Source organism: Anas platyrhynchos, chromosome 27, assembly GCF_047663525.1.
Source record: "Anas platyrhynchos isolate ZD024472 breed Pekin duck chromosome 27, IASCAAS_PekinDuck_T2T, whole genome shotgun sequence".
Lineage (NCBI taxonomy): Eukaryota > Metazoa > Chordata > Aves > Anseriformes > Anatidae > Anas > Anas platyrhynchos.
In genome coordinates, this window is record NC_092613.1 from 3,699,443 (window position 1) to 3,767,518 (window position 68,076).

Genomic DNA, 68,076 nt, shown 5'->3' on the forward strand with positions numbered 1-68,076 from the left:
AGTTCACCAAATTTAAACGAGTCTCTCATTTCCTTGGCTATTTTCCCCACAATAAAACTTCTCCCCTCTGACACCTTCCCTTTTCATGTTCTTAATCAACACCCTCCAGACCCCCAGTCACATCTGGCTGTATTTCCAAGCCCATGCTTAACTGCTGTGACTCAGTTTTAACTACAAAACACAAAAAATGGAAGAGAGGAGACTATGCAGGTGACACACAGCGAGTCTGCAGAACTCAGTCAAGATGGGAGAAGATGGGCATGGAAAGATGTGTCATCTGTTAAAAGGCTTACGAACTACAGCTTCCATCAACGCATTTCAAATCAGTAAGAATGGAGCAAGCTTAAAAATCTGTAATGGGCAACTGAATGAAAGAGAAAACTATGCTTTGTCAAAATATGCAGCCAGAAACCAGCTATAGGTCATGAAAAATCCCTTAAAAAAAACAAACAAACGCAAGTACTCCTCCTTCCTTAAGTGCCACTTTTTAATTTTTTATTTAAGAGGATAGTCTGTAAAAAGCCTGAAAGGTTCATCAATATCTGCCTTCATTTAACAGTCCTTCAATTACATCAGGATGAGCTGAGTTGTCCTGAGCTTCTGCTGTCATGAAACAAACCCTCACTCTGCATAGGAGAGAATTTTTAGAACTGATTTAGAACAGACATCAAGAAACACTGTCAGAAAGATGGTCAAGTGCTATCACTCTGAGATGGCAGATTTTAATTCTTTTGGAGAAACCATGCACTGGACTGGCAGGTTAGACGAAAGATTAAAAAAATAATCCTTTGGAAGATTTTCACTTGGAAGTTTTAATCCTTTTATACAGTTGCCAGTTTTTGTGTGAGAGTGTAACTGAGACTTCTAAAGTCAGCGTGGAGGTCTTTTTGTTTTCTCACTGGTTCTGATCTCCAAAACATTCCTCACACTACCATCCACTCTTCTTTCAAAGCACCAACTGCTAGCAATAAACATACCAAAAAACACCAATAAATTGCTTTTACTAATTAAATCCTTATCCTCACACAACAAACCTCTCCCCTTACTTCTTGGACCAAATACACAATAGATCAAGTCCTGTAATAATCTCAACCTACTTCTATTATTTTGACTTGACGGCTGAACTTTTCCCAGAGCAGAGCTTGCTGTTTACATATTTTACAGAGTAGAGCTTAAGAGAACCCCCTTCAGTTTCTGTCAGTCTCACAAGTGCAAATGCAACAGCAGTGAACAGTTCAGTTGACAGTTAGGTCCAAAGGTGTAAGAAGTGGATGTAAATAACAAGTCTCTACTGGGAAAGTACTGTGGTGTAGTCATATCAGTGCTGGTTGCTATAAATTGGATTATGTCTCTGTACAGAAGGGCCGTAACTCCAAGAGGTCTTTGCTGGCCCTGCTTCAGCATGCCAGTTATTGCTGGTCAGTCAGTGGCACACTCTCACCATGGCCAATCTTAATGCAAGAGATGTTATAAAGAAAAAAAGGCGTGAGCAGTCAGACTTTGAAATCCCTGTGCTGCATCAGAAGAGTATACCAAGGAAGTCATTAAGTTTCTATTTGTTGAGTCAACTGCAGTTAAAATCTTGACCACACACTGAAAACGTGGTGTTTGCTCTGTAGAAAAGGATAGGCTGCGATATGGCGATTGTCCCATTGAAAGACTTGCTTGATACACTTGTAAGGTAGAACAGATTTGCAGAAGGGACAGGAATTCAGTTACATTTTTCTTTAAGCAGTGATTAGGAGACTCTGATCATCTGTGTCATTGCTTCTTCGTTGGCCTGAGATGGATCCTACAGATACAAAATACAAGTCATGTATTTTATACATGTCATACACTTTTCTGTAACAGCGGATAATCACAAACCTATTTCAATAAAACATACTCCTATAACACCTCTGCTTCTGTTCTCTAAACAGGTCATGTTTTTACTGGGTTTTATAAGCCATTGTAACAGAACTGGGATATATAAGCCGTTTTAATTCCTAATAATGTGTTGTTTCTGGTATTTGGGAAAACCTACTGCTGGTAGGTCTAGGTCTGATTCTGGTACTTGGGAAGGATTTCATTTTTGAGTGAGAAACACTCTTCCACTGAAGCCACAGGACTGCTTTAAAGCACTAGTTAGCAACAATTGTTATTTCTACCCTATTATATTTTTTCCTTTGAAAAAACTTTTCTTGTGCTTTTTACATTAATCAGTACTCTACTAAGAATCAGACATTAACATTTTTGAATTTTCCATCATGAGCAAGATAAAGTACCTCTACCCTTAACACATGTCCTAAAAAGGAGACTGCTGGTATGCTGTCAGAACTGCTGCACAGACTGTATTTCTTAGGACAACAAATACAAGCATTCTCTCTCTCTGTGTAACAAAGTGAATACATTTCTATCAACATTACTATGAATGAATTACTCAAGGCAAATAGGTGCTTGTTCTCTGCAAGAAGAGAATGTTTCTTTACAATGCTTGAAACATAAAACCAAGGGCGGAGAGGGACAAAAGTCAGCAGCCTAGCTCCAAAAAAAGAACAAAGAAAACAGTGGAAATGCATCCCTAACGTGCATTCTGAATTAACAAAAGTGTCATCTGTCCAAAGGACAGACAAAACTCTGCTTACCTGCATATGAGGGCTGTCTTTTTCCTTTGGTGAGAAGAACCGTCCACCTTCTCCTCGTTTCCTGGCCATGGCGTGACGATGCCGAGATTCATGCAAGTATTTCTGTCACAGTACAGAAGAGGAGAGTAATGAGAGCAGTCTGCACTTTCTAGTTCAGTAATTCCAAGTAAATGAGAACACTGGGGAAATTCCCAACTCACTAAAACAGCCTACCTGGACCCCATCCTTCCCCACCCACCCCTGAGATAAAACACTTACAGTAAATGCCTCTTTGCAACACAGTTACATACCTATTCAACAATTAAACATATGGAAAAGAAGTATTACTGCCACCAAGGGACACTAAGAAATTACTCTGATGTAGCTTATGAACAAGAAACATTGAAAAATACTATGTTTCCAATCCTTATTTCTCTGGTAGAGATGCTTTTCTGTGCCTTTCTCATAGAGCAGCCCTGTATCAGATTCGAGTTATGTTCTCACCCTTCTTTCTTTGGGAATTTTTCCCTCTGCTTCAAGCTTCGCACGTGCCTGCCTCCTCTTAAGGATCCGGTGATACTGTTTGGCATTTACATACAGGGGCTCTTCTTCAAGCATCTCTGCTCCAGGCAAAGGTATTCGCTGGATAGCTGGTACTGATCCAGCTCCAGGTACCATCTATACAGAGAAGAATGATTTTAGTACTTATAGTTGGAAAAAAATAGAATGCAAGAATAATTAAAATCAAATATGTTTAGAATGGAAAGGGTTTGTTTTTTCTTCAGGTAATGTACCTATTTAAGTTGAAAGAAGTAATACAGTTGTTCTCAAACTGCAGAACAAATTTAAACAAATAAATCACACATCATCATCTGTGCTTGCTTTTTTCCTGATAATACTAAAAGTTCAATACAACGTACAATTCTATGACCACGTTACTGCTTCTTGTACAACTTGCATCCTTGACATGCCATCACTTCCCTTTCTTTCTGGTTATCACTTATTTAATTTATATGTGAATTTCGTTAACATTTCTTAAGCATTTATTACTTGTAGAGATGCTGACATCTAGTGGAGATGAACAATAAAATTCAAGTTAAAAGGTATCACACTACAAAGAAGTAAGAACTGGCAGAAAATGTGTTCGTATGAATCAGAAAAAAACATTAAGAAGGCATCCTCAAGAAATGGAATAGTCAATTAAATCTCTCTAAATGTCTGCTTATTAGTTAACAGCTTATTTTGAATTTTAGCTTCTAGATTTTTTAACTCAATTGCTGTAGTAGAACAAAAGTACAGGAATACATAAGTCACAATAGGACATAGGCCACTAAAACTGAAAACTTTGGTAGCTGCTGAGAAGACTGACCATATTAAGTTGACAAGAATCTCTGATAGTGCCTTGTGCACAGATACCTCAAAGCTCAACCTTTAAAAAGATCAATGGAAAGTTAAATACATACCATAACCATTCCCCCTGAGTTGACAACATTTCCAGCAACTGGCAGCGTCACTGTAACAGTCCCTTGTCCACTACTGGTGGTATTGGTGTTGGCTCCCGCTTGGACAATTTGTGCTCCAGCCAAACTGGCTGCTGGAATGGTGATCATGCCTGTAACAGGGACTGTAACTTTAAGAAAATAAAACACAAAAGAAGAAAAGAAAAACAAAAACACGCACACAGAAAGAAGGGAACACCATTAGTCCCACTTCTGTTTTTCACTCATTCACCCTTCCGTAAGATGCAAAAGGATTTAGAAATGCATTGCGAGTTCTTAACTAAATTCCATCACCCGGTCCTCATGCTTGGTATGTTTTGTATCTGCACAGTAATCTCAGCCTCAGGTCTGAAGTGTAAAAGCAAACTCAAGTGTTTCTATCCTAATAGACCTTGCCGAAGAAAAAAGCAATTTTTGATTTTTCTGGGGAAAACAATACCTGCTAAATTCCTTTATAAAACAAACATTTCTTCTTCCATTCGCTGTGACAACAATTCATATCAAAACAATCACAGCATTACCAACCAACATTGTAACTCGCTGTTTTCTTTGACAATAATTACAAGGCAGTAAAATCCATAAGACAGATTTGGAGAAGTCCTGAATTTTTGCACCAAAGCTCCTACCTTGTTGGAGAATGGTTCCATCAGCATTAACTGGCTGATAGACTATGGTCTGGCCTTCAGCCGTTTGTGCTACCTGTTGTCCTTGAACTGCTATTTGTTGCTGAGTCTAAAAACAAAGAACACAGTAACTTTTATAAACTGCTTCTTTCCCATATTTCACATTTCCTGAATTAACACAAAGTGCTTATGATGTTTCAGGCATGTATTTCTTTTGCTTTATTACCAGCATAAAGAAATAGGATGGAGCACAAACCCACTGAATTGAAGAGAAAGTACCTGAAGCACGTTTAATAAACTTTTTCTAACACTGCAGTACTTAACATTCAAAGAAACAAGTTCTAGATTTCCTGTCTCACTAGCAATATATTAAAGGAAGAACCAGTCTGCTCAGAAATTTAATTTTGGTCCTAAACAACAAAAACAGCAGAAAACCCAGGTACAACTAGACTATTTCACAAAATGGCGAAAGTATGAAATTAGCAATATTTTGTCAAATTTCAACAAAGAGATGAAAACAGCCATGAACAAATATACAGAAACACGATGGATAAGAACATGCAGTCTATTCATTCTGTCCCAGAGTTATGCATGAAAACACTACAAAAATATTAACTTTATTCTCAAGTTCTCCTCAACATTAATAAATATTTTTTCCTTTTTACTTAACCACATCTTAAGTCATTTGTCAAGTTTCTCTTCCTACGCCTCTCAAGAAAACCCTTTCATGCTGGTGCAGTTACCTGTGTCTGGCCAGCAGTAACTGCAGTCTGTGGCTGCTGTATAATGATCTGCTGGGTCTGGCCCTGCTGCCCCTGTACCTGCACAGCCTGCCCACCTTGAATCTGAATCTGACCTGGCTGGACCAACTGAATCTGTGGAAGAAAGAGTCAGAAAGGAACATTAACTATACCTCTTAATTCTCCCTCCTTGGCCTCAGCATTACCACATCATCTCTGAGGATGATTTACTGTTACAAAGAAAGCACTGATTCTTCTCATTTTTCCATTTTAAAACAAAGAGTTTTAATTTATTCCTCTCTACAACACAGCAGTCACTGATGCATCAGCTGTCAGGACCGTACAGAACAGAGGAAATGTAACATGCCAGTGTCATCATGCCCTAGCAACTCTCCGCTGCTTACAGAGTAAAACAGTTGAAGAAATAAATAACTCACGTGAAACTAGCAACAACAACACTCAGGTCAAAGAAAAAAAAAGTAGAGTAAGATTTAAAGTATCTGTAAAGCGTTAATTATCCAGCATAGAGAAATACTCCTGGACACATACAAAAATATTTTCAGCTTTGCTGAGAGGTCTATCCATCAATGTAAATATTTGTGTGATACAAAGAGAAACTGGAATATAGTTTGTCGCTTCTGCTTTAAAAACAAGTTACAGACTTTCCTCAACAACCAGACTGTAAAGAACCTAACCTGAAAAATATTGTCTTTCAATCAAGGAAACTGAATTCAGTAACTAAATAAACCTCTCAAGACACCAACACAACGTGTGCAACCTGAACTGTGTAGAACTTTATTCCTAAACCTCATTCTCTAATCACTAGAACACTTTCATTAAGCTGCCATTACAGTTCTTCCCTTACTTTAGAGGAACACACGTTGAGCACCCGCTGAAATTTAAAAACTTGCTTAAGTATTTAAAAATAATTGTTTCTAATAAAATCATCAGATTTCCTTCTACACTATTACTTTCTTTGCAATGGAAACATTTAAATGCACCTTCAGCCATCACATAATAGATGAACTCAAGCACAAGGATTTACTTCAAGAAGCTTTAATTTTCTTAAAAATAATTTTTAAAATCCTCTCTCTAGCCATAACTTGAGTAGGCACCAGACCACCAACTATACCGTAATGGTCAGTTAAAAAAAGAAAACACCAAGGTCTAGCTATATTTTGATGGACTGCACTTAAAAGGTTTGCACCATCCCTTACAATATGAAAACCAAGCACAAAGCACATTTTAGTTGCATTTTTAAATAGGCAGCTCACTGTGGCAGATCCACAGCTGGAAAACAACCAGAGCTGCCCAGTTTATTTTAACAGTGCTGAGGCAAACACACTATCTGACAGGGTAAGAACATCACAGTTCATTCTCTGCAATTAATCTTCGATAAAATTAGAGTTATCTCACCTGCTGCAGTCCCTGCGTTCCGGAAACTGGGACTTGCATTATTGTCTGGCCCTGACCCCCAGGCACTGCCTGCACCATGATGGGCTGGCCAGTTGATGTGATCAGCTGGCCTCCGCTTACTTGCACCATTAACGGTTGACCCTGGACCTAGGAAACAGGAAAGAAAGAAAAAACAAACACAAACAGAACAATGAAAACGTCTGGTGGTATGAAACCAGAACCTAAAGCAACTACCACGTGAGAATGAGTGCTTACCTACTGGAATGCAGTGACAATCACTGAACTGGGCTGATAATCAGCATTAATACCTTTAGTTTCTAAAGCTTCTTCCGTGCTATGCTGCTGGAGTTTTCAAATTAACTTTTTCTGCTACAGTCTAACCAATATCTCCCATCTAATTGCAATAAAGCATGAAAGGCATGAGGTATGTTTTCAGATACACTAACTACGTTCATGCACAGCCCAAGAGCAAAGTGTTGTAAAAGAAGCTTCATTAACCACGTCACTACTACTAATCTTTGACTGGGGCTCCTAATGAGAAGAGCTCTAAATAAGCCATTCTGGCAGAGAGACTCTGCAGTAGCTTCCACTCTCTCCAATTAAGTGCTTAAACAATTTCTGTTTCCTAACCAGTATCTATAGCAGGTGATATTCTTAGAGAATCTCTTCATGGTTACTAAATGAAATTATTCATGTAGCAACACAAAATGTAGTTCAGTAAGGAAGAGCAACACAGCACATGCAGCAGCCACTTCTTGGACCAACAAGGCTTGCAGCCTCTCTAAATTCTGCATTAAAAGTCACTGCAGCTGGCCACTAGGAAAAAGGCTAATGAAAAGAAAGGCAAGGGGAAACTTCTCTCTTTAAACATCTTTACCTGCTAATTCCCCAAACTCCCCAAAATAAATCTTCGAAAAGACTACAGTAAGCTGAAATGTGAGATGAGGCTTGTAAAATAGGTAACAGGTAATCGCCCTTAGCCATGCCCCAAGTTGTGTTGTTTTTGTTGTTGAACAACAAAGTCACTGAGTTCTTGGGTTTTTGAGCTGTAGGTTTCAAGAACATGCAATACTGAATGTTTGCTCTTCAACCACTCTCACTGTAGAGCACCAGACTGAATATCAGCACAGATTTCCATCACATTCTGAATGCCTAAAAAAAAAATAATCTTCACTTCACATAGTTGAAATACCTTAACAAAATACACGTGAACACACATCCAGCCACCACCATTGTGGGACCTCAAGAACCAGCAGGCTAAATAGAATATTGGGGCTTTACAGGTCACCCCACACCCCTGCTACATCGTTCCGTTCCTCAACCTTGTTACTATCACATAGGAGTCACTAGCAAAACTGGTAGTACTTTATTGAATTACAAGAGATAAAAGCATGCTCGTGTCAGCCAGAGAAGCGGTCAGCAGGACTACACCCAATAAGCAGAAAGATAAATGTACATTCCAGGAGTCTTGTTAATGCATTAGAGCAAGCAAAAACAACAACAAAAAAAGGTGGGTGGAACTGGAAGGGCACAGTGACCCAAGCAATTCAAGTCAGCCAGCTTTCCGTGTTTCAATTCCAAACATAAAAAATGCTGTGTTCAACTTTACACCTGGCAAGTCCATTCAAGCCTCAAACAAAACCAAAATACTGAGTGAACAACTCGCTAATAAATTGCTATAACTGTCCAGGGTTTATCAACTCCTTTAAAAATCTCCTCTGTGAGCTAACAAAGTAACATTTGTGAATGCTTGCAAGATGCAAAACACTTCACGCTGAAATAAATCAGTGTGAACAAAATCAAGGGTGAAATATATCAAGAAATGACCTTGCTTTTCTCTCCAATTTCTGATGCATTTGTTGTTAGAACACATACTCCTGGGTTTCTGTGTTGTTCTCGTATAAATAAAAAATCAGCCATCTCAGTCCTGCAGGAGCTAATACCATCCCCCGGTACCTTTTCCAATCACAGATGAAGTTTCACTCTTCAAGCTGGTGGGTCATCTGCCACCTCTGTCCCTTTCATGTAGGGAAGACACAGAACTACTCACAGTGGGTACCAGAAATCCAATCCTTGAAAGCACGGAAAATCTTTGGGTTGCATCACTTCAGTTCTGACTTTTGAGTTCATTATCTTATACATAAATATTTTTTAAATTTCCTTTTGAGTCCCATTTTAACCACTATTTGCTTTCAGAATTACAATGGCTGGAATTCACGAATGCATCTGAGATCCAATGAAAAGCTGTAACCCCTGCTCTTTACGGAAAGCTCACATCAAACATGTAGTAATGGCCACCAATTTTCCTGCCCCTATTTCAAACCCTGTAAGAAACACAGCATTAGATATGTGGTGATGGGGAGGGTCATGCAGTGCTCACAAACACAATTAGAGAGATCACCACTACCTGGAGGGTCTGGACTTGCTGGCCTGAGGCGGATGCCACCTGAGCCTCAGTCTGCAGCTGGACAGCAGTGACACCACCCTGCTGCTGGGAATAGGAACAGGAATAGCTTGAAACATGGAAATGCACAGCTCAGACAAGAGACAACCACACTTTGCTGGAAGAGGATGAATCTTAGAATTCATATATGCTGCTCTCAGAACATATGGAACGTGATTATACTTAGCAGATCTAAGAACAGAATGCTGGCAAACCTGTGTATGATACTGACAGCCTTCAACATCCCAAACAAAAATCAGTTACAAAGAACACAGGAGGTCATTTTCCAGAACTCAAAAGCCTCTGCTTCGTTGTTTTAGGCTCCTACCTTTCTGCATAATGTCTCCTTTCACTGCTTGACTTTTTACTGCAAAATGGTCCAGATTTTTGTCCAGACTTGTTAGTTACAATAAAGGCCATACATTTCTTCCTGCACAGAAGAGCAGCAAAGACTACAGGCTTCATCTGTGTCACCTGTGCATCATCGCCTCTTCCCACCACTGACCTTCAAGGATGATCTTGAGAGGTTGCAAAAGCAGTTAAGTCTAAAAGCCTCATCTATCTTTAGCCTCTTTAGTAAGAGTCCCAAAATAATCAATGTTAACTGCCTTAGCTTTTGGGGAGATGTACGACATCTCTCTACTAAAAGCTGTACTACAGCTGGCCTATTAAAAAATCTTAGAAAAATGTTTCATGTACAGTACAACACTGGCTTTGAGAGTATGAGATAAAATGAAAGAAGTTCATGTATGTTTAATGCCCTTTACCTACCTTTGGTTTCATTGATGCCTTTGTATCTTTGGTTACCTGCTGGAAGCAGGTATTTTTGATAATTCTTAATTTGTCATTTTCCATCCTTAACTATAATCTTGTTCTCCTACTAAATTCAGTGGAAGAAGCTGGTCCCAGCTATCAAACCCTCAAATAGGCTGATACCAAAGCAGAGTACGTCTCATTGGGAACATAACCCAGTGGTTCATCGACATGCAAGACAAACTAAGAAGCGCCTCTTGCCTTGAATGAACCTAAGATGCAACAAAAATTCAGCAACAGCACGGCTCATCTGAGAATGTATTATCCTATGTGAATAGCTTAATAACACTAAAAACCTACAAGCCTTAAAAACAAAACAAAATAGAACAAAAACCAACCAAATAGCCTTCACACTAACATGTAAACTAGGAAGTTCATTCTGGAACAGATGAATTTATCCAAAGATACAAGGTGGTTTTCTTTTAGTTGCTTTGTTTTCCCCCCAATTCTTGTACTGTGTGTTCATTTTCATCTATCTGTAGTACTAAACTGAAGGATTTCAATTTGAGAAAGCTGGAGAAAGGCTCTATTGGCTTGAACAAAAATTTACTTCATTTTGGGGGGAAATCTGCATTGCTCCTTGCGGACAATTGACTCTTTGGATTAGTATTTTGTTTCCTCCATTTTCAGAGGATTTGCTATTTTCTTCACATCACTTCCAGTCTGCAAATTCCCCACTCCACTGAAATTCGATAATATATACCATAAAATTACAAGTTTTTTTTTTTTTTTTTTTTTTTTAAAAAAAAAGCCTATTTACTCTGACTTCAATGATAAAACAACTCAATGTTAAACTGCTCAGCTGACCCAAGTCAGGTAAACACACATCCAGACAGTATCATGAGACATCTCGCTGATTCTGCGGAACTCTGAGAAGAAGTAGGTTTGCAATTCAGCACTGGCAGTGCCAAATCACCCACTTTAACTTCCCATACCTGCTGCTGAATCTGCCCAGCTTGCACAACGATCTGCTCGGTGGAACTGTTACTGTTGGCTGTGTACTGCTCCATAGCGCTTCAGTTCCAACGCTGAACAAGGCACACCTCAGTCCGTGTAGCTGGCAAGGCAAGAAAAAAAACATGTGATAACTGTCCCAAGGCTGAAAAATTCGCATCATCCTACAGTAGCTGGAAAGCAAACCACCTGCTACCAGTGAAGTGACGCCTTGGTCACAGTCACACAGTCAGAGCTGCTGCTTCACCAAGGACTTACCTCCTTCATGGCACTGTACTTTCATTTATTAACAAAGCTGGCATTTTTATTTAAAAAAACACGTTATTATCTCAAACTCAATTCTGTAATTATCTTCAAGTAATAGCTGTAAACCTGCTTGTTTCGCTCTGCATATTCTGGCCTGTGGACAGCTGCCTACAGTGCTTACTGGCGGGGGAGAGCAGCGTTTGCTCTTAAAATCACAAAACGCAACGGTTAGGTGCAAAACTGAATGAGATTTTGAGACTTCAATAAAGATAAGTGAAACAGGCTCTCCTTCCCCAACTACACGGCACTGCCTCCTTTTATCTCTTCCTTCTTCTCCTCCTTTCTTGTATTTTCAAAACAGACAGCAGACCTCTCATTTCTTGGACTCTTGCCTAGCCACACAACGAACACAGAGCTGAAATAAAATACTTGGTTCCATAACCTGCTTCTCCCTGACATTTCTTCTCAGCTGATCAACAAAGGAAGGATTCTTATGGCTACTTTTAATGATGTACTTGATTTAAGCTATGGCTGAGCATGTACCTACTGCTCCAGTGAAAAAGCAGAGTGTGACTTTCCTTTTTTTCAACCACAACAAAAAAAAAGCAACAGGCCCCTTCAGTTTTCAAAGAAATATATGAAATGCAGTCCCAATTTCCTCTAGCTGTAATAGACACTGCAGTAACTACCTAACGACACCGCTCACGTTCCCTGCTCCTTAGCTTTACAACATCCTTTGTACTTCAGTGCCTTGAGTTATCTTAGCAACGCTACCTTACTCCTGTAACCTTATAAAAAAACACAATGATTTTATTCACCACGGATTTCTTCAGTGTTAACACCAAACACTGTGTAACTATGAAGAAACAGGCAAAAAGCAGTATGTAACAAAACAGATCAGAAGCACGTGTACTACGGGGGCCATAATGCTCAGCTGTAGTAGAGCAAGGATCAGATCTGTTGTTCACAATTTGGATGCAGCAACACTAACCCTGGAAATCACACGGATACTCTGAGTCCCAGCGCAGAAAGGCTCATTTGGATGCAATGTTGACTCCATCCTTGGCCCATTTAGTAACAGTTATTCCAGAGATTGCCCAAATATACTTAATTTCTGCCCTAAATGCTTGTGGGACTATCAGGAAACAGCTCCCACATCTCATTCTGCAGGGAAGTTTTTCAGTGACAAGCATGGGATGCCACTAAACTGTATTTGCCAAAAGTTCTCTGGCTTTCTTTACACCAAATTAAGCACAGGGATATGTATATTTGGGAACGCTTCTTCTCAGACCCCTGTGTCAAGCCCATATCTTGTTAGCATAAAAAATCAGCAGCATCGTAGTCCTAATTCTTTGCACAAGCTGTGGCTAGCCAGCGTTATAGACAGAAGGTTTTACACGTGCCGGATCATCCTCCGAGGGATTACTTCATTTCCTTCATGAGAGCAGAAGAGCAGCAGCGTTACTCTATCAGAGTTAAATCGCAACGATCGTGTTCTGCTTCAATGGGCGAGCTCCTCCCCCTGAGCTCACTTGTCAGCTCCTCCTCACTGGGCCCTTGTCTGCACTGAAGATGACTTCAGAGCTCGTTTTATTCACATGTTCACGTGTTTGCGTGCGACTGAACCTACAGGAGCAGTTCCCTATGCCAGGAATTAGTCAGCACGAAAGTACCGTTGAGAAACACACCCCACATTTCCTGGAGAAAACCCAAGGAATTGGCACAGCTCTCCAGGGCTGATCACAGTCCTCAAAGGACACCAGCAGAGGACAGCCACCCCCACAAAGCCGGGGACAGGCTTTCACTGAACACCAGCACGGAGACGCCCCTGCCTCATCTCCCGCTGCTGAACGGGATCCAACGTGTGGCACCCGTGTGTTGTTTGCGGTCTCCATACCCAACTTGCAGGGCAGGGAGATTCAGACAGAGGCATTTTTACTGTGTGGCAGAACAGCCTGAGCCCTGGGGCTTTCCTCAGTGGGGCCGCAGCTCCCTGGGGGCAGCTCCCTTCAGATGGGGGCTCACAGCTGCCATTTGGTGCCTGGCACTGGGACTCCTGGAGGGGGTGGGGGGGGCTGCCCACCTTGGTAATGGGATGGGGAGTGAGAGGAGGGGATGAGGAGAAGAATGAAGAGAAGGTGCCCATCTGGCAGCAGGAATCACTAAGGTTGGAAAAGACCTCCAAGATCATCCGGTCCAACCTACTGAACGGCATCCCCAGGCACCAGCCCCAACCTCTCCTGGAGCCCCCCCAGGGACGGGGACTCCCCCACCTCCCTGGGCAACCCGTCCCAACGCCTGCCCGCTCTGTCTGAGCAGAAATGGCTCCTCATTGCCCACCTCAACCTCCCCTGGCACAGCTCCAGGCCGTTCCCTCGGCTCCCACCGGGGGACATCTGCCAAACTACAAGGCTCCCCCTCCCGAGGGCGGGGCCCTACCGCCCCCCAGCCGCCCCGTACAGGCAGGACCGGGCCCTACGGGGGAAGGAGGGCCGGGCAGGAGGGAGGCACTGCCGGAACCGGGCCGTGCCCGGGGCCTGCCCCGCTCCTTCCCCTCCACCCTCCCAGCACCTCCCGGTGCCCTCCGCAGCCTCCTCCCCGCTGCCCTCTCGTCCCCCCGGGTACCTCGCGGTACTCCTCCGTCCCCCCGGGACCTCCCCGTCCCCCTCGGGCCCCCTCCTGCCCCGGGGCCGTCCCCGTCCCCCTCCGCCGCCCCCGGCCCCCTGCCCCCGCCCGGCCCCGCCCGGGGCGCTGGGGGCGCCATCTTGGCTGCTCGCGCTCACCCGGGCCGCGCTCCCCCGGTTGGGCCCCGCCACTGATTGGCTCCGCCGCCGCCCGCCGCAGCCCAATCAGCGCCTCCGCGCAAGATGGCGGCCAACCCCGGACAAAGGCCGCCTCCCGCCGGCCCCGCCCCCCGCACGTGGCCCCCCTCGGCGGATGGCCCCGCCCGCCCGCCGCCCCCGCGCATGCGCCGTAGGGAGGGAGGGCGGCCGGCGGGGCGGTGACGGCCCGCAGTGCGCACGCGCCGCTCCGGCTCCGCCCCCTCCCTCCCACCTCCTCCTCGGCCCCGCCTCCTGGCGCCTCGCGCGTGCGCCGTGGGGCGGCCGGCGGAATGTTCTGGGCGGGTACCATAGAGAGGGAGGTCCTCCGGGCTGCCTAGAGAGGCGGCTGAGGGGGGGCGGGGGGCGGCCATTTTGTGCGGGAGGCCGAGCGCGGCCTAGCGGTGAAGCGGGGCCGGGCCTGGCGATGTGGGCAGCGCTGGGCAGATTCGGGGCGGCGCCAGCCCCGCTCCTCCGGCTCCTTCCTCGCGCCCTGCCCGCTGGGGTTTCCCCCTGCCGCGTCTCCTTCCGGCCCGGAGCAGGAGCCGAGGCCCGTGGGTGCTGCTTCTGCGTTAGCCTCGGGCTGGGGCCTGCTGGCGCCTCACGGGCCGAGCTGTGGGGTGCTGCGGGTGCTTCATTCCCCCCTCCCCCACCCCGCAGCTGCTGCTTTTCTCTTTTTTCTCCTCCTCCTTTGCCAAGGGGGTGTTTTGTCTGCTTACAGTGGCCTCTAAAGGCAGTCTCAGCCCTGCGCCTTCTGTCACACGAGTTTATTGCCTAGTTTGGGGTTCTAACAACTTTTTCTCTCTGTCATCTTTCTAGCCACGGGAGTCTTCACCATAGCCCACGTTACCATGGCCACCCAGGTCTTCAAGGAGCAAGGGGAGAGAGTGCGTAGAAAATGGGTTGTGTGGGCTATCGCTGTGATGCGTCTCTGTGAAGAGACGTTCCCTACTAACATGAGAGGTGGTTGTACCACGTAGCTTTGGGGAGGAGAGTGACTGCTTTTCAAGTTATTACTAATTTTCTTTTGCTTTTGTACTTCAATCGGTGAAGTACATATTTCACATCAGCACAGAGCTTAAGCGTTTGAATATCTAGGTGTACGGAGCACTGCCATACTGGCAGCGTGTTGAGGATGTGCACTAAGGCACTTGTACTCTGTATTACATCATTTTCCTTTATCAGTTGTGTAAAATGAACTGCTGAGCTGGCACTTGATTATCATAGCTGATCCTGTAGAAAAGATAAGTTATCTTCTTGTCATGTTCACAGCTCATAATAAATCCGTTTACTTGTAAATGGCATCTAAAGCTCAGTGCCTCACAGGTGTTATCATGTGGGCTTGCCTAGCTGCAGGTGTGTTGTTATCACAGTCTGTCCTCTAAGCTTTCCCCCTTGTGTTTGTGTTGTTCCTCAGATCAAGTGTGTTAAGGGAGACCTTTTCTCATGCCCCCAGACGGACGCCTTGGCCCATTGCATCAGTGAGGACTGTCGCATGGGCGCAGGCATTGCTGTTCTTTTTAAGAAAAAGTTTGGAGGCGTCCAGGAGCTGTTGGATCAACGTGAGTGATACGTGTGGGGTAGGCATGTGGGGGCGTAAGGGTTAAATGGCTCCCAGCAGTAAGGGTGTTCCAAGGTAGGGGGGTTGCTGGGGTCATTATGTAGTGGACTTTAACTGTTTTAAAAGTAATGTTTTCCTTTTCTCTTTAGAAAAGAAAACTGGAGAGGTGGCAGTTCTCCAAAGAGATGACCGGTATATTTACTACCTGGTAAGAGGAGGACAGGACTCCAGCGCTTCCCTGTAACTAAGCTGTATTAGATGTTGTTACTAGGGCTTTAAGAGTTGTGAGGGATTTTTTGAGTATGTTCTTCTAAAAAAAGTGAGATGCATTACTCAAGTCTTCCTCCTTGAGGAGAAGCCAAGCTTCCTTGTGTGTGCATGTTCATACTTTGAAGTTCAGAGAATCAGCTGCTAATTTATACTGCTTCAAGCTATGAAGTGTAGTTCTTTTTTCTTTTATAGTAGCAAATCTGAAAGTAGAGACTCTTGAGTGTGGTGTAGCATGCTTTGAAAAAAAAAAAAGGTTGCAATGATTGCACCAAAGGCACTACTGACCTTTTATATTTATACTTAGATTACAAAGAAGAAAGTTTCTCATAAACCCACTTACGAGGATATGCGGAAGAGTTTAGAAGCCATGAAAACTCACTGTCTAAACAACGGAGTTACGGACATTTCCATGCCCAAGTAAGAATGCCAGTTAGTGTGCTATAAGTAATTCAGCGTTGCTCAGGTAGAACGATTTTTGAGAGATGATTCCCTACTATGAGATAAGAGTTCAAGTATCCCCTTCAATATAACCCTTTTTTTCAATTGTGTAAATGAAGCGTGCGTTTCCCAGTGGGTTTAAATGATAGCAAAGCATTCGGGCTTGGTTATTTCTGTATTTTATCTGCATTATGTTGATTTGTGGTGAGTTAGTTCCACATAAAATTGTAGCTGCCTGAAGGGCTAGTTGTTCATAGCATGCTCCAAAAGAGCTCATTACAGTTGTTTTGGTGTCTTATTTTCCAGGATCGGGTGTGGACTTGACCGCTTGGATTGGGATAAAGTTTCAGCAATACTTGGGGAAGTGTTTGAAGACACAGATATAAAGATTACCGTTTACACTCTGTGAGCAGAAGAGTTCAAAGATGGCCTCGTTTCCCTTGCTTTCAAGAATGGCAACTTCTTAACTTGATGAGAGGGGGAAACTGCATGCTGAGCACATTCTTCTGAGTATAGCTCACTCCTGTGTTGGCAGTGGCTTAATAGGAAAACAAAAAGAGCAGAAGTCCCAGAGCAGCTAATTTAGGATGCTGTGTTTAGGGAGGCTGTGTTGAACCCTCAGGGAGTTTCTGGCATGTCCCACGAAGCCACCAGATGTCACTGGTCCTCCGCAGAGCACCTGGCTGTGAACTGGAGCTTCTGTTGAAAGCAGCCAGTTCCTGTGCAGAGTGAAATTGGAGCTGCCTGCTGCTGCTTATTAGTTGATTTGTTCTGGTTCATCAGGATGAGCTGTGGAGCCCTGCCATTTCTATTTTTTTAAAGTTTTGCTGTGTTCACATAAAGTATAATTACTCTATATAAGATTGAAAATTTTTATCTTTTGGAAGCAAGTATTTTTGTTATGAGACTGTGCCAAGGAGAATTGTGCTGTCAACGTGAAGCAAATGTTTCCGCAGTGCTCTGCTGTCAGATCAGAGCACAGTCATTGCAAAGAACATCCCTATGTATACGTTTTGGCTGTACACAACTGGAGGAAAAAGGTTTTGAAAGGGGATCCTGGAGACTTGTAAAGACACCTAGTTGGTGTATTTTGTGTGATATGACTCATATGGCATGAAGAACTCAGTTTTTTGAGTCTTCGCATATGAACGACTGATGGGCTGTAAAAAAAAAAAATGGTGTGGAAGGCAAGGTTTGCTTTTTGCCTTTTTTTTTTTTTTTTAACTGCTTTTGTGGTTGAGCTGTTGTGTATGGTTTGGTGTTTGTTGTCACCAGATAATCACAAATCAGTGTATTAGACCGATGCTGTACACTGGAGTTTGGAAAATTTGCTTCCAGTGCTGAAGAACTAACCCACTCTCAGCATTTCCTTTGTTTCTTTTTTTCCCCACTGTCCTGTAATACCAAATGTTTTGACTTCTGTCATACTGAATGCTTGTGAAAATGCAAGATATGTTGAATAAAACTAATAGATGAGACAGTCAAGATTTTGTTGTTGTAAAATAGGGTTCCTAGTTACTTTTTATGACCTATTAAACGTATGGAGCCTTTTCTGTTTTGTGTGTTATGGATGAATCTATTGTATGTTTTCGTTATTTATGCAGACCTGCAAATTCTGTTTGTCTGTAAGAGCTTCATACTGTTCCTCTCTGTTGACTATCCTTTTTTTTTTTTTTTTTGTGAACTTATTTTTTCGCTATAGCTAAATCCACAACTCAGAGAAATAAACTGAGTAAAGCAAATAGGAACTGGGAGTATTGAGCTGATCATGAGTGAACATCAGGACTGTTCATTGATTTAGTTCCTGTGCTTATTTATGTTTGTTTCTTAGAGCCAGTGGCAAAGACATGAAATCCACAGTGGCTGCACAAAGGTGTTCTCACTGCTGCTTGTTTTTGTTGCCTGGAAAGTTTGTGCCAGAATTGAGTGCAGTTTAGTGAAGAGACTTCTGCAGTCAGGGTGTGTGTGGGTGTAGCACCATTCCAGCCTGTGACTGCAGCAACCAACATCAAAAAGTAATTGGAAGAACAACCCCTGTCTGGCTCGGTTTTCTAGCTGATGAGCTTCCCTGTGACCTTTGGTCTGAGCTTTGTTTTACATAGGAGGACTGTGCTTTCCATTTCCCTCTGTGTCTCCATGTTTGCACGTACTCATGAAACTTTTTGGCACCTAGTAACGCTCCCTTTTCATCGTGCTGCACTTTGGAAGGAAATATTTCACATGGGGCTGTCCCAGGATGTCTCACTTGCCAGATTAATTTTAGGGCCTCTTTGAAATAGAGAAGGAATAACAATGCTTTACTTCTTTTCAATGGCTTCCAATTTTATTTCACTTTCCTTTTCCCAGTTTTATATCACAGACATCATGGAACAAGGGGAAAAAGGTATTTGATGCATTTTAAATCAAGTACTGTTGGCTCCATCATAATGGTACAATTGATGAGTTAACCCTAATTTAAATCACAGTTACTATTATTGAGAAGGACAAAGAATAATTTTTTTTATTCATCCTAACTCCCTTTCTTTCTTAATATTTATGAAGTATATTCTTTCTAGATACATTTATCTAATCAGCAGCTTTGTTCTATGATCTCTTCTCCTAAAGTAGTCCTGGTATGCGAGGCCTACACCCTTGTCCTGTTGATCCACTGCGATCCATTTTGTTCAAGGCTTTAACCATGCAGTTCGTTGCCTTTTCTTACAGCAGAGGCAGCACAGGTTTGTTTCAGGAGGGGGGAGAGGGAAGGTTGAGTGCAGAAGAACAAAAAATAAACCAGAAAATCCCAGACACCAGAGGTGTTGTACATGTATTGGTAGTCCATCAGAGCCTAATCTTGCAGGAGTTAGTACTGCGTCTGCTGGAGTCAAAGCTTTGGAAAGCAGGAGTGTGCTAGATGTCAAGTCTGCCACATCTCTTTTCGCAGATCTTTTCTGAATTGGTCCTGTGAAGAAGAGAGAGGTGTGTTAGAAGCTTCACATGCTTTTGTGTTTCACTACTTAAATAGGTGACTCCAAGATGATACTATCCCTTAAAAAAGGAATTGTAATGATAACTGACTTCCTTGTGTATAATTTTTGTTTCGGTTTTTGTTCCAGAGCGCTAGAGTTTGGGGGCGGAGGAAATTCTATTTTTTTTGTATGTTTCTGTTGTGCTTTCACATGCATTTGAGTATCATGCCTGCAGGAAACGGGTATTTTTATTGTGTCTAGTGACCCTACCTTTTAAATCTTTTTTTTTTTTTTTTTTCTGGAGGTGTTTACTCTGAGGGGAGAAACAAGCTTTCAATCCCTGAAGCTTCTGCTGTGAAGAAGCCAATTGTATCGTTAATACCTTTGAAGGGGGGAAGGTACTGCCTATGAGAATTCTCAGTATTTTGGTACTGACAAGCATAGCTGGGTACATATGGGAGTAACAGTAATTGGAAATTACTCTGTTATGCCTTGAACAACCTGAAGAAAAAGAGGAATTTAATATTAACATAAGGAGCTAGGTGAGCAAATAGAAATCCTCACTCACGTGAGCTTCAGTGCAGAATCTCAGCCAGCTTTTCCTCATAATACTGGAAGTTCTCTTGAATGTCCTCCCATGGCACGAAAGCCTTTGCTTCCTCTCCTTCCTCCTGTTCCACAAAGTTCTGCCAGACATACTCAAAGTCTTGAGGCTTCATAATCCTCAGCTTGCAGCCAGCTGACTTCATTTTTTTCAGAGCAGCCTGCATTTCTGGCTCTTCCCACATGAAGAGGCGCCCTACCATGATCGTCAGGCGCAGGTTCTTGTTCTTCTTTAGGGTCTCGGTTATCCGATCAGCACAGGTCACGCAGGGACTGGAGGAGACGTACCAGGTGACGTTGTAGCGGAGACTTGATTCACACTTGGGCAAAATTGTGTTAAAGAAAGCAATTTCTGCGTGGGCAGCTGCGTGCTCATCTTCCAGGTAGCCCCGAGAAGTCACTGACTCTTTGCCTTGGGTCTCGATAACGTAACACAGGAAGGTTTTGTTCCTGCCTGAGCTGTATTCCACGTTCCTGAACTGGAATTTGAAAAATATGGCTGGGAGGCGCTCCCTGTAGAAAGTGGAGAGGAGAGAAGCATCTCAGAGGCAGATAATAAAGGGTTATAGCATTGGCTTAGTTCCTGTGTGGTCTTGGTCCAGTTCAATCTATCATGGCTGTCTTTTGCCATGTGTTGAAAGGAGACGTTTCCTTGGAAAGGACAAAAACACATTAAAACCAACTGGTTGGTCAGCTCCTTTTACTGGTAAGGCTTTCAGACCCATTCCGAACACCCAGTCTTTTTCTCTGAATTTTGACAAACTTGGGCTGTGCTTTGCTGCTGTCTGCTTAGAGGTACTTGAAGAACTAGTTGCTGCTTAAATACATTTCTTGAGACTACAAAATTTACTGTACTCTGGGCCATTTGTACTCTTCTGTCAGTATGTTTCTGCAATGTTAATCTGCGAGATCTGTTGCCCTAATTGTTCAGGTAGCTCTGGCATTACTAATTAATGTTTTACCCTCAGTGCTTCTGCAGTCTGAATTTCCTTTGAGTAAAGGCACGTGTGACTGACTAGCTGCAGTTCATACGTGTTCTGGTTTTATTCTTCCAGAACCAGTTGAGTGCTAATATTCAGTAGGATTATTTTGTGGCTTTAGCTAAATGTGAGTTTCTAAGATCAAGCGTGATTTTGCTCTGAAGGAGTGTTTTTCCCACTGAAGTTTGATAGTATCCATGAGGCAGCTACTGATAAACTTCAGTCACTTCTTTTTGATTTGTTGTGCGCCTTTTTCCTTTTGGGTTTCTAAACTGTCATAATTCAAAGTGAACTATCACAGCGAGATGTGTTTCCAGTTCCTTCACCCAAGCAGGGTAGTCTGCTGTTACGTGTATGTAGGGAAGTTGAAAGTAGCTCCTTAAAATACTGTGTATGCTTTTATGTACTACTGATTGAAGAGGTGAAAAAAGAAAGCTGCATCATCTCCAAGTACCTGTTTATTTCTAATGGAGTACCAGCTTTTCGTGATTGTCCCCTGGAGCATCAAACTGGAGTACATCAGTACAAGAACCAGTGCTCGAAGGATGTGAGATGAAAAGATGCTGACAACGTGCCTTGCGACCTGCTAAATGCTACAAAGGATGGAAGTGAAGACTGCAAAGTAACCAAAGCGAAATAATGAGAAGTAGTAACACAACATTTCATTTATTGCATGCTAATAATCTTCCAGGATGTTGTAATCTTCTCATCTGAGCTTTAGGTGGACCTATAACCTTGATATTCCCACTGAAGCTCTAATGAATCTTTGTAAAATAGTGATAGTGTTAATCTTCCCCATCTCATCTCCAGTCAGATTATAATGTCAAACCTCTCCAGGATGTACAGCAGATGAAGGTCAAGAGACATTCTGAGACTCCTGGAAGTTTTAACTGGGGAGAGCAACGAAGCTGCAGGAGTAGGTGGCAAAGTGTCGTTCTGCTGAGGGGAAAGAATTTGTGATGCAGCATCATACAAGGTTTCTCCAGAGATGATGGAAACAAATGGTGAATAGACTCGAGATCAGTATGCTGTGCTCCCCTAGTCCTGTGGGATCAGAGGGACCACACTGTCAGCTTGCTGGTGTAAACCCTGCTTTGCACCACAGTGAAAATGGGGGGTGGTTGCAGGTCAGGAATCAGGACTGCCTGTGAAGGGCTGAATCTGATGCCCTATAAAATCAGTGGATGTCTTCCTGTAGAGTGTAATGGATAAGGCTACACTTCTACAGGGTGTAAGGATAGGACTGTATGAAACACCCGAAACAGCATGGTGTTCCCCAAATCAAGGTGACTGGAATGGGAATGGCTCAACAGAAAGACCAGTGTGGGGACCAGGCATTGGGGAGTTATGTAATACCTGGCTGCAAATGCTGCAGTACGTACTGAAAGCAAATGGATTTTTGCATAGGAAAGGATTAGTAATAGTGTGGTATCTAAAAACATAACTTTGAGTAAATTATAGCTATCATCAAGCTGCTTTAGCTGTGCTGCTCTAAACACCTAAATGCATTCTTCCATAAATGTTTAATTCCACTTAACAGAGTTTCAAAACTTCACTGGTATGTATATATCCATACTTGTCGCAGCCAGAGATTCTTGCTGCCAAAGTCCTCTGGCTTTTTTGGCTTTTGAGAAAGTTAAACCATAAAAGAACAGCCTCCCTATTTAATTTTTTATGATACCACAGTAGTATCTAGGGTGCATTTGGGCCTGCTACGCACATTCGCAGTAAAAGGCCTGGAGTTACAGTTCACACTTCTGGTTTGGATTTCCCAACAGCACGATTTTACAGATGAACAACTTCACTTGGAATATCAGTGTGCTATAGCAGCCAGATAGCGCGAGAGTTGCTGTGGTTAGGTTGGCAGTTGTGCTCTGTACGGAGAGAAGAAGATCATTAGTCTTCAAAATGTAACAAGATGTATGAGTCAAAATGATTTAGTTCAGAGCGTTGCAGCTATGCTGGGAATATCTACTGTTGCTGTCAGTCAAGGAACACCACAATTCCTTTTGCATTTAGTTGATTCATAAGATTGCAAGTTCAGAGTACAAGTCTGACTTGAAAAAATATTACTAGAAGCAGGTTTTCAGCTGCTTTTTTAACTGTATTAAGTGCTTACACTGTTCAGTTCTGCTTCAATCAGTTCTATACAAGACGGGACTTAAACAATAGAAAAGCCTGTTTGGGACCTTTCCATGCTGTTACTGTTTTAGGCTTTTATTTTTATTATTAAGCAAATAATCATTCTGTTCTGGTGTGATTTGGTTTGTGGTTCTCTGGCTTGCATTGAGAGTTTCCACAGGCCTACGTAAGGGAAGTTTGCACTACTATGCAGAGCTTCTAAACTACCCAGAAAGACTGCTTTAACTTCAATTTCTTAGTGTTTTCCATCTGTTCCCTTACTTCATACGACTTACCTACTAGAGCTAGTCGCATTTTCTTTAGGATGAATTGCAAGGCTTCCATTGATTTCATTAACAGCGTTACCAGACTCTAATTCAGCATAGCGCCTCTTATTCCCTGAACTCCTTTTGTCTTGTTCTTTGAGGCTATTAAAAAAAAAGTACATCCTTTGGAGAGTAGCACTTTTCCTGCTTTATATCCTAGATAATTAATGATTCTTCAGTTAATGATTTAATTATTTTTTAAAGATATTTTTGAAAGTCCAATTGAGTGTGACCAACAAGCTACCCATTGCCTTGTTTCAAAGGTAAGTTTGTGAGGCTGCAGTAAGTTGTTTTAAAATAACATCATATATCTAAATGTATCGCATCAGAGTCACACGGGAGTTCATTCCTGATTTAAGTCTCTTGACTGCAAAGCGGTGACATCAGTGATGAAATTAAGTCAGTACGTTTTGATGAACAGCTTAAACAACAGTGGACTGCTCCAGGATGTATTCACTCACTGCTGGCTTTAGCTGGGCTTTCTAGACAAACTTCTTGCTTATCGGCTAGGTGTCTAAGATTATCTGCAATGTTCACCTCAATCTGTTCTCCTAGCAGCATGGAATATGCATCAATTTAATTAGTAAGTTTCTGATAAAGAACTCAAACAAAGCCAAGGACATTTTTCAAGTCTAAGTAATTGGCTGACAGCTTGGAAAACTTGTTGATCATGGATACAGAATCAACCAATAAACTGTTTGCTAGTTAGCAAGAATCTCCTTAATCCCATCTAAACCAGACAAGGGAGGACATTTTGGCACAAGTGTGAATGGTAAACATGAGCCCTGGCTGGGCTTAGCTGCGTCCTTGCTACGTGACTCTTCCTAGCAGTGGGGACTCGAGGCTGGTGTCTCTGCGTAACAGGAAAGCCCCACAGCAAGTGATGCAGCAGTGAAAGAATGGGAAAGAAGGAACCATGTGTGCTGTAAGATTGGAGATGTGTTTGGATGCTGTGTGCTGCATAATCTCTCCTTGGAGTTACAGAGTGCCTGGCAGATGACCCTAATAACTGACTGCAAAATGAAGTATCGTGGTGTTTGCTTGGGTAGCTTAAGACACTTTACAAGCAATTGCAAATCAAAATACATCCCTGAAATAGCTGTGTCATCTGCTATGAAAAACAAAGCCTGCTTCTTTGGAAACTGAGATCTAGTTTTGAATTGCTTTCTTTCTATTCCTGAGTAAATCACTAGTTCTTGGCAAGCCTGTTTTCCCATGATTGAATGGCAGGTAGCTTATGAATGTTAATATTATCCTTATTTTACCCTTTTTTACTTTCTTTTTTTTTTTTTTTTTTTCCCTAACCTTAGAAAAAGGGAATGCCAACAAAATATAACAAGGAGATGCAAGTCAGTTCTTGTATTTCTTATGCTGGAAGCTGCGCTGCTATAGACGCCAAACATAAAAATTGTGTTGTCTTGCATGTAGCTGTATAATCTTATTAAAATGCACGAATACCACCGATTTCAGTAACTAGGCTAATTGCTTTTCTGCTTTTTTTTTTTTTTTTTTTTTTTTTTCAGTTAGAGAAGATGTTTTGTTGCCATTTCGCTCTCCTTACTGGCATCATATTTGTTTTAGGACTTGCACATGAGGTTTATGTATATGGAAGGTTCCTTTAAATTATTTACAGGCACCACACTGTTGGAGTGCTCCTAAAAATCATCTGTTCTAATGATAAGGTGCAGGTGGTCACAGCTCACTTGTGGTATATGGGAAGGTAAAAGCTGAAATATTATTTTTCCTGCTTCTGTGGAGGTCATTAAATGGTGCTCTTTAGGGGTTTTCTAACCATCTCAAGCCTAATTTATCCAAGTGCTTGTCCTGGGTAGTAGAAAGGCTGTTTTGTGATCTGTTAGATCACATTAATATGAAAATATTGAAACTTTGAGGCAAGAACCTCAATCTGTAATGCGTATTTAAGTACCTTGAAATAAGGTAGACTGGAGGAATGCAGCAGCTGCCCAGCATGGTCACAATGCCCTGTGCCATTGCATGGCAGGTAGGAGAAGAGAATGAGAGAATAAAAATGTGGGATTGTCTAAAAACTGCAGTAAACTAGTAGGACATATTCTTTACATTTACATGTTTTTTGGTGAGTATTTATACTTGGTCTTAAGATACTGGAGCCTATAAAACAGTGTCCTTTTGCTTGCTCTTCAACAACTGTTCACAAATAAACATACTCATGCTGGGCTCATTGATTATAGAAAGTCTAATGATCAGCTCTAGGAGGAACCAAGGGTTTATCACTGCTAGGAGGAACCTCATTTACACCCTGGGTAAAGTGTAAATAAATGTGTCTCCTTAAATGTCATGAAACGTACACAGCAGGGGCTTATATTTATCCAGGGCTGTGTTGACAAAAACATGGGGGGGCTTAATGTTCTTAAACAGAGTGATTAGGTTCCCAGCTTTTTTCATGTAAGCCAGCCTGGGCTGTAAGCCTCAGCTTGAAAACTTGGCTGTGTGTCACAAGATGCCCCTAATCCAAGGGCTAAAACTGAAATGCTTGAGTAGTAGACAGTGTAATTGAATTTAAGTGCTTGCACAGTTGCAGTTATGTGTTTTCTCATAATTCACATAACTGTCTTTATTGGCTGAAAATTCCTAAATAATTAGAAAATCCAAACAGTGATCAAACCAGGTTGAGGCACAGCCTGTACTGACGGGGTCCTTAAAATGAAAGTAGAAATTGCTGGCTTTTTCTTTATCTCTTTCAGGGCCTTTTGGGATTTCTGCTTTACTTCCTCATTCTCACCTTTAATAGCCAGCATACCGATAATAAGCTAATTATCAGGGGATACTTGGTCATGAGTCCTGCAGGAATTCACCAGATTTTTCTAAACACTTTCCAAATAGTGTTACAATGATCACAGAACAAATAATCACATACTGACAGCTCTAGGGTCCCTCACCAAACGTGCGAGTACTTTCATTTTGGAAACTTAAATTCTTGCCTTGCTTGGTATCAGCGTATGAAATGGTACTAGCTGATTTTCACAGCTTAACATACGTAGATCCACAGCACAGACTTTAACTCATTTGTAGAAAAGCCTTACCTGAGACTGCCTTGTGTCACCTGGGGATCTTGCCCTAGTCCTTGTGCCCTGGTAAGGTTCCAGCAGTGTGGCTGCCTCCTAAACCTCAGGAATTTGCTTTCCTATTGTTAACCCTTTCTTTCTGCAGACACATCACCCCTCACATTCCTGCTTCTGCCTTTTAAGTGTAGAAAGTCCTGCCAAAATGTGTAACAGCATTGTAATTCCAACAAATCTTTTCATTGCAACATAGCACTATGAAAGGTTTTTTATTATTATTATTATTTTTCCAGCCACAGTTAGCACACCGGTTCCTACCCAGGTTGTTGGGGTTAGCAAGGAAGTTTGAAGATACTGCCCAATTCCGTGGCAGTGCTAATTGCAAGTTGAGTGCTCTATGGCTGAAAAAACATAATTTCCTGATGAGATTCATTTAGTACGTGTTCTATGCATTTAGGAGTTGTCACCACGTTTGTCATTAGTCCAGGCTTAGTTCATAGCAGAGGAAAGTGCTTTTCTGTCCGTGTTCTAGCAGATGTATTATTTGCATGATTGTGCACGACAGAGACTAAAGGCTGTGAACAGCCCCACCACAAGAAGTGATTTTCAGAACATACGTTTTTTTAAGAAGAAAATTGTTTTTTCACCCCCATACAGGAACATAACCCAATTGTGTGAGATGAAAACTCATGCATGCTTTTCAGAAATGCCAACCAAATTTTATTTGTGGAGCCTTTCTTACCAGTAGCCCTGTCACAAACAGAAAGATTCCAAGTGGTATTTTAGAGTCTGGCCTGAGGTTTGCATACCAGCAGCTGGAAGAAATAGTAGTTTTGGGTTATATGCTGGGAGCACTGCCTTGGTGACTTCTGAGGGAGTCTAGAGGGAAGAGCTACATAGGGCATCTTGATACTACTACAACGAGCATTTTGAAATGCTTAGAGATAGCAGATTACACAGTTTTTTCTACTTGCAGCTGTCAATTACATCTGACAGAGTTCAGCTTCCTAGCAGATCTCCGTTATATCTGCCTCTTTCAAAGGCCAGGCTCCCTGGAACAAAAGGAGCTGCTTGCTGCTTTGCAGTCTTGAAAACTGCCTATTGTTTTGGTGCCCTTCTGTGAGTTTGGCTTTTTGAAAGTCAGGTTCCAGCTGTGGGTGTGGAGCCCTTGAAAATGTGGACTTTTGACTCTCTTGAAAAAACTGTCCCTTAGGTCCATAAAGTAAATCAGCCATAGCAGGAGTATTTTTCCTAATCCACAGACAGAGAAACTTTCAGACAAGAGCCACTGATCACACCAAGAAATCAATATTCAGCATTCATCAAGGACCCATACCTTCCATCCCTTCATTGTCAGGCAAGTCACCCCATTGCAGTGCACTATGAGGGAATTGGTGAGTACTGTGGAAACAGACCTGCTTGTATGAAAACAAATGGATTTGGCTGCCTGCCTGCTTGGGGTGAATTCATCCCCTGTAAAATGCACTGAAACTTTTAACAAAATCCCACAACGAAAGCCGTACTTAAACCATTTAAGACTACTCAGAAGTGCACTGGCTTAAGGTACCACCTTTAATTACCCAGCACCAAAGCTGAGGCAGGGACCTTTGAAGATCCCTGCCAAAAAGTTTCAGTCTTTTGCACCCTCTTTATAGCTAAACCTCTTACCCCGTCACAATTTCGAAGGGTGGCAGGTCTTCCCGCTTCACCTTCTTCTTCTTTTTTCCCTCGCCCTCTTCTGCGTTGTCAGGTTCACCGTTCTGGGCGTTGCTGGGCTCCTCCTGCTTTTCTGCCATCTTCTTGGGTATAGGGACAGTAAGTTAAGGCCACGGGGAAAAATAAAGCAATTTCTGAAAGCTCTCAGGGAGCAGAGACAGCAGAGGGGGGAGGGAAAAAAAAACAGAGCTGGGAGTTCCTGCACTACACACAGTTGTCAGGGGCTAAATATGGAACAAAGCAGCAACGACAGAGGCTGGATGGGGTAGGGTGACCGAGGGCTCTCAGATGTCGTCTCCTTCCCTAGCTTTCACTAGGCCTTTTTATCAATCCGTCGTGCTTCCTTTTTAATTTAAAATTAAGTGACGACTTCGTTGTGGGTGGGCTAAGCAATGGATGGAAAATCATGGAAGCATCAGTGTCTGTTTATCCATTAGCATGACAGATAGCTGGCAAGGTGCAGAGCTGGCAGGGTCTCCGTCTGCCTTCATTTGCCAGCTTATTATTTTACTAACCTTGAAGAACCACTGTTTTGGCTCAGGCAAGAGGGGAAAGGGGTGGCCCACATTTGATTTGCTGAAAAATCCCCATTGTCGTGGATTCAGCCTCATGAGCCACCTGGAGAGTCACAGCAGGGGTGTCTAGAGGAGCAGGAGTTCTTTCCTTCCACCCTTCTCTTCCACGGAAGGACACAGAAAACAGGAGCTGAACAGGATGAAATCCTTGGGCTTGTGGAAATTGGTGTTACAGATCGCATCAGCAAAAATGCTAACCAGACTTTATCCTAAATATCCTGAAGTCAGGCTTATAATTCACAGCGGGACAGTATTTCTTTTGCAGGAGCTGAACATCTGCACATTGTTCTGTTATTTTTTCTCATCCCTGCCTGAATGTTTGAGAAATGCCCACTGCACTGGGTGTGATAACATAGCTAAGAGTAAGGACTTGAAAAATTGATGGGCTTAGTGATTCCTGCAGTATTCTTTTGTTTCTTTCCTCTTTGCTGCTGCAGTGGTTGCAGGTGTTCAATGAGTGATTGCACAGGAGCCAAAGAATCAGAAGGACAGGAGGCTGTGGAGGTGTGATGAGAAGTGAATTGTGTCTGTGTGAGGACCTGGAGGTCGTGCAGTAATGTTTGGGCCTGGTGTGAACGGTGTGTTAAGAACAGAGTACTGGAGACATTCGGGTAAGGTGATTTGTCTGACCTCATGTGGGGGTGGAATCTGTCTTTCATACAAAGAAATGAGAAGGACTATAAGGACTATATATTATCAAAAGTTGGGGATGTTTGGTTTGCTTGGCACTATATCAAGCAGATTTTTTTTTGAAGAGGCTGCAGTAGCTCAGAAGGATACTCAGGGTTAATCTAAGATTCACATGAGCTCTGAAAAGGGTTTTATATGTTTGGTTTGGGAGGATTGTCTCTTTTAAATTCAGAATTATATGAAATTCTTCCAATTTCTCACAATTTAATTCACTTAAGGGTTGTATAAATCCCATATGAGCCAAGCCTGATGAAAACCTCAGTATGATTTTTCTCAGAGACTAATCCTGCCATGACACGAGACTGGAAGTAAATAGAAAGTGCGTAGTTGTGCAGAACTCAAGATTTAGCCAAAGCTTATTTGAAATCAAACCTCCAGGATCCTGGGTTCTGGATTTAGCTCAGAACCCACCATCAAGACTTGGATAAATATGCAATATTAAGCTATATTTGAGTGTTCAGTCTGTACTTAGTGGGAAACCTGCTGTTTGATTTAAAGATGGCTTGCTCTTTGCAGAAATCAAGCGTGAGTACCTGCTTTCAGCCAAAATGCAGTCTTTACAATACCATTGGAGGCAACTCCTAAGGGTTCTGCACTCTCACTAAAGTGAAATGAATTTATGCCATTAGGCAGATAATTTGCCTTCTGACTACTTTTTCAAGCCCCTTGCTAACAGCAGCCTGCCTTTCCGCACTTCTGTGAGAATCACAATACCCTTTGTAGTTCATCATTAGTAGCATCGTTGAAATGCACTCTGGGGACAGGGCACACCACCCACCCTTTTACTCCCACTCTGTTTGCTAGTGATGAGAAAGTTGTTTATTTGATGACTGGCATAGCTGGCACAGAGAGTATTGTGACAACGGCGCTATGAAGGATTTGACAAGTTCCAAGACATCCTATCTGCAGAACATACATCTTTCGTTTTCATGGTGCAAGGTTTTATTTATTTTTAAGCTTAAAATACTTTCCTGGAGAGCAGGTGTAGTGTTTTTCCTCTTGCCTGGTAACTATGTTCAAATTCCAACTCCCTTGTCCAATTACTCTCACCTTTGACATTTCAGGCAGTGTTTTTGGGGAAGGGGATCCTCTCTTAATGAGTGACAGCTTGTCTCCTTCTCCCCCCTGTATTTTGAAAACGCACTCCAGCCCCTCTCCAGTCCCTCTGACCCACTTTTCTTTATTTTTGGAAGCTCGCGACTGTTAGGGTCCCATTTTTTCCTACAGCCTTTAGCTTTCACTGGCCTGGCCCTTCTGTGGAGTTCAGGCCTGAGCTCCTATCTAATCTCCGGAATGTGGCACAGAGACTCTACCTCTGTCCAGCCCTTCCCCAGCTGCTTCGCAGCTCCATCTAGGGCAGTGCATGATCCCCCCCCCCCCTACAGCGTCTGCCTGTGCCAAAAATATAAGGCGACACCACCGAGTTGCTGTCAATCTGACATTTTGCATTAGAGCCTTAGGAATGAAAGCTTTGATCAGTTCTGTTCAGTTGTTTTTAAATGACCCGAGTTCCCCCGAAGTGTGCGTGTGTACGAGAGCGTGCGTGCATCGGCCTAATGACACAAGTCAGTGATGGAAATATTTTTCCCAGTAGCTAATTCAGAGAAGGAGCTGGGGAAGGGACGCAGTTACCCTCACGCAAGGATCTCCCTAAGGCACTTAGGGTAACTAAAATCATGGTGCTTCCAACCAGAATTTTTACCCAGGTTTCCTTCCACACTGCCCCTCTCCTCATTGATATAATGTTTTATTTAGTTGCCTATGAATTCTGTGTTGCTCTGAGAGCCTTGCACAGTGGAATCACTGTTCGATCACGGAAGAGGTACACGAGATCTGCACGTGTCAGGTCTCACACAAGAATCAGCCCACTGCCTCTCCTCATTCACTCCTCTGCAGCAAGGGCTAAATCCTGCTCGTCTCCAGCACTGCCCTGCAGCCTAGCAGCTGGATGCAGCCGGTAGGTGAGGACTCTTCCCACTTAAACAAATCCCCTTCAGCAGCTGCACTTCATGTCTGGGGAAACCTCCGACAGCCCTGCACTGCAGACACAAGATCGGCCATTCAGCTGCTTCCCTCTCAGGGGCACAAACCCAAGCTGTGTGTTCCTGCCCAAGCCCATTCTCCATCCTGTGGCAGATCTGTCCCGCAGCATCTGGCAGTCTGCCCCCCCTGTATTTTAAAGGTTCTGCATTTACCCTTTTGGGGCATTGAGGCCAGAATGCCTGAGCAGAGCTAGATGGAGTGTGGAAAGGAGTAGACCTCAAAGTCACCAAATCCGCAGTAAGACTTGAAGAGCTCTCTGCAGTGGGAAAGCTGCCAGCAGAGGGGACTGCTAGCAAGGGAAGGCTGAGGTGTCAGCCTCTTCTGGGAGATTTGATTCTGGCTTTGCTGCTGTCTTGCATGTTAAGATCTGATTGTGCATCTGTCCAAGTCCAGACGAGTTTTTCCACTGACTTTACAGTATCTTGAAATAATCTGATGACTTTTTCTTGTCTTAAAGGAGTATTCCCTTGACCTCTCAGGCAGGTTATCTGCTGGTCCTCTAATTACAGCAGAAGTTCCTTTCCTGAAGTTAAAATGCTTCTTCTCCTTTGCTGATCACCTGACTGTGAAAGTCCTTGCCAGGAAAAGGAAGCTTTTATTGCATTCTTGGGCTGAAGGAACATTTTTGGCTAAATGGGAGAGTGTAATAAGACACTGGCTGTATGAGTCATGGCTCAGAAGTGCTCTCTATTCCAAAGGGACAGCTGGTGGCAGTAACAAAACATCTCCCTAGATACATTGTCTGGCAGCAATCCCCCTCCTGCTTTTTCCGGCTGTAACTACCGTTACGTGATAAATAAATAAACACTCTGACAGTGATGTGCAGAGGCAGCTTTCCTTCCCTCAGCCCCTGGAGGCCCTCACCTGTCCCTTTCACTGCACTGCAGGACAATACTGCCAAGGTTTAGGGGAAGGGGTAGGGAAACACTGGTGTCAGCTGCTGCAGAATCCCACAGGGTTCAGCCCAGCCCAGCCAGGGCCCACGTCCCCCTGTACAGGACGTGAGTTCCCTGTGAAAAGAACTACACCAGGGCTGAAACGAGCCATGATGCATGCAGAGATAAGCGATGCTCTTGCCTCCTTGCCTTCCTTATCTTCACACTTGAAACCTGGGTGTCCTTGGCCTTTGATCCCAACACTTGCACACCCGTTACTACACAACCGTGGAGCTGGGAAGGAGTCTGCTTTGTTGGCAGGCACTGCTGGCTGTCCGATTAATTCAAAGTCCAACTGGAAGGTAATGGCAGCTCCAAGCGGCACATCCTCCTTCCTGCTGGGAGTCTGCTGCAGTTTTCCAGGGAGCGGTTCAAGAGGAAGGTCAGCCCCAGCCATGCTGCAGGTGCTCAAAGCCCCAGGAGTTGATGCTCAGCACCACTCAGTGCTAACGAGTCAGCTCTTTAAAGTTTACACACACACAGCAGCACATCCTCTCCAACACTTGACTATATTTTAACATAGCTGCAGACACCAGCACGTCAATTAAAGTTCCTTACTACCGAAGCTGGAGTATTTTCTGGAACAGCTGGTAAATTATTGAATGAGACAAGGGTTAGAGAAAGCGGCTGGGCTGAAAGGCAGAAAGATTTTGTTTTATGCACAAATACCATGTATCCAGCAAGCAGGGGATGTGCCTTTTGGGCTAAGATCAAGTGTACAGTCAGTTTAATATCAAATACAGCTTTCTGGAAAGACTGTCTGAGGCCTGAAGAGAGGGATCATCATTAGACATGGTGATCTGAGAGGTGGCTCTTCTATAAATGCCACGACCCTGTGAAAACTGTCATGAATGCACGGCCTTTGTCTGAGTCACCGCTTGAATCATGTAGACCACGACATGTCCTGCCGTGGGTTATGAATGTTCCCTGACACTGGGGCAGGATATGGTATCCATTCCCAAAGCTAATTTAGGGGGGCTGGACAAACACCTTGTGTGCCTGCTAAGGTGATACGGATCCAGCCTGCCAGCTGCCTGCTTTATGGTAGCATAAGCAAAACTTCTCCATGCTCTCTCTGGGCTTTCCTGGGGAAAAATTAGGATGAGCCCCATTAGGTTGCACTGACACGAAACCCACAAGGGCAGGGTCTGGGTCTGCTCTGCACTGCACAATATAAATAAGAAATCTTCTAGATGGCTGACTTTGGAACATCATTAACTATTTTTATGCAAAGGGTTTCAGTATAGCTGCTTAAATTGCAGATACGTTAAATGGTGCTTTAAATATTAATACAAGAGGGTGCTTTGCTGAATTTAACTTTGCAATTGATGGCTAGCTGTTATGTATATTACACATAGGAACACTTGCTATTTTTGCTGCCTGCAAGAAAATGCAAGCAGGAAAGAGAAACTATTAGTGTGCTTTCAGGTGGACTGGAAGGAAGAAGAACTGAAATAAAGACAAGAAGTCAGCTAGTCACACCAACTGGGAAAAAGGGGAAGACAAACATGAAAAGTTAATAAAGATCTATTATTTTTAATTCAAGATTTTACTTTACCTGCAGGAAAAAAAAATAGGAAGAGGGGAAAAGTGGAGTAATTCTGAAAGCTGTTCAAATATCCATCCATATATTTAATTTGGGACTGTTATAAAAACATTGCAAGTTTGAACCAGGTCGAAAGTCAGTTAACGACTTAGATGTGATTTAAATAATACTCTTCCGCTTTTGAAACACGGAGAACACTGCAAAGACCTGCCTTATTCCTCCTGGATTCACTAGATGGCTCTGCTCATCTCTGTTCTCCATGGCTTTCCCGTGCTAACTAGGAAAGGATAGGCATGATGGTGTTCAGCTGCCCTAAATCATTCTTAACTCCACTGAATTGAATCTCCAGGCCAGATATTAGTTTCTTTTTAGAAAGCAGTAATTTATGTCTTCATGTCCTTTGGCATGTGGCTTTCTGGAAGACACAGACATGGCATCACTGTAAATAAGATGAGTGGTAACACACGGTTATATAAAGTCCCGAAATATGTAAGATTTTTTTTTTTTTTTTAAGTTTAAAAAAGTGGCTTATGATTTTCCTGGTGCTGCTTGCAGTGCTCACTGCTTTATAGTCCTACTGCTTACAGTCACATCTATTCAATGGCCTGTTCTTATGCAGCTTTTACTCAGGAGATTACAGCAATATGCTTGCAGCAGCAGTCCTGAATAAAGGTGTCCTTTAGCTAGAAGGGAAAAATAATGGATGGGATCAAAATGACAGAACAAGATATATGGCCAAATTTTAAAAAGCACCACAAATTTCATCTGCACTCAGCTGCTGGTATTTGTTTCTCTTGGGCTTAGCTTTCAGTCATGCTGAGCACCTAGCTATTCCATTTACAGGAGTTGGACACAGGAACATTCAGCATCTCCGAAAATCAGGTTTGACATGACTTGGGAAGGACCCCAAACCCAGAGCTGCTGCTGTTTAAAGGGGCCAGCGAGAATTAGGTTCCTTACCTTGAATGTGTGGGTGAGATACAATGGAAGAGCCCATTACAGGGATGCAGCTCCTGCATCCCTGCAGCGTGGGAGTGTCTCTGCTTTGCGGGACCCCAGCTGAAGGCACCTTTGGGACTTTTAGGCTCCAAACCCACCCCATTTGCTCCTAAAACACACTGAGGAGTGAGTCTGGCTGCTGGAGCCCTGCAGAACCCTGCTGCTTATCCCATTCTCTTTGGTTCACGAGCACAGCTCACAGACTCCAGGCAGATTCCCTTGAATTTCTTGAGTCCCTTTTGCAAAACTAGTGCCAAAGCAGTAAAACAAGAGTAACTTGGATTTATTTATTTTCCCAAACAAAAGTGGCTTGGTTTTATTGAAAGCAAATACATTTTTATTTTACATCCTCATCTAAGCCTCTGTACCCAAAAACCTTTGCAAGTAAACCCACACACCTTAATCTAATCAGCTGCCAGAGAGGATTCACTTACTACTTTTCTTCACATAAATTGCTTCTATTGATTAAAAAAAAAAAAAAAAAAAAGTAAATATTTTCTTAGATGGCAACATCTAACGTTCAGATCTCTCAAATGCAAGGGCTAGAATAAAGGATAGACAAGGGCTAGTCCATTCACATTTCATATCTGATTCTGTTTCATGGCTTGGTCCTATTTCTCTAGAAATGCTTGTATTTTATCCTTTCCCAATGAATAATATTCAGGAGTGGAAAGACTGGGATGAGGTACCTGTACTGCCTCCTACAGCCTGGGCATGAGACTTTTTGCCAGTCGTATAGTTACAACTCTCAGGACAGGGTGAGCAAGTTCTTGAATTTTAAAATAGCTCTTGTGTTTCTGTACTTAAGAAAACAAATATTTTAATGTGTTCCTCCCCCCCCCCCCCCCCCCCAACCCCAAAGGCACTTTTATTAGTCTTTCTTTTCTGGTAAGGAATAGTGCACAAAGGTGGAGGAGGTTTTCTCTGGGACAAGCATTTACATTCTAATCATTGCTGCTTTATCTTGGAGCATGAAACTCAACAAGTGCAATACTCCACAAATAGAAGTCAAAGTACCAAGTCCCCTTTCACTAGCAGAGCAAGACAGATTACTGCTTTCTGAGTGTCTGACTGATAAAAAGCTAATGGTATAGAGCACAAACCAGGTGATACATGAAAAAGAAGCAACAGCAAGAATAGCAAAAACTCAAGTCCTTTAAAATTGGTGTGCATCAGTGAAGGGCATTTTTGTTTGGTCCAGAAGAGGAGATAGGATTTACCCGCATGTGTGAACAAGTTCTGCTCTCTGGGGGAATGGTAGCGGTGCAGAAGGATGTCCGGGACTGCTACTTTGAATTTCCCTTGTATCATGAGATGCTAATTTGGCTAATGGAATTTGACCTGATAGCATTATGGTCATCATACAGCTGTAGCCCCAAAACCTCAACAGTGGTGGGAAAAAAGTTCTCAAAGAAGTGTGGTTATTTTACAGGAGCACACAGGTGTTTGATGCAAACCTTCATTTTACACAGCCATGGTGAAGGTGGAAGGAGGAGGAGGCATGTTCTGCCTGTCCCAGAATGGATGCCCCAAATTACTAGATCTTTGTTCACATCAGCATAGTTTGGTTTCACAAAATGCCTTCATTTCTGTCCTGCTCTTATTCACTCTTTCCTGGTTTTTGCTCAGGGTTGTCCTTCCAGATGCGAAGGGTGAGACAAGTGGCCATGGCCAGCCAGCCCAGGTAAGGCACCATCAGTAGTGTCGCTACCTTGTTGATGCGGTACCAGGAGCACATCATGCCTATCGCCAGGCTGTCTAAGCACAGGATGTCAATCAGTGCCTGGAGAGCAGAAAGAAGAAAATTAGTGTGATGCTCACTCGTGGGAACATACAGCAAGATTATAAACACTCCTACTAAAGGCGGCGAGAAGGAATAGGAATCAGGAAGATTTAACACTGAGAAGTCACCTATGCTGATCCTAAAGCCTGGACTCAAGTGAGTGAGACCTGAATGTATCACACCAGGAGCAAAGACCAATTTTAATTTTTTGCTATCATGTTCCTCAGACGAATATACCATGCTGTTTGTGATGATCACTGGCACCTTCTGCTGATAATGCCTATGCAGACAGATCAGAAACATGCTTATGTCAGTACCAATGGTTACTATCACGTAAACTTTCTAAATGTATCTTTAACACAGAAAATGGCAAAGTTCAGATGGAAACACGCATCCCACTCTGTGATCTCCAGGCCTTGGCACCTGAGATAAATGCTTCTTGGATATAGCACATGTCCAGCTCTGCCATGCTATGTCTAAGCTTCATGCATATTCCCCCAACATGCTCTGCTATGCACCTTGCATCGTATCAGTAAGCTCAATTATTAAAATAATTGCTCAGTAAGCTGCTCACAGCTAGTCTGCCCCCACAGAGATGCTAACTTAGCTGCTTGCTGGGACAGGGTGTGACTGTGAGGGGGCCTTATCTCTCCCCCCAAGTCCTCATCTAGAAGATGCAGCAGCTGGGCTATTGACTTTTGGATCTCCCGCCCTGCTCTGGTAGGGCTGGCTATCTGAATGACAAGACAGGGCAAGGAGTGGAAGGGACTGATACCATTGTCTACAACCAGGTGCAGCATGAATTATATCAGAGTAAAAGCTCTTCTTATCGCTCTCTTTACAGCTGTGTAATGCTAGGTAGAAATCCTCTAAACAAGCTCCAAAACCGTGGCAGAGACACCAGCAAACACGCCTCCAACAGCAGAATGGATGGCCAGATACATTACCATCTTCAGGTTGCGTGCACCGAAGAAGAAGGGCGGCCAAGCCCAGTTCAGGGCCAGCTGAGCCCCGTAGAGGCCGAGCGGGATGACAGCTTTGCTGCTGCAGCCGCCCAGGTCATTCCATATCAGGTAGGAGGCATAGCTGTGAAAAGGGAAACATTAGTGTTTTGCTGTCCTGAAGTGAGTGAGCCCACAATGTAGACAAACTCTTCTCAGGAAAGATTGTCCCGCAGTAAGGATTTGTTATATTTGCATGACAAATGCTTCCATGCCTCCCTGCTCCCAGACCCATCATCTGTGCCATACTGGTGTGGCTCGTATGATTTCCCTAGGGCAGTGGCTGTTCTTAGTAACCTGTCACAGTGCTAAGTGCAGGCTGTGTCCCTGGCCAAAAGCACAGCCTGCAGCCCAAACCTGAGGAACTCAACTCAGAAGGTGGCTCAGGCTGTACTTCATCATCTGGGAGTAAGCATACCTGATGTGCCCTGCTGACTGAGAGAAAATGTGTCTCACAAAAGCAAATGAGAGTTTGAATTGACTGATGACAGTAGGACGAGATGGGGAGTGGTAGGCAGAACTTACCCCATGCCAGTGTACAGGACTGTCCAAGCAAGAGGAAATACTTTGCGGGATGGACACCACGAAGGCTTTTTCAGCTTCTCGTACCAAACAGGTATTTCCTTCCGATTAAAGAACCAGCCAAGGAAACCTCCAACATGAGGTAGGACAGTAAAACCAACAGTATAAGCCCACATCCTTTCTTGGCAGCTTGAAGTAGCCTTTTGCCTATTGTAGGTTAAAAACAATAATTGATTATCACTTTGAAGGGATATTTTTTCCTACTTTGATCTTCCAAGCTTTTCCTCTAATTGCCTATGTTCCACTTTAGTGGCTAAGATAAGTATTTAATATTGCATTCAGCTCTGCTACTGACTTCTCTCTGCCCAATTTGGGAAGTAGAGATAATTATTTCTGTCATGGTTACATTCTCTCCTTGATCTACTAACCAAAGACCCCTCACCCCACTGTTATTTATTTCCCGGGTTCTTACAATCTATATGTGGCATGGTTCACCTAAGGTGGTTATATTCTTGGAAGACAAGACTGCGGTTACTTTTATCATTCCTCCTCTGAATGCCTAAGTCAGACAGCATACAAACTTCAATGTACGTTCACGGAGGCTACGCATCTCAGTAGAGCTGTTATCTCTCCTCTGCATGCTCTTCTGAATATGAAAACCCAGACACGGATCATGCCCAGAAAACCCAGTCCATTCTGACTTCATCTAATTTGTCACCATGGCTTTTTATTTTAAATGAGGTCTATAACAAGACAATGTCCTTACAGAAGATTTTAAGTGCTCAGTGAACCTTGTTTAATCCTCCCTACAGTTCCAGCAGGAAGAGGTGGATTCTTGCCTCTGTAAACAGGTAAACTGAGGCACAGGATAAGTTTCTTAATTTGCTCACAGTCTAACCACAGCCAGATTGCATAAAAAGAAGGAACAGAAATTTATTTTAATAATTACATTATGCTTCCGCACAAAACAGCTCTGGTAAAGTCTAGCATTTCATTCCCCTGTCATTATCCTCAATAAGGCTGTGAACCTGACAGTCTTGTGTCCCTCCTCCATCTGTCTCCGCATTTGCCTTCCCTTTTGATCCATGAAGGAATTTAAGCCAAATTAGCATTCATCAGGAATAACACACAGGATTCTCCAGGAGCATAGAAGTTTAGTGCATCAGCACATAAAGCACCTGAACAAATACACTCAGGAAAGATTTGGTTTTTGCAGTGCAAGAAGAGAGAAGGAGGCACAGAAAATTCCCTCATCCTGAGAAACATCCCTCGCATTCTGAACACCAGTCGGAGGAGCAGGGAGCACAAGGAGAGGACTGATCTGCATATGCTTCTCTGTTTGGGAGTCTAATCCACAATTAACACTTTGCTATAGCCTATGCTAATTGTTATTATTATCATCCTGCTACAAAGCGTTCGTCTTCAGAAACACACACAAGCCAGTTTATACATCAATAAGGAACAAATACGCCAGACACTATCTCTAACTAACAATTCCCTTACCAGACAATTTATAGCACTATTAAAGTGTCTGTGGGACCAGAAAATCAACCAGACACTGAGAGAAATAATAGCTGCTAGTCCTGCTTTTAAAGTGTAAAACAGCAGCAGCTGAGTTTCAGTTCTTCTCATGGTACTTCCATAGCAAACAGGGTAAAGCAGATTTTTACCCCTTCCCAATTCTTTTGAAGCTGGGAGGTTGCAGAAGTAACTGAAGGTTGCAAATAATTGTAACTGAAGGTTGCAAATAATTTTTTATATCTTGTTTTGCCTCATAGTTGGTGTAATTATGGAGTCTGAGCTATAAAAAAACTTACCGTCTCTTACCACCTTTCTCTCCCTCGCAAAGAAAAAGGGTTGGACATCCAAGGCCAGCTTCTGCTTGTAGTGCTGGTGCTTCTATACAATGAAGGGAACATCAGCTGAGTTTTACCTAAACAGCAGAAAAAAGGGTGTGTATGCGTGCGCACTGGTGGCTGTGTCAGATTACACCACAGAGCCCAAATTCAGCAAGAATTACAAGGATCCTCAGCAGTGGGTGAGCAGCTGGGGGGGGGGGGGCAAGCCTAGCTTTTGGCTGCAAACACCACAGCAATGCCACAAGTGAGGCGCTGGGCTTGGTTTGAGGATGAGCATCATGCCTGTAGGACAGAGGGTGACTTTATGGGACAGAACAGCACCCTTTGGTCTGGCAGGGAGTGCATTGCCCATGCAAACATACAAAGCATGTCATGCAAGAGCGTGCTAATTGTACAACAGCTTTGGGTAAGGGATCCAGGGCATAACAGTGTGAATTCTGTGCAAGGGTATGAGCTATACTGATTTACTCCACCTGAGGATCTGGCCCAGAGTGTGCAGACATCCAGGGGTGTGAGTGCAGGGCAGAAGGAGCCCACTGTGCCTGCAAGGGCCTCTGCCATCCCCAGGGAATGTTCAACAGACTGCTGGTGAACGAAATGCTTCCCATGGTTGCCTGTCCACCAGCCTTTGGGCTAAAAATCGCTGGGAACCACTTGAATTTAAAATAAAGACATTACATGAGCATGCTAAATGAAAAAGAAAAAAGCTAGAAATCAATTTCCATTAGTAAGCTGTCTGCGAGGGATGGGGAATTAAACACTAATTTACTTCGGTTATGGGTCATTACCTGAATTTCATGGCCGGATGCAGGATGGCTGGTTCCTAGCAGAATGCAGTAGTACTGTTATGACACAGAACCAACGAGATCTTCTCTTTTATTGGGCTCAGAAGAAAATTATTTTTTGTGGGAGGAGAAAGGAAAAAATAACCGCAAAGGTTTTCAGCCAGCACAAATCAATACAGTGCTATGGAGGTAGCGTGTTTATATACTGTAATTGCCCCTTTGAAATAACAGATGCCACGCACATTAATCAAGCAGTAGCCACCTGCACATCCCTTCAGAGTCTGTTGCTATTTGTGACTGGAAACTCCTGACATGCACCGAGGCGGCTGCGTTCTGCAACAGAGCATTTTGCACTGCATGTGGCCACTTTGCCGCTGCCTGGGTGCTGAAGCAGCCATCCTGCAGGGTGCTGGTGGGTGCTGCCTTCTGGACGCCTCAGCAGCCTTGTCACAGAGCCAGCAATTCGACAGGTTTTAGCTGGTAGCATTTCCTTTCCTGGGCTTGGGCACAGAACTTGATTACTTAGCTGCTCAAAATGTAACGGTTGAATTCCCGAGTTATTTTAGAGGCTGCAAGAATTAAGAACTGGGGGTTAAATCACAAGGATTTTGGTAACCCTGTGAAGTTGGGGGTGATACTCCAGGAGAAGAGGAAATGCAAAAAGGGGGGAAAAAATAACCTGTAATTCATGTATCCGTCTTACTTGGGCTTTGTAGCAAAGAAAGGGGTAGGAAAAGACATGGAGGTACGTGGAAAAATGGGATATGTAACGGATCTGCCCAAAGTGGATCACAGTGGGCTGGATCGTAGCAGATGAGGTGGCATCGCCTGGGCAGGTGTCTGTTTCCGAAACACAAAGTTAGGGCATACCTCACTCGTCTGGACTTCTGAATCGCATCTGTTACGGTGTTTATGAGTTGAAGATGCTGGCAGATGGTCGTAGGGCTGCTGGTGGATGCACAGAACAGACAGCGAGAGGGAGTGGTGAAAGACAAGGATCAGGTCAGGGAGAGCCTTTGGTGAGCCCCAGACCGATTTCAGATACAGCACGGGCACACGTGCAGGCACACCGACACGTCTGTGCACATGCTACAGAACAGAAGAGTCTTGCAATAAACCAGAAGGACTTTCTCTAGCACAATACTGTTTTCCCTTTGTTACCATAGATTTATGCCTCAATATTTCTGCTTTGATTCATTTTACAGTAAGACAAGATGAGGTAATATTACCTCTTAGTAAAATCAGTTCTATATTGTATCTTGATGTGCATCTGTATATTAAAGTAATATTATTAGTGGATTTTAGGTCACTGTTGTATCACTGCAATATGTTTTCATGAAAGAAGAGACCTGGGAGAGCTGAGTTACACAACTGTGTTTGTTTTCTTCTTCTTAGCAACCTTCGCACGTTGTCCCAAGAGGTTTTCAGTCTATGCAAGATTAATTGCCCAAATATAAAAGCCCTGTTAACCTGAATATATTATTGAAAAACAGCATATTTCAATCTGCCCTAGTTTTGAAAATAGAGATGCCAGGTCAGCTCCTGGCATAAATCTGCAGTGCTCCACGAAGCCAGCGGAGCTTCTCTGATTTACATCGGCAATAAAGTCGGCCTGGTTTGTCTGCCACTGATCAGCCAGTGCGCTCGCAGAGCTGCCGCAGAGGACACGGCGGTGGCCAGGGAGGAACACTTGTGACAGTCACCACGCAACTGAAAAACTCAAACCTGCCAGCCTTGGCACTGCAAAATAAAATACTTCATTTTTCAGGTTCACATGTTGTTTTGTTCCAAAAATTAAAATAACAATAGTTTTTTAATAGAAAACAAAATTGTCCTTAAAAATATTGTTCTGTTAAGTTAACAAACCGAGATAATATGGAATGATTTACGAGTTTTCAGTTGTTCCTTTTCTACTTGGGCTGTGCAGCACAAGACCTGCAAGCCACTGGGAACTTGGGTGTGGATTGCCTGGCTAGCAGAGCCATGCATTTTGAATTTCAACTTTTTCTCCACTAGAGGGAATTTTAAAACTGATCTTAGGGATAAAGTACAGTTTTCTATATCTCTTGCGGGACATTGCTGCGTGCAGTCTGGGCTGTGTCTGGATGCACAGTGGCATTGGCCCCTCTGTAAAACACAAAGTCCTTTCTCTGTCCTGGCTGATTATGGCTAATCACAGGAATAGCTCTGTTCGGAGATTAACAGCAGAAAAACCTCCTTTATTTCCTAGGGCTCAGCCTGTGCTTGCTCCCTGCCTGCAGAGAGGAGCAGGCACAGCCGTGGCTGCAGCTCCGGTGCTCACCCAACACATCGTCGTGCACGGGACTCTGCATCCCATGGGGCTCTGTTTGGGGCCAGCCATAACCAAAAGGCCAGACCAAGCTTCCAGGTAAGTTTTGAATGCTGGGAGCTCTCATAGTGTTGTTTATTTTTCAGTAACAGTGCTGGTGAAGACTGGTGTATGGAGCTGCTCACATGTGATAACCCTAAGGGGAATGGTGCAGCCTTATCTGCATGCAGAAGTTACCCTGCAGGAGCCAAATAAATTGTAACGGACACAGCTCAGCCCCTTCTTTCTCTCCAGGAGTAGCTTAGTGTGGGGACAGGCAGATGATTGCAAGCAATTAAGCTATACTCTTCACAAATTATCACTTTCAAGAGCTGAGCCTCTTTAATTAACCACGTGCTCAGACCTAGCCCGGCATTACTGTGACATAAAATATTTTGCCTTTATCTACCATGACCGGTAATACCTGCTTTACCAGGGTGCTTGGTGGCACTAATTTTGACCTGCAGGAGTCAAATGAGCGAGAAGACACAGCTCTGGTCCCCCTGACCCCACGATCACCCCCTGATACTGCCCTGGTGTTGGGTAGGATGCTCCTGGTGCTGCGCAGGTGCTATCCGTGGGCTGCGTGGAGGGCTGGCTGCTTGTATCCCGGGCCTCAGCCCTTAACTCAGAAAAAAAAAAAGCAGGAATGGTACAGAGTCACTGGCAGGGAGGTGTACGGCAGGGCATTAGGAGTTATCACAACTCAGCCACGTACTACTGTCTCGTGAAGTCATGATCTCAGCCCTTGGATTAATGTCAGATCAAGGGTATCGAGTTTAAAGTGAGCCAAAATAATGGTGTTCGCAGAGGGTTTTGTAATAATGCCTTAATATAGCACTTTAAAATGCGTTTCAAGGTCTTTCCTAAATGCAGAGTTGATTGAGAAAAGCTATTGCAGTTTCAAGTGATGCTCTCACTTAAATCAAGTTCACGTTCCTGTGCTGTTATGCCCTGAATTACACTGGGGCACACTTGAAGCTGGCCAAGGCTTCGTAGTAAGGGCACAATATTCACCATTTATGAAAAATATGGGGAGAGGATTTTCCTGTTGGCACTTCCAGAGGAAAGCCATATAGAAGGGCAGCTCTTACCTTCCTGGGCTCTTGGAAAAGCAGCTGATAACCTTCAGCCCCTGAGATGTGTTTTCTGCAACTAGAAAGGAAAGCTCTCAGATATTTCGGGGAAAGTAAGACAAGCACCACCAGCAGGCATTGAATGATGAACTCCAGGAGACTGCGTGCCTTTATTTATTCCTAGGGCAGGAGAAAATATCCCTTCCTGCACTCAGCCTGGCCAATGAAGCCTCCTGGCTGTGGTTTGTGACATTCCTCTGGCTCCTGCTAACGCAGCGCTTCTGAGCTGGCTGCGAGAGGAGCTCAGGGTCCCTTGCCAGGGCTCTGCCAGGTCTGAGGACCCGGCAAACCCTCAGCTCGCCCAGGGCTCCATAAACACAAAACCTGCATGCAATACTCATTGGGTGCATTAGGGAGGGAGGACATAAGTCAGCTTCCAAGTTTTTTATTGCTGGTGATTATGGATGAGGAGGAAGGGCAACAGCTGTCTTGGATTTTCCGTAGAAGCCATTTTCTACCCTAATTTATTAGTTCAAGGCTTCCACGAGACCTGGGAGGTAGCATTATCTCTAAATCTGCATTTATTGACTTTTTTTTTTTTTTTTTTTTTTTTTTTAAGTTAAGGCCAAGATTCAATTGAGTGAGAAATTTACATCAAAGTATTTTAGTTTTTCTTTTCTTTTAATAAAAATGTCATTTGCACCAGCAGGGAAAACTCCAGTGATTGCTTCTTTTCGGCCAAAATATTTTTGCTGAGAATTATGAAACTGTCAAAATACATCAAAACAGTGCTTTGAGAAGTTTTTCTTAGGAGAAAAACTATTTTTTTCTGCTGAGTTTCTTCAGCCTTTGCAAAAATAGAAAGTGAAAAGGTGAAAGGATGCAGGGGCTGGAGGGAATTCACAGTAAAAGGAAAATATGGGGAAAGATTCTGCAGAAAACAAAGGTTTTTACTAAAGGAAGAGAAACCATAACATTTGAAAGGTAAGACTTACTTTTTCACTTTTCCATCATTTTCTTGAGTTAAACAGCCCTAATTTTGGTACTATTGTCATATTGAACCTCCATTTGGTTTCTGTTAGCGAGTCCTTGCAATCCTGTCTCTTCCTGTTTTTCCCCAGATGCAGGATGTGTGAGTGAAGTGAATATTGCCTCATGGAGCAAATTCACCAGAAAATGATGGGAGAAATACAGGCAGGCTTCCTGAGACCCTTCCCTGGTGGGTTCCTGGGCAGCTGGGGGGGGTTTCTTCCTGGGGTGCCTTTCCCCTGGGGTGATGTCCCTCACATCAGAACAGCAGCATCAGCCTCTGCAGGAGTGTGGGCTTCTCCACCCAGCAGCAAAGGTACCAGCTGTGAAGCCTAGATGGGATGGAGCATGATGTTTCAGCCAGGACTGGTGTTCAGTCGTATTTCCCCTAGAAATATCTGCATCAGGGAGCAGCAAAGGTGGGGATGCTGCAGGAGTGATGCTGCTTGCAGATAACAAAATGAGACTACAGACTGCTTAAAGGCAAGGCTCAAAGCCCGTCTGAGCAAGATGCAGACTGCCAGAATTTTGCTGTTTTTGTGGGTCTGCCTTTCCCTCTTGTGCTGGATGCTGGAAATGGCTCATTGCTTCTCAGACAGCTGCCCTGCTGCCTTGGCAAAACCATGCTGCCTGGTGCCATGATGGTGGGATCACTTTGTCTTTTCAGGAAGTACAGGCCATTACTTGTGTTGTCATTGTTTAGCTGTAGAGATACTCCTGCAAGGAAAAAGGGCTTAGGAACAACTTGTGGTACTTGTCTGTAGTTGCATTGCTCAAAGAAGGCGTCATCTGAGCCACCCAAACTTCATCCCCTTTCAGCTTTCTGACCTTTGGTCCAGGTTCTGCAAGTAAGTGAGCCCACCGAAATCACAGGCGTAAATCCCCCCGGATGAGCACAATCAGCACATGGTAAATGCCAGGGTACTTCCCTTGACTATTCCAGTGGACAAATTGACTGGCAGAGATGTGGTTCAAGCAAATGTGAGGGCATTTTAGGAAAGAGGGAGCTCTGAATTAGAAAAGTGACCTGTGTAAATGTAGTGTTGTGGTTTGCTCTCCTTCAGTGACTGGTGTAAGTAAAAAGCTGAATTTGTTTCTTGCTTTGTGCTGAATCAGGCCTTCTGATTTAGTAGAAGAGGTTCCCCCTTTTGCAACAGATATCCATCCAAGGGCACTGAATTAACTGCAGTATTCCCCACAGCCATATGACGATAAGGGTACATCTCAGTGGTATATTGCATGCAGATGTGAAGCTATTCTGCCAGAGCTCCAGCTTTGATCCCGTGGGACTGCCAGGGAAGCAGAGCAGCGCCTGGCTGCACACACGTCACAACTGTCACGGCTGCTGGAACTGGTGCACCTCTGCCCATGGCCATGCCTCCAGGGCTGGCTTCCCTTTGGCCAGCCTGCACCACCATTATTCAGGGAAAGTTGGGAAGATTTTCGAACAAGGAGTGAACTGGAGAAGAATCCAGATCTCTGGCTGCCAATTCACAGCATGGGGAAAAAATAAACATAAATAAAATAACTAAATAAATAAATAAACAGTTTGCTGTGAGTTCTTGCAGCACTGTCACAAAGCACGACTGCTGTTGGAGGTGCTTGTGCCAGTTCTTGTCAATCCTGGAATTTTACAGCTGTGTGTCCTCACTTCAGCAGGGAGATGAAAGCCAGTTTTCTTCAATTCATTTGTGCCAGTGCAGGCCAGTCCTGTGTGGAATCCCAGGTATCGGCAATAGAAATGATGCCTGGCATGAATGGATGTGAGTGAGCCCTTGGGAGGAATTGTGTCCCTGACATCTCAGTGACAGTGTGCTGAATTGTAGCCAGAGGCTGAGAATCTTCAAATGCATCCCAAATGAAGGAAAACTGCCTGGAAGCTAAGTATTTGTACTTAAAAAAATAAGATGATAAAAAACAAGTGTGATTTCCCAGCTTCTGCCCACTCTCATTTCATGCCCTGGAAATGATCCAGAAGGACCTTTATTTCCACAAAACTCAGGGTTGTTTGGAGTTTGACCCATTTTTAGAGGTATGGCACTTGTCTCAAATACCAGATCTAGATTTAGATTGCCACCGTATTTTGGATTCTGGTTTAGGGTCAAATCTGTATGAATGGCCAAAGGCAAATACTTCAATAATATTGTGGCCTTATTTTTTTTTTTCTATTAATTTAATTAGGAGCTTGATCTGGTTTTGGGGCAGGAGACAAAGCGGATTGCAGGAGCAGCTCTCTTTAATTAGGGCCATGTATCTGTTGTTAAAGTTTAACCTTTCCTTGCATGAAGAGGCAGAGGCAGCGAGGCACAGAGCCTGGGCAGGGCGTTGCATGCAGGCTGTGCAGGGGCAGCCAGGTATGTGCAGGGCTGCGTGACTGGGGATCCTCTGATCGTGCTCGAATCTCACCCCAGCAATCTCAAAGTACCAACTGGCACTTGTGTGATATGGCTATTTATAGAGACCAGGAACTAGAGGGTAAATATTTATTTACAGTCTGATGCTTAATCTACTACCGAGTGACTGTCTGGAAAGCCTGAGCCCCTATTTTTTTTATTTTTTTCCTGCTGCGATTTATAACCAGAGCCCTCATCTCCTCTCCTGCTCCTGGTGTTCACATATCCATTCCCCAGGATTAATTCTGCAGAAAATGAGTATGGCCTGGGTTCAGACCCTGCAGCACCTTCTGGTCCCAGCTCATCCTGGCAGGCATCTTGCCTCGTTTTCACTGGCTGGCATTCAGAAGCAGAAATTGCAAATCCAGGGCATATGAAGGGGAATGGCATGAAACTGTCACTGCTCTGTTGGATAGGCAGACTTGTTTGCAGTGGTGTGGGATGGGGCAGAGAAGCGGATGGGAGCTGTTGAGTCACTTAGATTCATTGCTAAGTGGGCTGAAAGACAACAGCTGTGCTGTTCTGCCTGCTGACAAAGCAGAACTGTTCCTGTTTTAAGCCACCTCTGCTACCCCAGAGTCCTACAGTGACCATATATCCTGCCATCACCTACCTCCAGCCTTTTCTGAACCAGAAACCAGATATTTGTCAAGGTTGGGGACAGGGATCTGGAAGGATGTTCTGTGTTCATCAGCAAGGACTGATGGAGACGGGGACATCTCCCCTACCCCTCTGCAGCCACCAGCACCTGCCTGGGCTCCGTGTGTCCCATCACAATCAGAGCCCCCGGCACCAGGGCCATAATGATGCTGTGTGCCCTGCTCTGGGGGTGGGAAGGTAAGGGCAGAAGTGGCAACCAGGTGGCAGTAAGCACAAGGGGGATGTGTTAGTGCTCATTACAGAGGCTGGAGCTTTTTAACACTGCACAGACCCACCTGTCCCACCCCAGGTGGTGGTGGTGTTAAAGCAGCGTATCTCCTAATGCCTGCTTCTTTTACCCCATGGAGGTATTGCCCCCCAGTACCAGTAAGGACAACTGCAGGAAGCTGGCATCCAGGCTGGCCCAGGGAGGTGTGGGAAGTGGGTAAGCTAGCAAGATCCATCTCAGGGAGCAACGTAGGGAAGAGAATGATTGAGGACAGCTGAGTATGAGCCTGTGTGCTGCCTTGGGGTGTGGAAAGAGAGCGGGTGAATGTGGCAGAGCCTGGGGATCTGGGCTGGGGTTTGGGAAGGGCTGCCCAGGATGGTGGCTGTTGCAGGAGTGCTCATGCCCCAGTTTCCTTGGGGCATCTTTGTGCCAGCTTCTGCTGTGTGCTTAGCGCTGTGACTGCTCTGTGAAGGTGGTAGCACCTCCCAGTCTCAGCGGTGTTGGACACTTCTGATAAGAACATCAGTTTCCTTTCACTTCCCAGAGTGTTTTACAGCAGCCGAGAACCCTGCTGTACGCCTCTGTAATGGATTTTTCTCTTGCAATTTCCTATCCTTATTGCTTCTTGAGGTGTGGACACATCAGAGATAAGATCCTTAACTTCTGGGCAGGCCAAGGGGCTGATCAGACAGACGATTACTGCTGCTGTCTCCTTCATCCCTGCAGCACCTGCTCTGATGGCACTGTCTTGGACGGCAAAGTGAGGTTCAGAAGCACATTCCTCTCCCCACCTAGCTCTTTATGCTAGAAAACATACAAGAAGGCCTGATCTCCCTAAACTAATGGTGAAACTGAGCCTGTGACTGAATAGCTCTTGCAAATTTTTGCAAAGGAACCTAAAATGCACAATGAAAGGAGTACATCTTCCAGGAAAAAAAAAAATCAACACATCTGGAAAGCGCTGCATGTACCTTTTTTTTTATTTTCAAATATATATATATATATATTACATCACTTTAAAACAGAATATTTGTGAAAGAAATGCAGAAGAAATTTGTGGTAAAAGCAAGCCACCATGTTCCACACAGCCCCTTTGTCTGTCCTTTAAAGCTGGTCTGGTCTGCAGGCAGCTCCTTCTGCCTGCCCCTGGCACAACCTGTGGCCTGCCTCCTCCCTCTCCTCCTCCTCCTCCCACTGGAAAGAAAAGGTGTTCACCAGCCCCTTCCCACCCCTCCAGAGTCAGTGCAAGGAATGCTTTTCTGCTCCATCATGTACCCCGTCTTCTTCCTGAGCAGGGCTTCCTGGAGGGGTACAGAAAGGAGCTGGGGAGGGAGCTGTGTGGAGCATTGTGCGCTATGCTGCTGCCAGAAAGGTGAGGAAGAGTGAATAGAGACAGCGTGGCTTCAAGTATATGCATAAACCTATCACACAGAGCTTCACAGAAAGCTGCCACCAGTCCTGATCGCAAAGACACTGGTCTCTCTGGGGCAGCGGTCCTCGGAGCCTGAACCCTGCTGTTCCCTGCGTTTGGCAGGGAGGGTTTGGGCTGTTGGCTCACAGCATGAGGAACAGCCACAAGTGAGGGGATGTGCTGACAAGCAAGCTGATAGCTCAGGCAGCTTCCTCCATTCAGGAGAAAAGAGCTGGGGTGGAGGGGGAATACACCATGCCCTCAGACTAAACTCATTAAATGAGATGCTCTTCCTCCAGCTTCTCACACCCTTTTTACAGACCCATTATTACCAATACGAATTAAATCTCCCTGCCCACTCACAAACACACACTTCAAATTGAAGGAAGAATTTTCTGTCTGGGCAACTCTGTGTCACTTAGCACCGCCTCTGGGCTGCCTCTGGCACAAAAGAAATACCCACCAGAAAAGCCCCAATTTCCTCTCTGAAATCCTTCATGCGCAGGGACCCAGCAGAGAGGGACTGGGAACAGCATCATGGAGCACGTGGCCTTGACCTTGATCGGCAGCCCTGGCTCGCACCCGTTTCCAACACCTCCAGCCCTGGGGGCTGGAACCACTGCCTGCAACCCTCGTTGCTGCTTCTAGGGTGCACCTAAGCCTTCACCGGGCACCACGATGCTGAAACCATCCCATGTAACAGGGCTGGGTGGAGAAGGGAAGCAGCAGGAGCCTTCAGTTCCTTTCCCTACCCGGTATAGAGTCAGGCAGGCGCAGGTGCTAGCCGGTACAGGTATCACAGAGAGCCAGACCTTCCCGAAATACAGCCCTGGCTTGGGTCACTGCTAGACAAATGCCACATCTGCTCCAGCTGCTATGTCACCACCAAACCCTGCAGCGATTCAGTTGTCTTTGACAGGGGCTGAAACTTTCCTTCTCACCCGTTCGAGCCAGTGAACAATCCCCTCCTTGTGAGCAACCAGAGCTGAGCCTTCTGCTCTCCTGCTTTTCTTTTCCAGCTGAGGGTTTCCTCTCCCTGCTTCTCTTGCTCACTGGGGAAGAAACCAAAGCTTTGGGGGCAGCCACGCCCCAATAGCACCATAGTGGCTAGGAAGGTGACAACAGGGAGAGCCTGCCAACCAGTGCATTACGTGGGCTTCTTTTCATACAGGGTATCAGGTTGCTGTTTAAACACAGCTTACACTGCTTAAAAATATTGATCAGGTCTTTATCCTTCCAGAAGGAACTGATTGATTCAACCTTTCAGGGAACATTTGGGGTTATTCTGAGATTTCTTTTTTTTTATTATTATTTTTTTTTTCTTCCTTAGAGCTCTTACTTCTGTAGTAGGGATGCACATTTTGGTAAAAAAGGGCTCCTGACACTTCCAGCCTGAGCTAAAGCTGCCTGCACGTAGCCCAGGTGCCCTGCGGTGCCTCAGCCAGGCCCTTCCCTGAACTCCGCCTTGTGGGGCTTTGAGGTAGATTCCTGCTGCAGCTCTTCAGAGGGCCCACCGGCCCTGCAAAGAGCATCTGCTGGGGAGGACAAAGCCTTCTCACCTTATTCTGCCTTGGGTCCAGCAGCCCCAGCCCATCCTGCTCCCAGCAGCGGTCAGGCCCCGGCCCAGCCATGTCTGCCCTTGCTGTGTGCCAGGGCCTGGTGTGCGGCACAGCTCTGGGGGCACAAACCACCCGTCACCTGGCCAAAGAGGGGGCCTGGAAGTAGGATTTTCCCCCCCGTGGGAGTTCAGCACCCAGGTGGCTGTGGCTGCAGTGCTGTGGCCATCCAGTGACGGGACGCAGTACTACAGAGCAGCCACCCATTCACGTTCCCACTTTGAGCCTGTCTGCTCAGCCATGGTGCCAGGAAAGCTGGGAGAGGTGAGAGCAGAGTGAGACGACGTGCTGATACCCTGAGGCAATCCTCCCTGCAAATCCCCTGAGGAAATAGCTAAAACGGAAACTTCCCTTTGTACAGCACCTACGTCAGAAGTTCCCTTCTCAGTCCTGGTATCACAGACTTTACTAAGGATTGATCATCTACCATAAAGCTGAAAAATTGCCTTTATTTAAATGGCCTTACGTCTGAATGTGGTTTGCAGGGTGAAACCCCTTCTCTGGAATATGAGAATAAATTACAAGCAGCATGACTTTCTGTACTAGCAGAAGTACTCCAATCTGTTAGAGTTCTTGGAGTGTGTCAGTAAAGTAGTGAATAAAAGTTGATGTACTGTTTTCTTTCCAAGGCCCTCTGGAAAAAGTCCTGCTGGAGACATAACCAAATCAGACAACTACAGGACCGTGGCAGGTCAATAACGTGACTGATTAAGAGAAAAGGAAAATAACAATTATCAGTTCATTTTCGCTGTGGCAAAAAAGCTCCATCTGGTGGTGTTTTCACCCAGAAAAAGAAGGTAAGCTGGGGGGAGAGGAAACTGCAGATGATAACACTAGGTTGTTCAGAGTGGTTCGTGCCAGAGAAGAGTCAGGAAATCTCAAGATCTGCTCAAGACAATTGAACAGGTGGCAGGATGGTAAATGAAGCTGTGTGTGGATAAATGCAAAGAAGTGCACTTGCAAGGGGACAGATAAACTACAGGGAGGTCAAGCTGCTCACAGAGCATGAGCATAGCTGCAAAACCTGGGCACAGACAAACCACTGCAGGCTTGTGCTGCTCAGCACATACGTATTACAAAGAAAGCAACCCAAACAGATATATAGCAGAAGAATATTATAGTAAATATTTTAATGCCTTTTTAGGGAATACAGTCCAGGACACTCCACCAGGGATTGGGATACTGCAGAAAGTGATGGGCACAGAAAGACTGATATGGAAAGAGGCCAAAAAGTTTGCTATTCTTTCGTTAAAAAAAGAAAAGGAACTTGAGGGACATAAGTGATACAAAATTATGGCTGGTCCTGCGCTAAGCTGCAAGGAGGAAGGCTGCCAGGTGTCCTCTGTCTGTACTTTGACAGGACACAAAGTCCCAAGGGAGAGACATTGAGGAAAAAATCTACCTGAAGACAAAGGTAGGAAGTAATGACACGGTGAGGTGATAGAGGAAGGTTTTAAAAACACGACAGCCAGGTGTCTGCCAGGAACACCTTTGGTACAGTGGGGCAAAAGGGCTGCTCCCTCTGCCCCCAGTTTGCCCACCCCAGTGACCCTAGGCAGGGCTGTGGGTGAGCTGGGTGAGCCCTGCCACAGTGACCCCCCTGCCATGGGGATGAGCCAGAGCAAGGGCAGTTGTGGTCCCCCAGCCCATTTTGCTGTAGCAAAGCCAGGCAAGGTCCCGCCATTATGGGGCAGCCCCAGTGGGTAGAGGGCTCAGGCTGCTTATGCCTGTGGTGCTGCTCCAGCCCCGGGGTCCCTCTGTGACAGGAGAGGAGCTCAGGCACGGGTCCGTGGCTCATTTCCTACCTCCGAGGTCCTCCTGGCTCCCTCCCCCAGCTGGCTGAGCTGCTCTAGGAGCTCAGTGATGCTGGAATGGCTCAGACAGGGCCAGTCACAGTTTCAAGCCTTATAGTCACCTGGAGTAAAAAGAACAGATGGAACTAAACCATGCAATCTGCACTGGGATGCTCTCCCTATTTTGCAAAAGTCAGAAAGATTGGAGATTGAGCAGCACCTGCTTGGGTCCTTGCCTCCCCCAAAACTCATGTTCAAGCATTAGTCAAGAACAAGGTCAAATCCTTTGCTGAAAAAGCCATGGGTTACCAGGGCAGCGTGCTGTACCCTGCTGTCCCCATAGCCCCAACGTGGCAGCCCTAGCTCAAAGAGGACATAACAAACAGCCTGTGCAGGGGTGAGATGCAACCAGTGCCTCCCAGTGAGAGCAAGGGAACCAACTGGTTGTACTGGGGCTGCTCACGTGCCAGCGTGCAGTGTGCTGGATGGAAGCAGCCAGCAGACTGGAGGGAGGGCAGGCTGCCTGCACACCCCCGAGTCACCACCCCACAGCTTTTTAGTGTTTGGAAACCTGCTGCTTCCCAAGGCCTGCTGGCATGCAGCCTCTGAACTCCTGCAATGGCTGGGGTGCAGGGCAGCAAGGCATGACTGCGGCCCTGAGACCAGCATCGGCCATGGGATGCTGCAGGTTTGGGCTCTGGGCTGGGGCAGGGGAAGTCTGCCTGTGCCAGCACTGCTGGCTGCTGCCATCGATTGTCAGATAATAGGTTGTGCTCCTGTCACCATGTTCCTTTAAAAATGGGAAGGGGTTGCTTGCTAAAAGGAAAGGGAAAGCTCAAGTATTTGGGCTTAGGAGCATGGGGAAGGTGAAAGCAAGCACCACATGTCTTTCTAACGCTGGCTCACCCCTCCAGGGACTTATAACCAATGCTCGGAGCAACCAAGGCTGGAATCCCTCTTTGAATGCAAATCTGGGCTAGAGCCAGCAGCAATGGGGGAGCTCTGTGCCTACCCCATGGAGTGTCTTAGGAACAGCACAGAGTGGAAGAGACATAAGACACATGCACAGATACGCCCGCGCCCGCATGATCGCAACAATGCTTTTGTTCCTCCAGAGGAGCCTGTTTTCCTGCCTCCCTGTTGCGGGCTACTGGGGTCACGGTGATGCTCTGTCCTCAGCACAGTGAGGCTTAAAACAGCCAACAAAGTCAAACCTTCCCCCCCCCACTGCCTCTCTCTGTAGCTCCTGGTGGCATCGCTGCAGGTGGCAGAGACCCTGCATCTTGCAGCAGGAGGGTCACAGGTCCAAGCTGCGCTCTCTCTCCCCCAGAAGTTCCTCAAATCGCCCCCCTCTCCTGGGAGACGTCAATGCAGGACAGAGGTTTGAGAGAGAGCTTGGCTGGACCCCCCAGTCTCTGCCCCCACGTCGGTCAGGGCCTGAAGAAGCGTCGTACCACTAAATGCCCCACCATCACCAGGGCCACCACCGCCAGCATGTACTTCATGTAAACATTGTCCAGATCGAGTGCAGCCACCTGACGGGAAACAGAGAGTTATCAGGGGGCGTTAGACCTGCCTGCACCCTGCCTGGGCCGGCCTCCTGCTCTGCCCACGCTGCCGGCCCCACCAACCTCAGCTGCACCTCGGAGCCCATCAGCCTCCCATTGCCCCACAGGTCCCCCAGGGCACAAGCCGTGACCCCCCTGGCTCACCCATCCTCCCTGCTGGGCGATCCACTGGGCGATGCGGTTGCGCAGCATGAACTCCGTCACGTAGCGGGCGATGCGGCGGAGGAAGCCTGTTATGCCGTGCTGGTAGACGTGGATGGCCATGCAGTAGCCGAAGCCCAGCAGCGCGATCACCCGGCCCCAGTTAATGCCGCTTTCAAACAGGCTGAAACGAAGCCGATAGGTTTGGTTAAATTGCCCCCAAAAACTGCTGAGGCTGGCTCGCCTCCCTAGTCCTTGAGGCGCATCCCTGCCACCTGGGCAAAGCCGTAATTTTGTGGCCAAGCAACACGTGGCCACCAATAACCTGATGTGCTGTCAGAGCAGAGCAACCACAGCCTCGGCCACAGACACTGACACAGACACCCCAGCCAGGTGGATTGGGGATGTTGTAGGAAAAAAAGGAAGCTTCCAAACCCTGCACACACAGCTACAGGCTCTGAATATCTGAACTGATTCCACCTTGGGATGGCTGTGGCTGTCCTGTCACCCTCCTGCCCATTCCATCGTTCCCTCAGGTCTGCACCCAAATACAGGGGCATGCTGGCTCCTGTGAAGAAGCTCCTGAGCTACGTGGGTTTTCACAAGCCAGGGGGTTAACCCCAGCAAGCTGGAGCAGGTGCCACTTTAAGTTGGCTGTAGGCTGCAGCAAACTCCGAAGCTGCTGCACATGCAGCTGGGAGCAGGAACAGCAGCCCAAGTACACCACAGCATCCCAGGCAGAAGGAACAGGATTTTCCCTTTTCCTGCACACACCCCTCCCAGACCTACAGCTGACCTCGCCTTCAGCTGATGCTCCCAAGGGCTGTGGGGCTCCAAAATACATCTAAGTTGTGTCCTAGTGTTCCTGATCCCAGTTTCAGCTGCTGTGGGCACAAATCTGCCATGTGCAGGTTTGGCACTGATTTACTTAGATGTTTTTTTTTCCTACTTGCTTACCTTGCTGGAAAACAAGAAAAGAAAAATAAAATCAAAAATAAATAAAAAAAAAATAAGAAGGGGAAAAAGAAAAGTAAGTGCTGCGTTTTAACCTGGTGCTGCCCCAGCTGTCCCTGCACAGCTGAAGGGAGCTCTCCTCTCTGCAGAGCCGGTCTAGGAGGGCGAGGGAAGGAACCACGAGGACACAGGTAGCACAGAGAGAGGGACAGAGGTTAATTTACCTGTTTGCGGTGCGTTAACCGCCTCAGGGTGGCAAAGCGGTGAAAACAGCGCAGCTTGGCTTCCCAAGGAGAGGGGAGCAGGAAGAGGACAGAAGAGAGGCAGTTAGACAACACACACCGAGCAGAGGGTGCGCGGGGACGGGTCTGCACCGCAGGAGCTGCCAGAGCCCGGGGCCAGAACCCAGAAAAGCCCTGCCAGGGGTCTTCTGCAGGACCCTGGGCAAACCCTTAAATGTGCACGGGGTCTTGGTTTTCCTATGGACAAAATGCAGGGAGAGGGGTGAGGACTGAGCCCCTCAAGGCACAGTTGGAGCATCCGCAGCCACCTCGGTGGAGCCGGCGTAATGCTGCAGAGTAAGGTGCCTCAGGACACAGACATGAGTCTGCATCTGGTGCATTCAGGGCAAAAAGTTATCCAGGTGTTTGCATCTCAGTCCTCATCCCGTTGCTGTGCTTGAAGTGGGAAAGCTGGGCACGCGTTGCCTGCACCAGACAACTGCAGGCTTTTGGGGCATCCCAACATCTGGAGCCAGCCCCATCCTGCTCCAGCCGGACACCACCATGGGCAGCAAGCGCCTGCCCTTCCCCAGGGCTGTGTTTTCTTTGTGTCCTTCAAAAGCTTGGCCCTCCAGGACTTCCAGCCGCCAGCCAGGCAGTGCTGGGACCAGCAGCAGCTATGCCTTGGTCTGGGGTTGGTTGTACACCTGGATGGGAGCTGGGACGTTTGCTTGGCCCCACTTCCCAGCCACTTTCCCCAGACTTTCTGCCCCCAGACAGCTTGAACAAGGACCACCGCTGCATGGCCGAGGGGATAATGTGTGAAGACTGTGCCAGCAGGAGCAAGAGCAGAGGCAGAAAACGCAGGAACCTTCATGGTGAGCTTGGACAAAGCTCAAGGCAGGGATGTGGATGGAGTTTGAACCAACAGAGTCTGTGTACTGCAGCAGGGGTGGCTGCTCTGGGCTGGGGGACAAGGTCTCAATGGGCTGCACTGCACCCAGCGGGACCTTTCCATCCCTGCCCTCCTCCAGGAGAAGGTTTCCTGCCTGCACCAAGGGCGCTGGCACCTTACCTGGAGGCAATCTTGATGAAGTAATCGTAGGCATTCTCCTTGGTGAGCTGCAAGGATTTCAGCATGTAGCGAAACTCAGCGTCGTACCGCTTGTTAATGTCATCGCCGATGATGGCCAGGCGCCTCCCCACCAGGCTCCCGGTACTGCCCAGGGGAAAAATGGCATTACAACAGACAGGCCAGGCTTCCCAGTAAGACCAGAAGCAGGTCTATAACGGAGCCTGGCCTGGGGCAGGGTAGAGGGATGTGTGTGCACTTGGTGCCTGAGTTTTACCTGCCCAGGTCTTGCTGGATCTCCGCAATCTCCGGGTCCAAGGGCACTTCTTCCCCGCTCTCTTCTCTCTCCTGTTGGTAGCGGTAGAAGGCATAGCTCCGAAACACCTCCTCGGTTTCCTGAGCCACCTGGTCTTCTGAGAGAGACAAGGGGAAGAAAAGTCAAGGGGGCAGCTCACCTGCTCGCTTTCCCCAAGTTGGAAAGGGATCACACCTTCGTTTCCAGCCTGAATTTGTGCTGGCCTGCTCAAACATCTTCTTTCTCCACGTGCATCCTTGGCGGTGCCCTCCCATCGCAGTCTGCATCCTTCCCCTCACCCTGTGGCCCTGCGTCTCATCCCCAGCCCCTCTCCCTTGGATGAACACCCAAATGGTGCTCACATTTCGGGCGGTCGCTGCTCTCAGCAGCCAGCCAAGCCCTCTGCCAGGGGTCTGCACAGCATTTCAGGAATCCCCAGAACGTGACAAACGCAGCCAAGTTTGCCTCTTCCCTTGCAGTTGCAGGGTTGGGGTTCACAGCTATAAGTGAACAGCAGAAAGTAACGCAAAAGCAATCCAACATGGATCAGTTCTCAGAAAGCTCATTTCGATGCCAGACTTGAATCTTGGAGGGGCACGGACCACATTTGGATCCTTTTTTTTGTCCAGACACAGGACTATCGCCGCACACATTGCTGACATTCAAGCTCTCCCCACGTGGCAGCACCTCTCTGTAAGGGAACTGCTCAGCAGAGATAAATTCAGGAATCCTGGACCCAGACCCCAAGAGGCAAAGCTCAATCAGTGCAGAAAAGCCTCTCTCAGCAAACAACGCAGGGTTGTTTCTATTTAAATGCCACCCATGATCGTGCCCTTGCGTGGCATCAGCAATGACACAGTGACCAAAGGTTAAACTGGTCATTTTGGAATAACTGATAATAATTTGGCTGATTCAATCACTCACTGCCAGTCTCACCTACACCCATCAGCGACGAGGCCAGGGGAGGGTTTGTGCCTTGTGCATGGGCTGCCGGCAGGAACAGAAAGATGAGTTTTTCAAATAACTCAGAAACCATACACCAAAAAGGTGGCTCCTTATCTTGCACTGACAAGCAGACAAACAGCCCAGCGAGGGGTCTGAACACAGCCGTGTGCGGACCCCCAGGCCCTGCGCTTTGTTAATGAACCCATGTGGAGGCAACGAGCCCTGGGCACGGAGAGGTTCTGGGCTGTGAGCTGGTGCTTGTGCTGGGTTTGGGTGCCGCAGCTTCCTTCCCTTGCTCTCGTAAACAAGCAGGGTTTGGCACGCCAGCTATTTGGGGTTCAGCGGGGGCAGGCACCCAGGCAGTCACGTCACCGGCTCTGACAGTGCGCGCGAAAACCGAGCTCAGGCAGGAAATGAGTCAGGAGCAAGTAGCAGCGGCAAACCTGCGCCATCTGGATGCTGCTCGGGCTCAAGAACTGCACGTGGGGCATGGGGACAGATCCTTCGAGAAGAGGGCAGCACCTCTTCTGTGCACCCTGTGCTGGTCGGGGATGGGAAAGGGTCTTGTTGCAGCTGGGACCTGGAGCAGGGAGCCCCCAGTAGGCGTCCCAGTCCAAAGGTACCATGGTGACCGATACCTTATCTCACGCACTGCATAGCTCCTGGGGAAAGTACCTGGTCTGTCACAGGGTGTCTCTGATTAGAGCTTGGTTTCAGCTACCCCGGGGAATGTATTCTGGCTGGAGGAACACTCAGGCTTACAGCACTAGTTTAGCAGCCCAGGATTTGGGGGAACCAGCTCTGAAGTCCAGTTAATGCACTTCTTCCCAATTTCTTTTCTAAGTCACAAAATATGTACGGGACAGAAATACCACGGGCACATCCACAAAATCTGTAGGGGACCAAAATAGCATGGCACATCTGTAAAACCTATAGGGGACTGAAATACCACGAGCACATCCACAAAATGTAAGGGACAGAAATACCATGTGCACACCACAGATTCACAGACATTAAACGAGGTGCAAAGCACTGCGCCCAGTTAAAGCAGCAGCAGGACAGCAGGACCCCACAGACCTGCGGCTTTAGGTGATGGTTTTCAAGGTGCATTGGGAGCACACAACCATCAGGCAAACCTGCACCAGCAAGCGGGGCAGCTCGTTGCAGCAAACCCAGCCAAAACCCGGCCCCAGCATCCCGGCACATCCACCCACCAGCCTGTGTGCATGGTTTTCTGGCCACTTGCATTCCCAACACAGCGATGCTACGGGATGGTGACATCTCCATGGCCCCTGCGCAGCCCCTGGGAGATGGACCCAGCCCTGGGTAGGGTGGTGCAGGGACAGCAGAGGACCTGTTGGGCGGAGACTTGGGTTACAGGGTGTTTGGGCTGTGTAAATAAAGGGGAAGGGAAGTGACAAGCCCCGCTGGCTGTGTTTTCAGGGGACTGTTTTTTGTTTTGCGGGAGCAGGTTTATTTGGCGGTAAACAAATCCAACCTTACTAGGAGCCAAGCACGGAGCAGTAAGCAGAAAACGAAACTGACTGAGTCACAGTTTCAGTGAGAGGCAGAGTAAACAAACTGCAAGAACAAAAGAGGAAATAAGCGTACCCAAAAATCCCTGCTTTTAACTATCCCAGGCACTACTTTTAGTAACATGAGGACAGGAGGATGTGCCCCTTTTTCTCCCATATGCTGACCTGCAGCACCTACTGGGACCACCTCTGGGTGTCCCCCACTGGAAGAACGAGGCTCTGGCTCGGGACTTGCCACGTGGATGCTCAGGACCAGCAGTGCAGAGCAGGCTGGAGCTCCTCCTGCATCTCTGGGCTCCTGGGGCAGTACCAGGGGGCTCGGCATCAGGCAGACCCCGTGCTGCAGGGGAGGACTCTGCTCCGCTTCCCTTTTGCCAAGTGGTGACCCCATCACGCTCGGTCCCCAGCACCCAGGCCAGACCTGCTCCAAGAGCAGCCCCTCGCCTGGATTCTGCTTTCTTTCTCACTGTTCCTCTCTCCCAGGGTGCAGCTGGTAAAAATTATCAGCCTCAAAAAAATCACCCCTCAGATGTCATTACAACTTAACAGCCCCGCTACAGGCTCCAATAGTGACAGATGCAACCTGGCAGCGTCCCTTTTGAGCTCAGGAGATGGGCAATAACCACAGTAGCTGTCCGCACAGAGACTGATATCCAACTGGGAAACATCGGCTGGATCCCAAGGGAGAAGACAGCTCAAGGGACCAAGAACAGTCCCTGGAGGTTTTTGCTTTGAGGGGTTGCAGTTGCAATTCAGGTGTGGGACAAACAGCATCTGCATTAAAGGAATTAAGCCAGCTTCCACCAGGCCAGGCAGCACCTTGTGTAACCTACCCCTGTCATCAGCAATGCCATCTAGGATCAAAGGCTGATCAGCTTAAAAATGCATCGTGCTGGCATAACCCTGCATCGCTCGAGATCAGAGCTTCCAGACAGGTGAATGAAAAACTGCCTTCCCCAGAGTCATCTGCTCAGTACAAAGCAACTCCCCTTGCTCTGTTCTTTACAGAAAATATCTTCCCACCCAAAAGAGGAGCGAGATCCTCAAACAGCCACCACACAGACCTACTGGGCAAACGCCATTGGTTTTAGGATTGAAATTTCTCTATTGATTAGGGAGATTTTCTGGTCCAGATCCTGGACTGGAGTCAAGGAACCTGCTTTAATTCAGGGGGTGCCACCCCAGCAGGGGCTGGGGGCCACTGCATGGTCTTGCTCGGGTACTTTGCTGCCCAAGCTGAGACCTGCCCCATATTTGCTGATCTCTGGGACTGCAAACGGAGGCAGGGCCCCGTGCTTGGTGGGATGCCTGAGATGGGTGGGCATCAGCTCTGGCCCAACAATGTTTTTAGAAGTGATTTTTTGGAACATCCTTTTCAGGCAGGAATAAAGGAGCCATAAGGCACTTCCAGAGCAGGGCTATTCCCTTGTGTAGCCATAAGAAGGATGACTTTTTTTTTTTTAAATGGAAATCTCATATTGAAGGGAGATGCAGTTCAACAGGGAAATCCAATACTCAATGTCTGTTTGTGCTGGAGATGGGACCTGCAGGGGCACCAGAGCAAAGAAAAGAAGGTTCAAAAAATTTCAGTTGCTCTACAGAAACTATGAGAGCCTGGGCTTAAACAGGTCACTTTTTTTTCTACTCATTTTGCAGGTGGTCTTGGAGATGAAGACATGGAGCTACTCACATCCTCCTGTCCTCATGACTAACCTCTCCGAGCAACTATTTATCAATTCATCATTTCTTTCGCATGCGATGTCAAGTCCACGGCTAAGATAAACAACTAGGGACCAAGCCGTACACCTCTCCGAGTTTGTTATGTGAGTATTAAGCACACAAACAAATGAGAAAGCCCGGGTAATCAGAGTAAGAGAGCAGTTGCCAGTTTAGCACTGCAAACTCTGAGTCAGATGGCTGGGTTTTCCAGGCACAACCCTGACACAGCAGACATCCTCACAGAGCCTTGTTCCAAATCTCTGTCCACTTCCCTAGCAGCAGAAGCAGATATAGCACCTACACCTTTCTCAGCAAAGCGCTTTGGGATTCCAGCTGATGTGGCCCATACAGGAGCTAAGTGTGACTGCACAGATAGTATTTGCACTTGTCCTTCTTCACTGTAGGGGCGGTAAGCTGCATTTTGCACAACTACGTGCAGGTGTGAGGACAGCCATGTCCATGGGATGTCCCCCGGCATGGGATGTCCCCCTGACCTGAGCCTTAGTGTAGTTATCCCAACCATTCCCAGAGCTGTGCGCACACCCTGGCAACATGTCTGAACAGGGAAGTGCCACCAGCCCCATTTTACAGATGGGAAATGAAGTAGGGCAAGGTTAACGAGTTCGTTCTCTGAATTAGGAACTCCACTTCCTGAGCTCAGCTTAGTACTGTTGGTGCTGGGCCTCCCAGCCCTCCTGCAATGTTTGCTCCCCTTTGCGTGACTGTTCATGAATTACATTGTTCCTCCTCTTCATCACACACTGCCACAAGGCTCCTGCCTTCATCTACAAAACCCTAAAAATACGAGAAGCGTGGGTTGCAACCCAGCCTCGCAGAAACACCAGCATCTGGTCCCTACCCTAAGCAAGGCCTGGTAGAACAAGGGATCAGGACAACGCTCAAATCCTTGACCAGCAGAGAAATCCCTTTGCTCCCTATGCATCCAAAGACAAATAAACAAGGCAAGCAAGCCCTAAATGAAAACCAGGCTTAATACCTGGTGACAAAAGCTTTCTTCCACCCAGTAGTCCCATAGCACGCGTTGTTGGAAGCTGCACATTTTTGCTGCCACCTGAGTCCATGTGGCTTCTCCCGAAGAGGTACAGAGGGATCCTCCGAATTCCAGGTGGACCCCCGATTTTTGGGAAACAGATGGGTGCCAGTATTGCCAGTAAGTGTTTGCAAATGTACAGGAAGTGTGACTGTAAAACTGTGTGGTTAGAGTTCAGGGCCCAATCCTCTCGCAGGTTTTCACATCAGCATCTCATAGGCCTCAACAGGAAATCAGCATACGTAAACAACTGCTCTAATTTATTTATTTTTATGCCTTGTAGACTTTGGTAAGGGAAGGACAGTTGTGTTTTTTTTTTTTTTTGTTTTTTTTTTTTCCCTCCTCTAATGTGTTCAAGCAGGATCCAGAACAAATGGTACTCCGAGATGGAGAAGAGCCTGGCCTGTACCAGAATACAAACAACATAACCAGGCCCATAAACCAGCTCTGAGCTGGATCTGGACTCGGATACATAAACAGTTAGCTATAACTTCTAATCTCCAGTATTGACAGAGCAGCAGTGACTCAGCCTTATTTACAAGTCCACCTGCAAAACAGGTTAAGAAGCCACCTGCGTTGAACACCTCACTGTGCAGCGGTATTTTATCAGCTGGGGACAAAACGGGAGCCGAGGCTTTTCCCAGCTTCCTTTCGGTCCAGTTCCCAGTTTCACCCATCAGCAGGCAATGCAATCACACCTTCTGCTGGGCTCAGGATGCATGGGGAATGGGAGGCACCGCTTCTTGCCCTTCCTAACCCCAAACTTGTTGTCACCGCCCTGACACAGCAGGGACCCGACTTGGTCCGGCAGCCGATGCTGCACCACTGAAACCGCTCAGCACAGCACGTTCTCCTGCCTGCTTTAAACCTCAAGTACCTTTCGCTCGCTTGTGTTGGCGGAAGGGAAAGTAAATGACACCCAGCACCTGTGGCACATTGAGCAGCCAGCTGGGGCAATTCACCCCACGCCCAAACCTCCATGCCTGCACCCAGCTGGCAGCAGACCCCAGCTCTCAGCAGCTCCCTGCACGCTGTTTGCTGCATGCTTTGCAAGCCCCCTTGCTGCCCACTGTGCTAGCCCAATACCAAGCATCTCCCAAAAGCTCCGAGTGTGTGAACTCAGGAGTTCAGTTCTGCATAGATGGACGGAGCTGACTTCTTATCCCAGCCCTGCAAAGCCCTTGGAAGAGTGAAAAACCATCTTTTCAAAGAAACACAGCAGGAAAAAAAAACAAGCAAACAAACTAGAAAACCACAGCTGAATGAATATGCTTCCTGCCCCAGCCCCGAATAGCACACCCCCCTTTTTACCTGAATTGAGCTCTTGTGACAGTCTGCGCCCATTGCTGCCCCGGCGTCCGTGGGCCCTCGGTGGGTCTCCGTCGTTCCCTGAGGCCATCGCAGAGATGCTGGGGAGGATCAGCTTTACCTGGAGAGGGGACAGACAGGACGTGAGCCAGGGTATGGCCCATCAGCAGTCACACTGGAGACCTCTTGCTCCTTCCCACACCTCTCAGGTCAGCATCACGGAGCCCCTTTGGCTGAGTCAAGGGCTCAGAGAAGCACGGCTTGCTTTTATCTCCACGAGCAGCCTGGCTCCTCCCTTCCCTGCACTTGCTCCCTCACGGTCACACCGAGTCCTTTGGCTAGATTTCTCCTCTCTTTCCATCATGATGTTTGCAGACAGTAATATGCGACAATGGGAAAGTCACCCAGTGCCCTACCCCGCTTCCCCACCCTTGCTGGAAACCTACTGGCTGTCCCATGACCCAGAAAGTGCTTCTCCAGCCCAAACAACGGCATCACCTGCAGCAGCTTCACACTGGGAAGAAAAGCAAAACCCCAGCACCAAGGGCTGCAGGGCTGCCGGGTGCTGAGCCACTGCATTCCCACTGCAGCAAGCCTGAGCCATGGCCATGACTGCTCAAGAGCAAACCAAGTTGTGACCACAGCCCCAGCAACAATGCCAATTCCCCTCTGCAAGCACCTCTGGCTCGTTTTCCACAATTTCTGCCAGTCTCTCTTTTCCTATACCCAGATTCCCTAACTTCCCATTCCTCATGTCTTCCCAGCTCCTCTCTGAATAAGAAAATTAAACCAAGTGTCCATCTCCAGCTGCTCCCGAGCTTCAGAGGCAACCTAAAACCATACCTGTCTTTAGGGCTCTGCAAATTTCTCAGCAGCTGCTTTTACCCCCTGCTCATCACACTGACATCACCTCTGGTTTGTGCAGAGAAGGAAGTGAGGCCGCCTGCTCAGGTCGGGGTTAGATCACGGCGGCGGCTTGCCTTTTGTTCAGCATGCCGGTACATGTTCCCAAGCCAGGCCTTCTAATAGGGCTGTGCTGGTGGGTTTTTCTGATTTGCACCAGCTTTAAATTTGTGAGGACACACTGACACACAAAAGTTTAAATCATATTCTGGCCAAAAATAAATAATGAAAAAAAATGTGCTGGTTGCAGATAAATAACCACCTACGTCAAGCTTAGAAGTGCAACACCTGGGCCAAGCTTACAGCCTCACATTGATTATTCAGAAGAGAAAAACAGAGATCATAAAACAGATCGTGAAGTGAGGTATCCAGCCAGGGTGGGATGAGGGGCTGGAAATGCAAAGTTTATCAGCCTGGCTTCGAAAGCCCTCACGTATTTGCATATCTGCAGCCAGGGACTCTGAGCCCTGGTGACACACAGATGGAGGTGCTGTTTTTTCCTACACGCATCCGAGGACAGGATTTCCCTTTTCCTCCCCGACCTCGTACATCGCCATCCAAGGAAAAGCAGAAAACATGCTGAGGACCAGAGGTGGAGGCCGGGGGCAGCAGGGAGGCCAGGCTTTGGAGCAGAGGAGGGACGGACACGGCGCGGGCAGCTCAGCGAGCGCCTGGAGCAGCCAACGCACGCTCAGTGAGGCTGAAGTCGCAGCCCACCTCCCATATGAAGGCTTCAAAGGGAAGCAAGAGCAGACTGGGAGCAGTTCTCTGTCCGTGTGTGAGTAACCAAAGCAGGAGGAATTTCTTCCGTGCCTCGCAGTTCTGCAGCCCAAGGCTGCGCTGAGCACAGTGCTGGTCGTGGATGCGCCCAGCCGGAGTTTAATCGCCTCTGGAGCTTTTACAGCACGGGCTGTTGATGCAGCCGGCCGTATTCACGTGGCCTCTGCCCAAACCTCAGCCACCAAGAACCATGAATTTCTGATGTGGCTCCGACTGCTCCATCTGAAGGATGTCTGGGGGAACACCCAACTCCGGAGCCTGTGCCGCAGCTGACTCATGTGTTGCTCCGCACTTGTTGTCTGCCAAAGCCTTTGGAAGTGAGTGTTGCAAGCTGCGACTGGGGCCATAGAGGAACTTTCATTTTCAGTTTCCCTCTTAATATAGTTTCTTGCAGCGCTTTCTTCTCTCACACTGCGGGGTACCGCAGCCCTCCTGCGCACATCTGGGACCAGTGGCCACATCCCTGTCCCCTGCGTGTGCCGAGGGGCTACAACCCACTGCCAGATGGGACCCAAAAGTCCCACTCCTGCAAACTAAATGAATTTCTGAGCTAGCTGGCTGCCCGCCTCTGCTGGGGCCAGTGCCTCAGCCCAGCCCCTCCGGTACCCAGAGCCCTCGTTCCTCCTGCTTCCTGGTTGTTGCCCTTTGGTTTGCCCCATTCCCTTTGGTTATGAGAATGCTGTGCCAGGAGAGAGCAGGGAGGGTGTGAAGGAGGATTACGACACCCAGATGCTTAAAGACAGCCCAAGGCAGCAGAAAATGAAGGTCCTCCAGGGCTTGGGACACAGGGCTCAGGAAAAGGCACGGGGAGGCTGCAGGGCACTAGGAGCGGTGTTTAACCAGGGGACAATTCACCTCCACCCTGACTTTTTGCTCTTGTAGGAGGCCACAAAGGGTTAAAAGGAGCAGATAGCACCTGAGCTGTGGATTTAGCAACACCTCTGACATGGCACAGGAGCCTTATCTTTATTAATGAGCACGTGCCAAAGGATCGGCCTTCCTGCAGGCTTTCCTCGTAAAAAGACCTTTGCCTCAACTGTTCCTGGGTTCGCCCTCCCTCACTCTGCTCTAAGGTCTCTGGCACGCTTCCTGAGCACCCCCAGGACGTGCCCATCGCTCAACTTCTCCCAGCTTTTCTACCAAAGGACAGTGCCCGGGCAGCAGGGAAATGCTGGGGCCAGCCCAGCAAGGGAGGCCGATTTGTGGGGTGCAGGAGGGCAGGGGACCCGCAGGAACAGGGGGGGAGCAGCCCCAGCCTCCCGACACATTATGAAAATCTCGTTCCAGGAAATGCATGGAGTGTCCCCTGGGAGAAGCATTTCACATGCCTGGCCCCCAGCCCATGCAGCGACCCCACCAAAAAGCAAGCGGCAGCAGGACCAGAGGACCCCAACCCCTGCTCGTTCAGTGCAGGGCCCCCTCCCCCCCCGGAGAGAGCAAATGGGGGAAGTTCGCCCAGTTTTGTGCTTTCCTGTGCCCACCCAGCCCTTGAGCCTCACAGCAGCAGCTGTTGGGGATGGGGACCTTGCAGCCACCCCCCCGTGTCCTGGTGGTGCTGAGCAGGAAACCATGCAGCTGAGCCCATGGGGCCACACGTGTGATGCCCGGGGCTGAGGTCACGGCTTGGAATGGAGCTGGCCTGATGTCACCACGGTCCCCAGCCTGGCATGGCACGGCTCTTGTCATCGATGGCCCTGAAAAACCCCTCTGCCCCACGCCTCCCAGCACCCTAGGCTCAGCATGGGGGTGCCGGGAGGGCTGTCACTGCTGTGGCCTCACGAGTGAAGAAACAGGGGAGGAGAAAAAAAAAAAAAGAAAAAAAAAAAAGAGAGAGGAGGGGGAAAAGCGCAAAAAAAAAATGGAGCAAACATCGCCAAAAGAGGCAATGTTTGCTCTTTGGGGCAACACTCGGCACGGAGCGAGACCTTTCAGCCCTGACCCGGAGACCACTGCCCGCTGCATTCCGCTGTGTAGTTCAAATCTCCCGCACCAGAAAAGTGCAGGATGAGGCCCTGGGGCTCTGTCCCCCCCCCCCTCCCAACCCCCTCCCACCTCCCTAGGGTCCCCCCGGTGCATTTCAACCCCCCTCAACCCCCGGCAGCGCTCAGCAGCCCCGGCCCAGGGGGGGAGGGGGGGGAGTTGGAAGGAGCATCCAGGCGGAGGCTGGGGGG

General features: G+C 46.5%; 5 protein-coding genes and 1 long non-coding RNA gene across 37 annotated transcripts in view; 1 reads left to right on the forward strand and 5 right to left on the reverse strand.

Annotated features, from left to right (window-relative positions):
* Positions 1-927: 927 nt before the first annotated feature.
* Positions 928-14,273, reverse strand: NFYA (nuclear transcription factor Y subunit alpha). Of its 27 annotated transcripts, none has more exons than XM_072028423.1 (10): positions 14,121-14,273; positions 11,073-11,194; positions 9,289-9,369; positions 6,882-7,028; positions 5,469-5,600; positions 4,729-4,834; positions 4,067-4,215; positions 3,108-3,281; positions 2,625-2,726; positions 928-1,792 (listed from the first exon to the last, which is right to left on the reverse strand). In XM_072028423.1, exons 2-10 carry the CDS (start codon positions 11,145-11,147, stop codon positions 1,739-1,741), a joined length of 1,020 nt encoding a protein of 339 aa, XP_071884524.1. In that variant the 5' UTR covers positions 11,148-11,194; positions 14,121-14,273; the 3' UTR covers positions 928-1,738. The 27 variants fall into 27 exon arrangements, with proteins under 27 accessions (XP_071884524.1, XP_027300858.1, XP_071884523.1 ...); XM_027445057.3 differs by having other exon boundaries at positions 4,067-4,233; XM_072028422.1 differs by having other exon boundaries at positions 9,286-9,369.
* A 161-nt stretch (positions 14,274-14,434) lies between these two features.
* Positions 14,435-17,978, forward strand: OARD1 (O-acyl-ADP-ribose deacylase 1). 5 transcript variants are annotated; one of them, XM_072028431.1, is made up of 6 exons: positions 14,435-14,462; positions 14,976-15,043; positions 15,574-15,718; positions 15,867-15,925; positions 16,292-16,404; positions 16,732-17,978. In XM_072028431.1, exons 1-6 carry the CDS (start codon positions 14,450-14,452, stop codon positions 16,832-16,834), a joined length of 501 nt encoding a protein of 166 aa, XP_071884532.1. In that variant the 5' UTR covers positions 14,435-14,449; the 3' UTR covers positions 16,835-17,978. The 5 variants fall into 5 exon arrangements, with proteins under 5 accessions (XP_071884532.1, XP_071884531.1, XP_027300874.1 ...); XM_072028430.1 differs by having other exon boundaries at positions 14,438-14,458; XM_027445073.3 differs by lacking the exon at positions 14,435-14,462 and adding an exon at positions 14,481-14,560.
* A 743-nt stretch (positions 17,979-18,721) lies between these two features.
* On the reverse strand, positions 18,722-28,488 carry APOBEC2 (apolipoprotein B mRNA editing enzyme catalytic subunit 2). The gene is made up of 3 exons (XM_005026827.6): positions 28,113-28,488; positions 19,942-20,489; positions 18,722-19,366 (listed from the first exon to the last, which is right to left on the reverse strand). The coding sequence occupies exons 1-2, from the start codon at positions 28,238-28,240 to the stop codon at positions 19,949-19,951; spliced, it is 669 nt and encodes a 222-aa protein (XP_005026884.1). The 5' UTR covers positions 28,241-28,488; the 3' UTR covers positions 18,722-19,366; positions 19,942-19,948.
* On the reverse strand, positions 22,606-28,106 carry LOC119713962 (uncharacterized). Its single transcript, XR_005261111.2, has 2 exons — positions 23,374-28,106; positions 22,606-22,830 (listed from the first exon to the last, which is right to left on the reverse strand). It is a non-coding gene; the product is annotated as an uncharacterized lncRNA (long non-coding RNA).
* Positions 28,489-35,783: 7,295 nt separating the features above from the next.
* Positions 35,784-42,097, reverse strand: TSPO2 (translocator protein 2). The gene is made up of 6 exons (XM_038168421.2): positions 40,902-42,097; positions 40,587-40,766; positions 40,072-40,153; positions 38,258-38,461; positions 37,679-37,817; positions 35,784-36,731 (listed from the first exon to the last, which is right to left on the reverse strand). The coding sequence occupies exons 2-6, from the start codon at positions 40,672-40,674 to the stop codon at positions 36,549-36,551; spliced, it is 696 nt and encodes a 231-aa protein (XP_038024349.2). The 5' UTR covers positions 40,675-40,766; positions 40,902-42,097; the 3' UTR covers positions 35,784-36,548.
* A 7,458-nt stretch (positions 42,098-49,555) lies between these two features.
* The window catches only part of BAK1 (BCL2 antagonist/killer 1), an 18,702-nt gene continuing 181 nt past the window's right edge, over positions 49,556-68,076 (reverse strand). Inside the window, exons 1-6 of one of the 2 annotated variants that reach the window (XM_005026830.6) lie at positions 64,425-64,446; positions 64,226-64,343; positions 57,647-57,782; positions 57,373-57,516; positions 55,126-55,306; positions 49,556-54,948 (exon numbers count right to left, since the gene is read on the reverse strand). In XM_005026830.6, coding sequence (XP_005026887.2) covers positions 54,844-54,948; positions 55,126-55,306; positions 57,373-57,516; positions 57,647-57,782; positions 64,226-64,313 — 654 coding nt within the window. In that variant the 5' untranslated portion in view covers positions 64,314-64,343; positions 64,425-64,446 and the 3' untranslated portion in view covers positions 49,556-54,843. Of the gene's footprint in view, positions 54,949-55,125; positions 55,307-57,372; positions 57,517-57,646; positions 57,783-64,225; positions 64,344-64,424; positions 64,447-68,076 lie in introns of those variants that run through there. The other variant, XM_027445075.3, reaches the window with a different exon arrangement.

Excerpts from the sequence above, each read along its gene's own strand:
- NFYA (XM_027445054.3), bottom strand. The coding sequence starts at position 11,147 with ATGGAGCAGTACACAGCCAACAGTAACAGTTCCACCGAGCAGATCGTT. Across the intron at positions 5,601-6,881 it reads GAACGCAGGGACTGCAGCAG|ATTCAGTTGGTCCAGCCAGG; the intron begins GTGAGATAACTC and ends TTTCTTCCACAG. Across the intron at positions 1,793-2,624 it reads AAGACAGCCCTCATATGCAG|GATCCATCTCAGGCCAACGA; the intron begins GTAAGCAGAGTT and ends TTGTATCTGTAG.
- OARD1 (XM_005026825.5), top strand. The coding sequence starts at position 14,584 with ATGTGGGCAGCGCTGGGCAGATTCGGGGCGGCGCCAGCCCCGCTCCTC. Across the intron at positions 15,719-15,866 it reads CCAGGAGCTGTTGGATCAAC|AAAAGAAAACTGGAGAGGTG; the intron begins GTGAGTGATACG and ends TTTTCTCTTTAG. Across the intron at positions 15,926-16,291 it reads ACCGGTATATTTACTACCTG|ATTACAAAGAAGAAAGTTTC; the intron begins GTAAGAGGAGGA and ends ATTTATACTTAG.
- APOBEC2 (XM_005026827.6), bottom strand. The coding sequence starts at position 28,240 with ATGGCAGAAAAGCAGGAGGAGCCCAGCAACGCCCAGAACGGTGAACCT. Across the intron at positions 20,490-28,112 it reads CCCTTCGAAATTGTGACGGG|GGAGCGCCTCCCAGCCATAT; the intron begins GTAAGAGGTTTA and ends CACTTTCTACAG.
- TSPO2 (XM_038168421.2), bottom strand. The coding sequence starts at position 40,674 with ATGGCAGAGGCCCTTGCAGGCACAGTGGGCTCCTTCTGCCCTGCACTC. Across the intron at positions 40,154-40,586 it reads ACTCTGGGCCAGATCCTCAG|AAGCACCAGCACTACAAGCA; the intron begins GTGGAGTAAATC and ends TTCATTGTATAG. Across the intron at positions 36,732-37,678 it reads GTGCACGCAACCTGAAGATG|GCACTGATTGACATCCTGTG; the intron begins GTAATGTATCTG and ends TCTGCTCTCCAG.